Source organism: Cynocephalus volans, unplaced genomic scaffold (assembly GCF_027409185.1).
Source record: "Cynocephalus volans isolate mCynVol1 unplaced genomic scaffold, mCynVol1.pri scaffold_35, whole genome shotgun sequence".
Taxonomy (NCBI): Eukaryota; Metazoa; Chordata; class Mammalia; order Dermoptera; family Cynocephalidae; genus Cynocephalus; species Cynocephalus volans.
This window is the reverse complement of record NW_026902463.1, coordinates 2,725,289-2,797,377: the sequence shown is the minus strand read 5'-3', so window position 1 is coordinate 2,797,377 and position 72,089 is coordinate 2,725,289. Positions and strand designations below refer to the sequence as shown.

General features: G+C 45.9%; 1 pseudogene; it reads right to left on the bottom strand.

Moving 5' to 3' along the window:
• Positions 1-25,412: 25,412 nt before the first annotated feature.
• Positions 25,413-56,919, bottom strand: LOC134369101 (histone-lysine N-methyltransferase PRDM9-like; annotated as a pseudogene).
• Between the last annotated feature and the right edge of the window lie 15,170 nt (positions 56,920-72,089).

Here is a 72,089-nt window from a genome sequence, read left to right as displayed (position 1 = left end):
CACTTAAACAATTTATTTGTGGCGATAACATTCAAGATTCTGTTTTCTAGGTAGTGTAAAATGAACAATGCAGTATATTTATCTGAAGTCACCCTACCATGTAATAGAAAACCAGAACTTACCTTTTCTATCTTTTACTTTGTATCAGTTGACTAACCCATATGCAATTGGTTATTGCTATTTGCATTTACCCTACAATGAAAGAAAATACTGCAACTTATGTCTTCTATCTAATTTTAATTTTGTACCCATTGACCACTTTCTCTTTATTTTCCCTCACCCTGCTCTTCCCAGCCTCTCATAACCACTATTTTACTTTCTACTTATATAGAAATAATGTGCTAAGATTCCAATATGAGTGAGATTACGCATCATTTGTTTTTCTGTACTTGGTTTATCTCACTTAACATATTATTCTCCAGATTTATTTATGTTGTCACAACTGAGAGAATATACTATATGTAAATTTATTTATGTTCTCTCTATTCTCTTTCATTGTTCTCTGTACGTTTTTATGCCAGTATTATGCTACTTTGGTTACTATATTTTTGTAGAAATTTTGATGTCAGGTACTGCGATGCCTACAGATTTATACTTTTTGCTCAGGATTGCTTTGGCTATTTGGAGTCTTTCATGGTTTTCCACAAATTATTTATTTTTTTCTATTTGTGTAAGATTATCATTGGTATTTTTGTAGGGAGTGTGCTAGATATATAGAGTACTTTGGGTAGTGTAAATATTTTAATGTAAATTTTTTTTAGTTTATGAACACAAGTTATCATTCTAATTAATTGCCTATTTCAATTTCTTTTGTAAATGTTTTATAGTTTCTATCACAGAGACTTTTAACGTCGTTTAAATTTATCACTAGCTATTTATTTTATTGTAGTTGTTGTAAATGCAATTACTTTCTCAGTATTTTTAGATAGTTTGCTGTTGGTGTTTAGAAACATTAAAATTTGTGTGTGTGTGTGTTTTTTTAATCCTGAAAGTATACTACATTCATTAGTTATAACAGTTTTTGTAAAGTCTTTAAAGTTTATATATGTAATAAAGTTTATGTATGTAGTCACATTGCTTGCAAACAGATATCTGACTTCCTACTTTACAAATTGTATGTCTTTATTCTGTTGTCTGATATTTTTGGATAGTACGTCCAGGACTTTGTTTAAAAAAAGCAGCATAAGTTGGCAACTTTTCCTTCTTCAAGTTCTTAGAGAAAAAAATCTTTTAACTTCCCTCTGTCAGTATGATGTGGTTTTGTCATATATCACTCTTATTGTGTTTGACAATGTTTTTCTCTGCTTCCTTTTACAAAAAAATTTTATTATAAAACGATGTAGAATCTTGTAAAGTGCTTTTGTGCATATTTCTTGGTTCTGTTATTATGATTTATCACTTTTATTAATTTGCATATGTTGAATCATCCTTATATTACTGGAACAAATCTTACTTGATCATGGTGAATAATCTTTTAAATGTGATATTGGATTTTGTTTGCTAGTATTTGCTGAGAATTTTTGCATTTAGGTTTATCAGCAATTGGTCTTTATATTTATTTATTTATTTTTATGTCTTTTCTTTTTGATACCAGTATAATGCTAGACTCATAATAAGTTTAGAAGTGTTCTCTTCCTTTCAATTTTTTGATGGCATTAAAGAAAAAAAAATTGTTTGTTGCTTTTGTTTTGTTTTTAGTGTTTGGTAGAATTTAACAGTGAAGTCACCAGACCCTGAACTTCCATTTGACAGATGGCCTTATTACTGATTCAACCTTATTGCTCATTATTGGTCTCCTCGTGTTTTCCATTTCCTCATGACTTGGTCTTCATACATTGTAATTGTACAGAAATTTAGGTATTTTTTCTAGTTTTTCCTGTTTGTTGAAATGTAGTTGTACAAAATGCTATTTTATTATCCTTTTTATTTCTGTGATTTCAATTGCCATGTCTTCTTTTTATTCATGTGAGTTTTCTCTTTATTTTTAAAGGTAGTCTAAAGTTTTGTCAACTTTGTTTATCTTTTCAAAAAACACTGCTTGTTTTATCGACTTTTTAAATTTTTAAATCTATATCTTTTCTAATCTTTGTTGCTTTTTCTTCTACTAATTCTGGGTTTATCAATTCTCTTTCTTTTTTTTTTTTTTAGTTTCTTAAATTGTAAAATTAGGTTGTTAATTTTACACCTTTCTTCTTACTGTAGACACTCTTTGATATAAATTCTCTTCTTGAACTGTGAATGGTGTATTGTATAGACATGTTGTGTTGAGTTTTCATTTTAATTTGTCTCAGAAATTTTTCAGTTTTCTAATTTTGTTAAAATCCCATTGATTCAGAAGCAAATTGTTTAATTTCTATGTATGTGAAGAGTTTTTAATGTTCCTTTTACTACTGATTTCTAGTTTAATTTCATTGTGGTAAGCAAAGATACGTTCTATGATTTCAATATTTTTCTTAAATTTTAAGGCTTATTTTGTCACCCTACATAGGGCCTACTTTACAGAATGTTTTGTGTGCTGTTTATAAGAATGTGTATTGTTTAGATGTTAGATAAAAAGTTTTCTACATGTTTTGTGTATTTGGCCGTTTTAATCTAGAACTTTGATGTTTCTTTGCTGATCATTTGTGCATATAATCTCTTTATTGCTAAAAGTGGGGTGTTTAACTCTCCTTTATTGTATTGAGTCAATATCATTCTTTAGGTTTATAAATATTTGCCTTTTATGTTTGCATGCTCTGGTGTTTGGTGCATTTATATTTAAAATTATTATATGCTTCTGGTGTTTTGGCTTCTTTATCACTATGTAATGCCATTATTTCTGTTTTTTCTTTTGACACATTATTAGTGAATTGTATTTATCTGATATAAATATAGCTACTTTTATTGGTCTTTATTTCTATTCATATTGACTCCATTTTGTTCAACTTCTAAATTAAAAGGTATTTTTCTTACTCTTGCAACCTGAACGGCATAGCTTGCAGCTCGACATTAGAATACAATGATTTTGGTTCACATGATTCTCTTAATTATTGTCTCTGGAGTAGTGAGCAAACAGACATTTGGGGTTTTGATAACAAATGGATTATTTTTTCCCCATTTCTTCACTTTCAGCCTGTGTGTGTCTTTTTAGATGAAGTTTGTTTTGCGGAGGCAGCATGTGGTTAGGTTTATTTGTTAAAATTTATTAACCTACTCTAATCCTTTAATTAAAAACTGTACTGTATTTACATTTAGAATTATTGTTACATTAGTAGTCACTACAGCTATTTCATCACTTGTTTTTTTGTTCATATTTTTTGCTTTTGTAGTCTCTTTTAACTTTTTTTTTCTTCTCTTACTGTCCTTCTTGGTATTTAAGTGATTATCTCTGGTGGCATATTTTAATTCTATGCTATTTATTTTCAGTATATATATTATAAGGTTATTTTATGTTTACCATGTGTTGGGAAAATAGAATAGTTTGGTCAGGGCCCTCACCTCAGGCCCAGTTGGGTGTGGTTTTAGCACATCTTTGTAAGCAAATTGTGCGTGTGTGTGTGTGTGTGTGTGTGTGTGTGTGTGTGTGTGTAGTTAGTACAAATGCACACCGATGTATCTTTTAATGTTGTTGCTATTCTTGTGTTCTTCAGACAGAGAGAGAGAGAGAGAGAGAGAGAGAGAGAGAGAGAGAGAGAGAGAGAGAGAGAGAGAGAGAGAGAGAGAGAGCAGTTTTAGTGAATGAGACAGGTGGACATCTGCCTCAGGCATCTGCCTTGTGCAGCCATGTTTTCCCACCTTTTGCTCCATGACCTTTTGGCTGGTTACCCAGCTTATAGACTTATGTGAAGGAGTCTGGTGACCCAGCCTGGCGTGTGTGGGGTCTGGTGACCCAGACTGGCATCTGAAGAGTTCGTGAGCCAGTCTGTGAATGGGCTTGAGGGGCCTGGGAGCTCCAGACCCAGCCCTAGTGCAACAGTTGGCCCAGTCAGCAGGATTACCGGCAGGTAAAAGAGCCCGACAACTGGTATGGTTGCCTACCTTTACAATTGGTGATGTTGATAGGATTCCAGACCTTAGCTGTGGTTCCACAATTGGTGTAGTTGGCAGGATTAAGAGTGCCACACCATAATAATAACGATAAACGTCTTACAGATATAATAGGTTATTTAAAACTGATAACAACATAACTTTTATTAGAAACAAAAGGATGAAGCAAAAGCATACTCTAAACTTTAACTTTATTACTTTTTACCTTCTGAATTTTTAATGTCTCTGTTTACATATTTCATTCTGTCTCTTAACCAGTCCTCATAGTTATTACTTTCAACATTTTCTTTTTAGTCTCTATTAAAGATATGTTATTTACTCTCCACATTTACAATATTAGAATATTTTAAACTTGTCTGTATATTTATATTACCAAACAGTTGTATACTGTCTATATTTTGTTGTTACAAATTAATATCTTCTTTTTTCAGACTGAAGAATTTTCTGTAGCATTTCTTTTAGGATGGGTCTGGTGTTGATAAATTTCTTCAGGTTTTTCTTGTCAAAACTCTCTTCTTGCTAAAATGATAGCTTTGCTGAACAATAGTTTTGATTGGCAGTGTCTTTCTTTCCTTTCATTTATCAGCACTCTAAACATATTATCTCAATCTCTCCTAGCTTGTGAGATTTCTTCTGATAAATCCACTGAAAATTGTATTGAGGGTCCTTGAAATGTGACATATTTCTTTTTGCTGCTTTTAGCATGCTTCTTTATCACTGATTTTGATAATTTGATTATTTTGTGCCTAAGAAATATGGTAATCCTATTTGGGTTGAATATGACTAGTAAATTCTGAGATCCATGTACCTGAGTGCTGTTGTCTTTCTTCAAGTGTAGAGAACTTTCAGCCATTATTCTAAAATATGTTTCTAGGCCATATTTGGTTTGTTTCCTTTGTAATTTATTTGCTTGGTTATAGTTTTCCATAATGTTTACAGGCCTTTCTCATTCTTTGTCTGTCTATCTGTTATCCATCCTCTACATAATCTATTTATTTTTGTTTCTCAGATTCGGTGGCTCCAGGCATCCCTGGGCTTGTGGCCACATCACTCCAGTCTCTGCCTCTGTCTTCGCATGGCTTCTTCTCTGTGTCTGTGTCTCTTCTGCCCCTTATAAGGACAGCTGTCATTGGATTTAGGACCACCCTGATCCAGAATGACCTCATCTCAAGGTCCCTAACTAATCACATCTGCAAAGACCCTGTGTCCACATAAAATCCTCTTCAAGGTTCTGGGTGGACATTAATTTGGGGGTGTCCCGCTCCCCCCACTGCAGGTTTTATTATGAGGTCCATCTCTGGTCTCCACATTTTTTCTTCAACAAATAAGACTAGCCGAGACCCAGGAAGACTAATAAATCCAGTTTTATAAAGCATCTTTCACACGACCAGATGTTTAGCTCTGTTTGTGGCAACATAAGAAGAGAGCCACAGAAGCAGTAAAGTCACAGGTGTGAAACTGCCAACAGCAGCAGGGCAGATCAGCAGACACTGGTCTCGGACGCTGAGAAGATACTGTGCCAAGTGCATGGCAGCCCCAGCACTGTCCTCTGAGAACACTCAACACCCAGGATGGAGCAGGCTCTGGATGGGCAGGCAGCTGACCTCACGGTGTCTGCGTATGACCGGCAGGCCCCGGACCCAGCCCCTGAGTGGAAGCCCGGTCTCCCCCCACATCGAGTCTTCCCCATGGAGATAGCAAACTCCAAAAAGGTGGACAGAGATCATCATCGGTGACAGCAATAACCACCTGCACAGAGACAGAGCCAACGGGTCCCAGGGCTGGGAGAGGAGGGCATCCCTGCGACCTAATTCTAACCCTCCCCACCAGGAGAAGAGCCAGGACTGGAGAAAACACAAACTGATGTTCTCAACCTGTAGAGGGTCCAGCGAAGCCAGCAGATGCACATGTTCTGTCTCCTAAATGCTCTGTCCTCTGGACACTCTGTCCTCGATGGTCTATCCCCTGGATGCTCTGTTCCCTGGAAGCTCTGTCCACTGAACACTTGGTTCCCTGGACACTTTGACCCTATTTGTGCGGCCTCTGTGTACATTGTTCTCTGGACACGCTGTCCTAAATGCTCTCTCCTCTGTGTACTTGGTCTTCTGTCTCATCTCCTGATTATTCCGTCCACTGCCTGCTTGACCCCAGGTCCCCATTCCCCAGGAGGAACCCCTCTTTTGGCTCTGCCTGAAACCCTGCTCTGCTCTGTCACCCAGGGATGTGGGGAGCACAGAGGTCTGTCCTGGATGTGGACACTGCTGTCCTCTGAAGGGCAGAGATGGCCGTGTGGTCATCGTGGGCTTTGCAGCCAGCAAAGGACCAGGACCTGGTCAGCTGAAGGAAAGAGGAAGATCTCTACTAACTCAGGCAGCGACCTCACTGAGTGACTGCCCCATGGGCAGGCAAGAGGCCCCCTTGTGGGGAGGCTGGTGGGAGGGGATGCTGATATCCATGCAACTACCTCCGGATCCAAGCTGCAAGATGTATCAGAGCCCCAGGAGCAGCAGGCCTGACACAGTAGGTGATAGGAGACACCCCTGGGGGAGATGGTGAAAAGGTGGAACCCCAACATGGCCCCAAACCCTGAGCCTCTGCAGTGGGGAAAACCCTCCCATTCCTCCAACAGGGACCAAACTCGAAGGGAAAATCCAGGAGAGTGGCTTGGACCCATCCAAGCAGTTGGCTGCGTGGACACTTCTGCAGTGGGAGAGGAAGGCCATCCAGTGGGGATGGAGGGAGTGGCTCTGCAAGCAGCCATGGCTTGGAGACCTGGGACAATTTCTCAGTGCTGGCAGGACATGTGCTGAGGCAGAGAGCTTGGCTGAGTGATCCTGATGGAGTGTCGAAAAGGCTGGTCCAGGAGGTGGCAAATGCCATCCAACCCAGGCAGCATGATGGGCATGGCCTGTGAAGACCTCAGTGCGGAAAGCTTTGGGCCACCTGGCAGAGAAGTCCAAGCACAGGACCGTGACTACTCAGAGAGGACCTGGAAGGCGCAAGTGTGTGTCCTCTCAGAATAAAGATTCAAGTCTGTGATTCCTAGGAAACCCTCATGGGAGCCAACACCACCTGCTTTTCAGAGGATTAGGACAAAACCTCTCATTCAGGTTAGGATTGTGGTACCAAGTCTCAGGACAATGACGACTCAGCACCCAGTGAGACAGTGTGATGACCTCTAGGGCCACTGGCCTGTAGGATTACTGACCTCTGGTGTTGCTGACCTCTGACCAGCTGGCCAGCCTGCCCCTAGGGCAGTAACAAGCAAAAAGAAGCCCAGAGCCTTTAAGAACCAGCCTGACATCAGCCCCTAACATCAGCCTTGAAGTGTGCTTTGTTACAGTCCATGAATCAGTATTGACACATTATTGTTAACTAACACACACTGGGGGCTCACTCTCAGTGTTGTGCATTTTGTGGGGTTGGGCAAATGTGTAGAGAGCACTAACATTTATGGAGCAAATGTATTTCACAGGGCCTGTTTTCCAGGGCCGTGTGGCTTCAGGTTTAGCCTAACCTTTTAAAATTACATATAGAAATGTTAACCTTGAAAAAGACAGGAAACTTTCTTCAGGCTAGGGTCTCTGATGTGGATGGAGAGTTGTGGCAAAGCAAGGTTGCTGGCTCAAGGACAGACAAGTTACTGATTGATGCGTAAAGATACTGGGAAATCGCTGCAGGGAAAAACAGTGTTTTCTAAGATCAAACTTTTGTTGGTGGACTGACTTAACCTTTTGCACATTGCATTATGGAATGTCACGTTGCTGTTTCACGTTGCTGAATTTTACCAGCCTCTACTGTTAAACTACAATTGATCATAAGTACACCTATGTTCCCTTCCTGTAACTTCCTGGTCTGGAGAATAAATGTGGGCAGAGAACCCCAGTGTGTAGTTAATTTCCCATAGGAAGGAATGCTTCTGTCTTGAGGGTTCCAGGAAATTAACCCCTTCGGGTCTCTCACTGCTCAGGAGAAATGGGCTTTAAGTAATCCTTTCTGTGGCTCCATCAACCAGGGGAAGAACGGTGACAAATCCATGTGAGGGAAAGCAACAAAATGCATAAGGTCATGTATCCCCATTAAAGTTGTAGTTTCACTGCCCTGAACATCCTCTGTGCTCCACTGGTCCATCCCTCCCTCCCCTGACCCCTGCCAACCAGATCTATTTACTGTCTCCATGGTTTTTTGCATTTTACAGGTGTCATGTGGATGGAATCATACAGGATCCACCTTTTTAGATGGCTCCTCTCACTCAGCAACATGATTTTCATGTTCATCTGTGTCTTTACATAACTCAATAGCTTATTTGTTTTTTATTGCTGAGTAATGCTCCATGGTGTAGTTGTAGCAGAGTTTGTTTTCTGCTCACCTACTGGAGGATTTCCTGCTTGCTTCCAAGCTTTGGCAATTATGAACAAAGCTCCTATAAACACGTCTGGGCACATTTTTGTGTGGACATAGCTTTTCTGCTCGGTTGCTAAATGTCAGGAAGCATGATTGCTGCGTCGCAACAGAGTGTTTAGTGCTGTTAAGAAACTGCCAGTCATCTTCCAAAACCACCACACCATTACACATTCCAGTCTTTCTTTTCTTTCTTTCTTTCTTTCTTTCTTTCTTTTTTTTTTTTTGAAAAATTTCTGTAACCTACTACTGTCTGCCTAAACTAACAATCGTACCTTGTTTCCTGCCGATTCCTTAAAGAGCCATGGGGAGTTTAGTCTCCCCAGAAGGTCTGTCCACCCCTGAGGGCTGTACCAGCTTCCATCCAACAGACCAAGCTCTGAAAATGATGCCGTCTGGTATCAAAGACATCCCCCATTAGTCCTCACAGTCAGCTCAGCATAAGCACAGACACGGTCACCCTCCCTCACCCTGTCCCCTATCCCCTCTAATTCCTTCAAGGCCGGTGCATTCTGAAAACCTCTGGCACAAAACGGGATCTTAGGGGAAACAACGAAGCCGTTAGTGTCAGGATAGCTGCCCATCCGCTTCTCAGAACTTAGGCTCTTCCCCCAACACCCTCCTTCCTAAGTTCAAACCCTATGAAGCTTCACTAGACTGTACGGAGGCAGACACTGACCTTTCAGTCTCCCCTCGAGGTTCACTGGAGATAAACTGTCTTATTTGATAACATTTGGCTTGGAGTCCTTAAGTCTCTTGGTCTCGCTGACCTAACACACCCATCCCTGGTCACAGGGCTGCAACCTTTCAAAAGTTCAGCAGAAATACAGCAGGTGCAGAGATACACCACGCACACATGGCAAAACCTCAGCAAGTCGTGAGTCACTAGCAAGCATCTCTAAGTGTTCATTTTGCTCTTCTTTCCATCTTTCCGTGTATTAGAAGAATTTCAAAATGCAAGTATTGGGTCAAACAACCTAGTCGAAGGGGAAAAGTCTTCCCAGTATATGTGGCTGAGGAGACTCCCCTTTGAGAATCTGCCCCAGGGAGGAACCAAAAGGTCCTGAAGAAATGTGAGAATGGAGGTGCTCATCCCAGTGTTATTTACTGTAGAAAAACATGAAATAAATGAAACACCTGCCAGTTCGATTGTACATTCAGGTGGTGAAATACTGTGCAGCCCAGAAAGCCGTGTTTTTAGAGCACGTTTGAAATGTTTCCACAACGCGTGCACACGAGGAGGCTGCAGGAAGTCGGAGCTGGCTCTCAGAGGCTGGTGAGGAGGTTTTTGTTTCTTCACTGTACTGGACACCTGGGGCTGCTGGGCTGGGCAGGCATTGTGCAGGAATCAGACACAAGCCCACCCCTGCGACCCTTGCTGAGGTGTCAGCGGTGGGAACTAGAGGGCATTTTGTGGTGAAGTCGTGGTGGGCTCCAGGCACCTGCAGACCCACCTGTGGCTCTGCCCCAGCAGGTCAGGTGGGTGACTTGTGGCTCTCTGGCCATGAGGCAGGTGGTGAATCTGAGGTTCTCATAACAGTGGGTGTTTGTTGCCCCATATGGAATGCTCTCCTGGTTTACTGTCTGCCCCAGCAGGAATGGCAGGGATGGAAGACTGCTGTGGTCGAGGCAGGAGGAGGATGCAAAACCCCCTCAGGACCTTTGAATTCCACCCCCAGTGTCAGGGGCATTTCTAATACCACCATGTACATTTCCACCCTCTCCAAGGGATCTTCCATGCACATGCTGGACACACCATCAGCAAAAGCAAGTGATTAACGGCAGGAGAAAAGAGTGCACTTGTACCTCCCTTCCCAGTGTTCCCAGTGTTCCCGGTATCCCCACTATTCCCAATGTTCCAAGTGTTCCCAGATTTCCTGGTGTTCCTAGTATTCCCAGTGTTCCCCGTGTTCCCAGTATACTGGGTGTTCTCGTGTTCCATGTGTTCCCGGTGTTCCCCGTGTTCCCAGTGTTCCTGGTGTTCCCCGTGTTCCAAACATTCCCAGATTTGCTGGTGTTCCTAGTATTTCCAGCGTTCCCCATGTTCCTGGTGTTCCCAGTGTTCCCCATATCCTCAGTATTCCCAATGTTCCCAGTGTTCCTAGATTTCCCAGTGTCCTAGTGTTCCCTGTGTTCCCAGTGTTCCCAGTATTCCCAGTATTCCCATTGTTCCTGTTATTGCAAGTGTTCACCATCCTCACCAGTCGTGCTCAGCCGGGTCCACTCCCAGATGACTAGGTTCACATTGGCCATGCCCAGCTCCCGGATCCCTGATGTGAGAGTCTGTACCTGGGCTGAGGTCCCCTCCCCTGTCCCCTGGGACCCGCTGCCCATCCCCCAGGTTGACCCCTCAGTCAGGAGCACCTTCCAGTGGGCCTCATGTCCTCCCACGTTAATGAAGGTGGCCTAGTCCCTGTGGACTGTCTTCCTCGCTCCAGACCAGGACTTGGAGACCAGTTCCAGCACCCTGTTCCTTCACAGGAGGACAAGTATGCACTTTGAAAACACGAGCCATGTGCCTCCACATCTGAGACACTGGATGGTGCAGCAGTCAGAACCAACTGCACACCCTCGTTTGCCCACACGCATGGCGAGACCCTTGTGGCCACATCACTCCAGTCTCTCCCTCCATCTTCATGTGGCTTCTCCTCTGTGTCTGTGTCTTATCTCCTTCTGCCTCTTTTAAGTATTGGGTCTCGGGGCTGGCTTAGCTCAGCACAGCTATGTTAAGTGGCTTTTCCACTGTTCCCCTCCTGGCAAGGGGTAAACATTACCTTCATCATCAAGGGAAAGTCTTGTGCATTGTGTCCGCAGGCTTCAGGCTGGATTGCTTTGAACCAAGACAGTGGCTCATTGGGAGCCTGTGCCTTAACCAACCAGATGTTATCAGACCACAAGGGTGGTTTCACTTGCATACCACTGATTTCAAAACTGCCCCTTACTCTGCCAGAACCCGCAAAGCCTTATAATCCTCCTGCTTTCCTTTGTTGGTGGAAACTAACCTGGCTCAGTCTCCCTTCCATGTTACTGGAATAAAGGTTTTTGGCTGAAATAGTGCCTGGCTCGGTCTCTCTCTCTTTCCCTATTCTGTGTCTCACTGTATCTAATAATAAGGGCCTTGTGATGACACTGAACCCACTCACACAATCTGGAGCAATCTCTGCATCTGAGGATCCTTAACCAAATCACATCTGCCAGGTCACTTTGCCATGTTAGGGGCCGACTCACAGGTTCTGGGATGGGGACGTGGGCATCTTTGGGGACAGCATTCAGCTGACCACAAAGTCTCACATACAAGAGGTGGAATTCTAGCACAAGAGCCCCAGCTGCAGGCACATCTCCAGGTGACCCTTGCTAAGAGGGAATGACACGAGTACCCTGACTGGTTCCAGGAGAGCTTTGGGGCATAAGGAGCAGCTGCCTTGTGGTGGGAACTGCTCAGACCCCTGTGTCCTGGAGACCTGGCAGGGCTGGCAGGAAGTCAGGGGCAGGGTCACACAGAAGGAACAGTGCCATGCGGGGATGCGGCTGCCCCTCCCCTCCCCATCTCCGCTCACAGCACCTGCCTCAGAGCTGAGCTCTGACCTGCCAGGGAGCCAGCCCAGCTGAGGGGCCTGGGAAGAAGCAGCCCCCCCCAAATGAGCCCAAACGAGAGGGGAGTCTTCAGTGGTGGCCCTGCACTGCACATCCCAGGCCCTCAGAGACACTCTGTGGTGACAGTGAGTGGCCGTCCTCCCCAACTTTGCGTTGAAACAGAGCAAGGACAGCCCAGGCATCCCTTGTGCATGGATAGGTGGATACACATGGTCTGTCCACACCATGGAGATGGTTCACCCGAGGCCTGAAGCTGTGACATGCTGATGCGGGTGAGCCTCACACAAGGAGCGGAGGGGAGGACGCCAGACACACACGGCACAGAGCATTAGAGGTTTTTCACACGTGTGTACAGAACAGGCGAGTCCACAGGGACAGAAAGCAGATCAATGCTAGCCGGGGCGGGGACTGGGGTGACTGCTGATGGGGACGGGGTCTCCTTTTGGGGTGATGAGAATATCCCGGGTTAACAGCACCGTGATGTATTAAAAACCAGTGAGTCGTTCACATTTGAATGGTGAAAATGATTTTAAAAAGCCAAACCATCTCAGAGAAAAACGTCATTGGAATTTTGGGGGGCGTTCCATTGAATTTGTAGATCACTTTGGGTAATATGGACATTTTCACAATGTTCATTCTTCCAATCCAAGAGCATGGGATACTGTTCCATCTTCTCGTGTCCTCTTTATTTGCTCTCAACAGTGGTTTGTATTTCTCTTTGCAGAGAATTTTCACATCCTTGGTCAGCTTTATTCCTAAATTTTTTAATTTTATTTATTTTTTTTCTTTTTTTGTGGCTCTTGTACATGGGTTAGCTTTCTTGATTTCTTTTTCTGCATGTTCACGGGGGAAGTATAAAAATGGTACTGATTTTTGTGTGTTCATTTTGTATCCTGCAAATTTGCTGATATCATTTATCAACTCCAAGAATTTTTCTGTAGAGGCTTTACTGTGTTTGATATGTAGGATCATGTCATCTGCACACAGGGACAGTTTGACTTCATCCTTTCCAGTCTGGGTGCCCTTTATTTCCTTCTCTTCTCTGATTGCTCTGGCCAGTACTTCCGACACTATGTTGAATACCAGTGGTGAGAGGGGGCATCCTTGTCTAGTTCCTGTTCTTAAAGGAAAAGCTTTCAGCTTTTCCCCATTCAGGATGATGTTGGCAGTGGGTTTATCATATATGGCTTTAATTATGTTGAGATACTTTCCATCTATTCCTAACTTGTAGAGAGTCTTTATCATGAAAGGATGTTGAATTTTGTCAAATGCTTTTTCAGCATCAATAGAGATGATCATATGGTTTTTGTCTTTGCTTTTATTAATGTGGTGTATCACATTTATTGATTTGCATATGTTGAACCAACCTTGCATCCCTGGGATGAATCCCACTTGATCATGGTGTATAATTTTCTGTATGTGTTGCTGTATTCTGTTAGCTGGTATTTGATTGAGGATTCTTACATCTCTATTCATCAAGGATGTTGGCCTATAATTTTCTGTTTTTGATTCATATTTGGTTTTGGAATTGGTGATAGTTGCCTCACAGAATGAGTTTGGAAAAAATGGCCTCTGTTTCAATCTTTCGGAACAGTTTGTAGAGAATTGGTATCAGTTCCTCTCTGAAGATTTGGTAGAACTTGCAGCGAACCCATCCAGTTCTGGGCTTTTCTTTGTTGGGAGCCTTCTGATAACAGCTTCAATCTCTTTTATTGTTATTGGTCTGTTCAGATTTTGTATATCTTCTTTCTTCAGTTTTGGTAACTTGTATGCATCCAGAGATTTATCCATTTCCTCCAGATTTTCAAATCCAGACATTTATATGGAACAACAAAAGACCATGCATAGCCAAAGCAATCCTGAACAAAGAAAAATAAAGCTGGAGGCATAACACTCCCTGACTTTAAATTATATTACAAAGCTATAATAACCAAAACAGTATGGTACTGGTGTAAAAACAGAAACATGGACCAATGGAACAGAATAGAGAACCCAGAAATTAAGCCATATGCCTTCAACATCTGATCTTTGACAAAGGCAGCAAGTCTACATACTTGGGAAGAGACTGCCTTTTCAACAAATGTGCTGGGAAAACTGGATAATCATATGTAGGAGAATGAAACTAGACCCATATCTGTCACCATATACCAGAAACAACTCAAAATGGATTAAAGAATTAAATATACATCCTGGAAAATAAAACTCCTTAAAGAAAACATAGGGGAGGGCTGACCACATGGCGCACTTGGGAGAGAGCAGCGCTCCCGCTGTGCAGGTTCGGATCCTACATAGGGATGGCCGGTGTGCTCACTGGCTGAGCGCAGTGCAGGCGACAGCAAGTCAAGCGTTGCGATCCCCTTACCGGTCACGAAAAGGACAAAAAAAAAAAGAAAAAAAAGAAAAAGAAAACATAGGGGAAACGCTCCAGGAAATAGGAGTGGGTACAGAATTCATGAATAGGACCCCCAAAGCACAGGCAACTAAAGGTAAAATAAACAAATGGGATTATATCAAACTAAAAAGCTTCTGCACAGCAAAAGAAACAATCAACAGAGTAAAAAAACAACCAACAGAGTAGGAGAAAATATTTGCAACATATACATCTAACAAAGGTTTACTATCCATAATATACAAGGAACCCAAACAAATTTACAAGAAAATAACAAATAAACCTATTACAAAATGGGCAAAGCAGCTGAACAGACATTTCTCAAAGGAAGATATACGAATGGCCAACAGACATGTGAAAAAGTGTCCAATATCACTCCTACATCTGGCAAATGCAAATCAAAACCACACTGAGATACTATCTCACCCCAGTTAGGATGGTTAACATCCGAAACACTGACAATGATAAGTGCTGGAGAGGTAGTGGAGAAAAAGGAACTCTCATCCACTGTTTGTGGGGCTGCAAAATGGTACGGCCTTTATGGAAAACGATATGGAGCTTCCTGAAAAAATTACAGAGTGATCTACCATAAGACCCAGAGATCCCACTGCTGGGAATAGACCCAGATTAATGGAAATCATCATGCCAAAGGGATACATGCACTCCAATGTTTATTGCAGCTATGTATACAATAGCCAAGAGCTGGAACCAGCTGAAATGTTCATCATCTGATGAGTGGATAAGGAAACTGTGGTACATCTACACAATGGAATTCTACTCTGCGATAAAAAAGAAAGATATACTACCATTCACAACAACATGGATGGACTTAGAGAAAATTATATTAAGTGAAACAAGTCAGGGACAGAGAGAAATACCACATGTTCTCACTTATTTGTGGGAGCTAAATATGAACAAATGAATAAATACACAAACAAATAATGGTTGGGGGGAAGAAGACAGAATAAGCACAAAAATTCCTTGAAGTATTTAGGCCAACTGCACAGATATGATGTGGGGGTGGGGGAGGAGAAAGGGTAAAGAGGAACAGATAAAGGGGCATGAAAATCAAGTACAACGTATTTTGAGAAGTAAAATTAAATTCAATTAAATTCAAAACAAACAAACAAACAAATAATAATAATAAAAAGCCAAACCAGAGCAGCAGCCCCAGGCCCATACTGACACCTGCTGACCCAGGACCTGTTCCTGGGAATGGGCTGGGATACAGCAAGGTTGTTTTCTTCAACTACAGTTCCCAGTGCTGCTCTGATGGGCCACCATCAGCCCATCTGGGCAGCCAGCCCCACCCTGCCAAGGCCAACCCAAGGCAGGCAGGCCCAGGAGGGCCAGACCCCACAGACCCAGAGGTCTTAATAAATCGCCTTCCCTGCAGCCACAGTGCACCTGAGGCTGCACTTCCTGCCTCCCATCAGTGCTGCAGGGCTGCAGGCCAGGAGGGGTGTGAGGACTCCGGGGCCATGCAGCATCCAGCTCAAGTGGCCTGCTGGGCCCACCGCAGGCAGAGCTGGACAGCGAGCTGCTGCTAAGGTTGGTGCGGCTCCCACAATTGCCATCTGAAGTTCTCCTACAGCAGGCAGACATCGGAAGCAAGAAAAAAGTCCTAAGGAGGCATAGCCTAGGTTAATCCACCCAGATAAAAAGAGCACCTGGGGCCAGAAACCAGGAGGCGTGACTCAACTCCAGCACTGTGTGCCTCTCACCTGGCTCCCATCCAGTGTCTGCTCCTTGGTGTCTAAAATCTTTGCACACATCTGGCCTGGTGTTCCCTGTGAGGGATGGGTGAGCCACCACAGGAGCAGCCAGCACAGGGACAGCTCACATTCATAAGAGGCTGGCTCTGGGGGCCTGCAAGCTTTTTCATGAGGACTGACCACTGGTGACTGTGAGAAAGTCCCCGTCTCCCTGGGGACTTGGTCTCCACTTCAGAATCCTGTTCATTTGCAATGCAAATGTCAGGAGTGGGTTTTCACAGATGTGGCTGGTGGCTTCCTAATCACCAGTGTGAATGGTGATGCTGGAGTCTCCACAATCAGAGGTTGACTGAGATGCGCCTGCCCCTCCTACTGTGGCTTGAGTATAGTGGGGGGTCTGGTCATGGGCTGCAGCCTCTGGGATGGGTCCAAGGCGTGCACTCCAGCAGCCTGTGACCAGACACTGTGCTATGACTCCCGGTGACCCCGAGGATGACTCTAAGGGGTGTGTGATCCAGCCTCTACAACCCTTTAAGGAGACCCACACTCCCAGGAGCCTACACAATGGGGACTGCAGGAGTGTCCTGGGGCAGCCATAGCAAAGGACCACAAACTGGGGACTTAACACAACAGGAATTGATTCTCCCCCAGCTATGGAGGAAGAAGTCTGAGATCCACAGAAGGCAGGGCCACGCTCCCTCCGGAGGCTCCAGGGGAGGATCCTTCCCACCTCTTCCAGCTCCTGGTGGCTCCAGGAGTCCCTGGGCTCGTGGGCACATCATTCTGGTCTCTGCTTCCATCTTCACATGGCTTCTCCTCTGTGTCTGTTTCCTCTTCCATGTCTTATGAGGACACCTGTCATTGGATTTAGGGCCCACTCTAATCCTAGATCATGTCATCTCAAAATTATTAATTACATCTGCAAGCACTCTTTTTCCAAATAAAGTCCCCTGAACGGGTACTGGGGATAAATCTATCGGGGGCACTATCCAACCCACTACAGTGTGTAATAAAATAACCTTTTGTGTGGGAGGTGACCGAGGTCTGGAGCAGACTGTTACAAATAGCACTGGGCAGGGTCTGGGCTGAACAAGGGTGCCAAAGGCCCTTCTGGTGGAAGGTCCATGGCCCGGCCTGTCAGAGTATGAGCCTGTCTGCAGCGAGGTTGTGCCAGTACCAGACCCAGAATGAGTTACCTTGGAAAGCTGGTTCTTCTGGAATTCATCATTAAGACCATCTTGTAACCAATAATTACAGGGTTAGAAGAAATCGATCACAAGACACATGATGGCACTGCTGTCTTAGGCTCAACAGGAATGAAATGGATGTTTAAAACAAGGAAAGCTCGGGCAGTTGCAAAGTGTGGCTGTCGAGGAAACTAAGCAGGCTTCACGATTTCAGGGAAGCCTCTCCTGAATGCAGACAGCAGAGTTGGGGGAGGCTGGACCCCAGGGTTCTTCCCGAGGGCATACATTTAAGCACCGTCGCGTGAGTAATGGTCTTGAGACACATCTCTGCAGCGTGGGCTGTGGTTGAGGAAGTGTGAGCTACATTAAGTCTCATTTTCTGTCACAGCTGGGGAGGGGTTTGCAAAGCACTTTTGTGTTTAGGAAAAAGTTGAGGTTATGAAGAGTCCCGACACACCAGGGGCTGGAAGGAGGAGGCATCCGTTTCCTCACGTCAGCATTTAGGGATGCAGGTGGACAGCTCTGCTGCTGTGGTGACTCAAGCCCAGCCTGTGTCCTCCTGGCTTGTCACCTTCCTCCTGGGTGGAGGATCAGCAGCAGGACAGGTGGGTGGTTGTGCGGGGTGACCACGGGGCACAGCGTCCTTCCTTCCTCCTCACATCAGGCCAGCTGGGGTACACCTCACCTCCACCCACTTCCCACTGGAAACTTAGGGTCATTGCGCCTGAGCTGCAGGGTGGGGCAGGTGGGAGATGTTGTCTGGACACAATCTCAGGACAAAGGAAAGCAGACTGTGGTGGGTGCTGGGTAGCTCCAACACTGTGGGGTGAGCTGGACTCTGGGCACAGTGATGCCTGAGGTGCAGGTCAGTGCAGACCAGACCCCCGATGCAGTGTGGCTGTGGGAATCCTGTAAGAGGGGCGTGTGGTAGCTGCCAGCCTGACGCTAACAGTGGCGGTGATCATGCCAAACAACTGCAGTTCTGCATCAGGCATGGGAGTGGAGTTCCTGGAGAAAATCGCAGGAATAAACTCGCCTTCTGAGAGTGTGTGTAGCTGTGTTCAACACGGATGCAGTCATGTTATGCACAAAATTTCTCCTATTGCTTCCTCTATTTGTCTGCACATTATACACCCTTGTCTATCCTGTTGAATAATCCAGCTAAGTCCATGCAGATGGCTGTGGGCCACCGTGCTGCAGCAACTGGCTGGTCAGCACGCAGTCAGGGGCCAGGCCCACAGGGATGTTGCCATTCTCTTTCTTGGTGTGTTGGGGCACTCGTGGTATGTCGCTGCTTTGTAGTGAGCACTCGGGTGAACATGCTTGTAATGGAAACATTTTCAGGGTTTATGAGGGAAAGTGGCAATTAACCTGTCACTCAGCTGATTCCAGCCCAGCCTCCCAGAGAGCCTGCAAGTGGGACAGCCGTACTTACAGGAAGCCCGCTTTGTTTAACAACACAAACTAGCAAATTCGCTGTAATTGCAGACACTTGGTAGAGAATGGCCAATAGCTTGTCTGACATCAACCTGCATAGTTAAAATTCCCAGGTGCCATAAGTCTCTGTTGCCGAGAAAATATCCAGCACTCTCAATTGAGAGGCATTAAGTGCTCTCAGCACCCCACATAGCATTAGGGTCTCACCTTGTGTTCACGGGGCAGCTTAGGGCTGGGGCCACACGTGTGACACACCCTTTCACAAAAGGATACCATGTGTGTGCAGAAGGCCAACTAGAGGTGCCCGGTAGCTCTGATGAGATCTGCAGAACTGCTTCTGTTTCCACTGCCCAGGGAGGTCACTGAGGCCCAAAGATGCCAGCAGACCCCAGGCACCACTTCATCGCATGACAGGTAAACTCCTGGTCAGGGCCCGACACAGAACACCCATCTTAGCAGACAGTGGCCTCCTTGGCCACAGAACACACTAATCTTTGGAACCCAAGGGACACACCTAGAGGTCCCAAGTGGGGACCACTCCTGGATTCAGGAGGCCACAAATGAGTTTGGAATGATGGTCAAAATTAGTAGAACAGATGCAACTGTCCAGAAGAGCCTGGTGTGGCCTGAGCACACTCAGGTGAGGACACCTGGAGTCCCATGTTTGTGTGGTGAGTTGGGCGAGAGACCAGGTCAAGGCTGAGGCATGGGCACAATGGTTTCTACCCTGGTTCTCCTCACATCAGACACTTTGTGAGCCCAGCATCCCTCCCCAGTGAACCATCTGCCCCTGCAGAACAGCAGCGTCCCTGCTCCAAGGCTGAAATCCCTTCGTCACGTGGGAGATGTTGCTTGGAGGTGCAGGGAGCATGGAGCTGGAGGCAGAGTTGCATGGAGTTTCAACATTGACAGCGTGCACCCTGGGACAGCAGACTCTGCTATCCATGCGCCCAGGGCAGCCCCTAACTGCTCAGCATCGCAGCCTCGAGGCTGCCAGTTAGGGTTAGAAGAGTCCCAGTCTAAGCATGGCTGTGATGCTCAGCATAGTCAATTATGCACAGTGTCGAATACTCGAAAGCACTCACGCATCTAGCACACGTCGCAGCCAGACCAGCCAGACTGACAGAGGGAGCAAGAGGCTGCTTCCTGAAGGTTATGTACACCAAGGCACAGCCCTCTCCTCAGGACACCCCCAGGTCCCTGGGGACCCTGTAAAGTTACAGCGAACATACAAGGGGGGTGCGTGGGCTCCTTGAGTCTGGGATCTGATTTTACTCTGTGTGAGCCTGCCAGGGCCACCATAACAAAGTCCTACAGCCTGGGCGGCTTAAACAACAGACATTTATTTCTCCCAGTCCTGGAGGCTGGAAGTCTGAGATCAGGACGTGGCAGGGCTGGTTTTTCCTGAGGCCTCTTCTTCCTCTGACCTCACATGGACATCCCTCTGTGTGTGTCTGTGTCCTAATCTTCTTTTCTTATAAGTACACCAGTCCTCTTGGATCAGGGCTCACCCTAGTGACCTCATTTTATCTTAATCACCTCTTTAAAGACCCTGTCTCCAAACACAGTCACATTCTGAGGTCCTGGGGTCAGGGCTCCAACACATGAGCTTTAAGGGGACTTGGCGTAGCCCATGCACCCTACTTAGGGCTAAAATGTGTTCTAGTCCCTCTCGCCTCAAGTCCCATGGGGTGATGTGGTGGCTTGGGGGACACTCTATGAGCAGGGGTTGGAGTCCCAGCTGGGAAATCCACTGGCACTTTTAATCCCATGGTGAGGGGGCCAATCCCCTCCTGAGTTGAGCGGTTCTGGGGTGTCTTCCATCAGGCTGTGTCACTTCGACCTTCTGGGGCACCCATGTAACCCATCCAGGAGTGCTTGGTGTCAGGAAGCTAAGGGGCATCCTGGAGAGGACTTCGGGGCTGTGTGATGTCTCCCCTGACAGATGCTCAGCAAACATGGAGACCTTCAGGAGTTGGGAGTGGGGGTGCCCGGGTCTGACGTTTGGTTCCGGAAGCCTCATGGGTCTGGGTGTGTGATGCTGGGGGCGAGGAGTGCATTAGGTGGTGACGCAGGTGGGGTCTTGACGGGGCTGTGGCTGCAGGTGGCATGAGTGGTGGGATTAGGTTCTGGAGGAGGAACCTTTAGGAGCACTAAGGTGCAGAGCTAGGGCGTGAAGGGGAGTGGGGGATAGTGGACAGCCCCTGTGTCTGGCTCAGAGCAAACCCCCGGGGTGGGCACAGCAAACCCCATCTCTGCTGACTGGATGCCTCTTAGACCCCAGGGGAGGTGGTCACTTGGTGGCTGCATAGATGCAGCTGGAGCTGGGGAGAGGAGCCCAGTTGGAGGCGGCACTGCTGGTGTCATCAGCATAGCGATGACAAGGAAGGGGCAAGGGGAAGTCTGTCACCAGCAGACCCCAATGGTGGTCAGGGGCCATCTTGGCTGAGGCAGGTTCTGAGCCACACAAGGCAGCGGCCTCGATGGCTTGAGCCTCTCAGTTCAGATGCGTCACACCTCTAAATCCAGCTGCTGTGAAGTTGTCATGGCGCAGGCTGGTGGCTCACAGGGCTGCCTGCTGGGCATCACTGGGGTGTCGGGCAGCAGAGACCCTCTGCCCCGGGGAGGGTCTAGCGTTGTCAGCACTGCCTCCTGGCTATGGGACTTTCCATCTGTGCTGTGGTTTCCATGGTTCCCACTCTGCATGGCACTGTGCATCGAGTAAGTCACCCTGCCCACCCCCAAGGTGTCCATGGCATGTTTGGATGACAGACATGGGGTGGAGAAGCTGCTGCTTCGGCTATCAAGGGAAGCAATTGGATCCCTGCCTTCTTCTCAGCCCTGAGCCCAAACTGTTGCTGCTGCAAATGGCCTGTTCATCTGACTGTCCAGAAACTAAATAGCAAGTTTTTACCTGTTCCCAGCTGCAACAGGACTTCCACAGGCTTGAGGGGAATCATGGCCCCCAGGGACAGGAACACTGGGACAGATTCTCTCCCACTCCTTCTCCATCTCCCAGACACCTGCAGAATAAAAGAGACTTCGGGGTTTTATTTGGGTTTTTTTTGGAGGATCTCTTGGGGAAACTTAGGGGACAAAAGTCCAAAAAATCATACCTTCAAAAAAGACGGAAGAATTATTTCATGATTCCAGCACCTTAAATATCGTGAAGGAACTTTTGTGAACCAGCAGTAAGTGCTTGATGAGGACACATGATTTCAACACAGAGGGACGGTGAAACTTCATAGCAGACTCAGAACCTACTTACAGCACGCTTGCGGCATCGCCAGGGCTAGACTGGGCTCTGGGTGTTTAGGAGTGAAAAGGGCAGTCTGTGCATTAGGTTCCCGGGGCTGCCACAACAGAGGACCACAGGCAGGGCAGCTCGAACAGCTGAAGCTTGAACAGCAAGGTGTCCCCTCTCACTGTTCTGGGGCACAAGCCCAAGATCGAGTGTCGGCAGGACTGGCTCCTTCTGAGGCTGTGGGGAAGAACCTGCCCCATGCTTCTCTCCCAGCTTCCAACGGCCACAGCGGCCTTGGTTTGTAGACAGCCAGCTTCCCCCTATCGTAGAGAGCCAGCTTCCCCCATCCATGTCTTTCCTATACCCAGATTTCCTCTTTCAAAAAGGACCCCAGTCGTCCTGGCTTATAGGCCCACGACAATGACCTCATCTTACCCTGATCGTTTGTAAAGACCCTATTCACAGGTACTGGGGATTACAACTTTTTGGGGAAACACAATTCAAGCCATACCAGTCTGCTTTGAAAGATATACAAGCAATCAACGACATACATAATAATATGGAGAGCTAACTTTTATTGAGTACTTACCATGTGCCAGACATGGTGCTAAGTGTGTTATACACATTCATTAGCCCTGCAACAGCTCTGTGAGGTAGCACTATGGGCTGAATTGGGCTCCCCCACCCCAATTCATAAGTTGAAGCCCTAACCCCCAGTAGCTCAGAATGTGACTATATGTGGTCTCACGGTGATAAAATGAGGTTGTTAGGCCTGGCCCTAATTCAATGTCCTGTTCTTATAAGAAGAGGGAATTTGGCCACAAAGAAAGGATGCTTGTACACAGTGAAAAGACCACGCGAGGACACAGGGAGAAGAGGGCCTCACGAGAAACTGGCCCTGCCACACCTCGATCTTGGCCAGGACTCTGAGAGGATAGAGCTCTGCTGCTGAAGCCCTGTTCATGGTATTTTGTTATGGCAGCCCTGACAAACTCGTACAGGCAGGAACATATACTCTCTCTGTTCTTCTGACAAAGAAACTGAGGCACAGAGTGTTACCAACCGGCCAGGCTTGCCCTGCCCTCTCGCATTAAACAAATGACCTCGAAGTCCAAAAGCTGATGCAAGGATTGGAAGGTTTATTCAGATTACACGTACTCAACTAAATGTCTAACCAAGCAAACAAACAAAGAGAAAAGAGGAGCAGTGGAACCAGTTCAGCCTAGACCCAATCGGCAGGGCCAACCTACCCCATTAACAAGAATTGATAAAAGAAGTTCTCCCCCTTGTTTTCAGCATAAAGAAGAAAAGTACCAACTAGATTTAAATCAAAAAAACAAAGCATAGCCAGGAGCCCTCCACGGTGCACCTGCACAGACGTGGATACAATCCAAGCAAACAGAACAGGTCTCGGAAAGTCAGAGAAAGGTAAAGAGAATAAAGCATTGCCTTGTCAGAACTTAGGACAGGGACTCCAGGAGAGATCTGCCAGCAGCAGAGACATGGGAGCAAAATAGTCCCAGTGGCCACTTGCCTCTTGCAGCTGGAGTCCTCTCCGATGCCCTCCCAATTTTTGCCAGTGATTAAATTAGGAAATCGGATTCCAAAGTCATAGAAATGAATCATGTACCCAGCAGTAAAGCAAGCAGCGCTTTATGAAAAGAGGAGATGGACTTATTCATGAGGGGGGTAGCAACAGTAATTTAGCCCCCCCAGGGGAGCTGCTCAGGGTCTTTTTATAGGAAAGGAGTTAAGGGGTGGCAGGCAGCATCACTGGAGGTGGTCCGTTCTGTTCTTCCTGGTTGTGTCATGAGTGCATGCTCAGTAGGCAGTGCTGTTCATCATTGTCACCCCAGGAGGGTCATTGTAGCAGTCACCTTGATACTTTGTGCACAGGTGAGAATTCCTAAAGCGGTCTTAGGTTAATCTGTAACTTTTACAATTATAGTAAACAAGCCTTGGGAAGGGTTTTTTCCACTCAGGAAATATCTGTTTCCTGTCTTATGTCAGTCTGTTTTGTCAGGGCAGCCCATGGGGTAATCATTTGCCTGGAGGGGTCTCATGACTGAGGAGTGGAAAAGTAACGAAGTGTCTTCTGCAGGGAACATGGAGTCAGTTTGGTTGCAGGCTTAGCCTTACTCTGTTTCAAGAGAGGTTTAGTGACTTAGCTCACGTGGTCAGGACCCGACAGAAACGAGGCCTCTCTCTGCAGCACACACACTCTGGGGTGCTGTGCTGCGCTTCCTTAGACTCCCTGGAAAAATGTGATTCCTCAGTGCACCCTCAGTGTGCAGGAGCGTGAGTGTGGAGATAAAACCCGTTTCAACCATCTTAAGCAAATGGGCACAAGGCGGAGGAGTATTGGATATGTTGGGGGAGGAATGAAGGACCAAGCCCAGGAGCGAGAGACAGACCTGGCCGCAGAGATAGCTGGGTGCGGACTGGATGCACTGGGCTTTGTCTCCTCTCCCCGCTGCACCCTCGGAGGAAGAACTGGCTCTTCTCCCATCACAGAGCATGTGCCACACCTCACAGTCTGTGACGAGGTAGATTGATTTAGCTAATGCCATTTTTACTGTTCAAAAAGTGTCCTTGTTTGAACCCACCCCCCAACACCTATGGTGAAAATTGAAGTTTAAAAATTGTCCTGTTCTTACACAAATTTTAAATTCTTCCTGCCTTTGCTGTTTCCCGCCTATGCTGTCCCTGACTAATAAAACCAAGGGCTGTTTCTGGATGTATCTAGACAACCTGAGGAGGAAACCGCTCTGTGGAAGTTTTTGCTGTCCCTAAGTGATTAACTGGCTTGTCTTGGCTTCTGTAGCCAGCTTGCAGGAGGCCTCAAAAAACCCCCTCCCTCCTCAAACTAGGAGGAAACGTGTGTGACTGTATGATAACTTTAAGTGTGTTACTATATGATTTTCTTGCCTGTGTGACAATGTGCCTTTAAAAGACCCTTTCAATTTAAACTCAGGGCTCTTCTCATACCAGAATATCTGGAGAGACAGTTGCCGGTAAAGACCCCCTTTTACAATTCTCAGTTGGACGTTCTGGTTCCTTTTCTGTGCGACAGCCTCACCACAAGTCCAGCTGCGGAGAGACTGGGATCCAGGGTGGTCAGATTCCCAAGTGGCAGATGTCCACTGGCTGCCGCCAGCCCAGCACTGCGGGAGTTGGTGTTTAGTGGGTGCAGAGTCTCAGTCTGGGAGATGAGAGAGTTCTGGAGAGGGACAGTGGTGATGTTTGCACAGCAGTGTGAACGTGCTCAATACCCCTGACCTGGACACTTAGATGGTCAAGATGGTCAGTTCTATGTTACGAATGTTTCACCACAATGAAGATTATTCCTTAGAGAGAGATACTGACGGGTGCACTGAGAGATGGGCTTAGATGGGGCCCACTTGGGTTGGGCCCCAACCTTAAGCCATGCAGCTTGCGTGGCGCCGTGGCTGGGCGCTCGCAGGCGTCAGTGGCATGGCCAGGGAGGTCAGTCCCCAGCCCAGGATGGCGCAGGCAGCAGAAAGGCGTCCTGGCGAGGGATCATCCCGGGGCTGTCCAGGGCCAGGGGACCCTCGGGCTGCAGCAGCGAGTAGGACTAATGGTCCCAGAAGGAGCGCGGCTGTGAGGGCGTCGTGTCCATCCATACTCGGGTGGCCAAACGGCAGAGAGCAGGTGTCCGCGAGAGCCCTCTTGACCCGCGGGCGGAGCGGCGGACCCCGGGTCGCGGTGCGTGCGGCCCGTCTCTGGACCCTGCGGGCCGGGTCCACACAGCTGTGGGGTGGCGAAGCCTGGAGCCCGGGAGCCCGTGACCCCGGGCCGCAGCCGCACCGCATAGTGAGCCCCGGGGACGTGTGCCAGGCGCGGTCGGGGGCGGGAGTCAGGACGGGGAGGGAGCCAAGGAGCGACAGGGGCAACCGGGGTGCCGCCCAGGGCCATGCTCTGCCAGAGACTGCGCGACGGCCGCCGTGAGCCTCCCAGCGCCCGGGCACCGCCGCGCGCCCCGGGCCACCTGCTCCCCGGGGCCCAGCAGCCGCGCGGCTACCCCCGTCCAACGCCAGGCTCTCTGCCGGCGCCACCCCCGCCCACTCGCCACACCCGTCACCGCTCGGCTCCACTCGGTCCCATCCGCCACCGCTTGGCTCCACCCGCCACCGCTCGACTTCACTCGCCACCGTCCGGCTCCGCTTGGTTCCATCCGCCAGCATTCGGCTCAGATGGCAGCCTGAGGGTGGGGTGCAGGTGTAGGTCCTGCAGAGCGACAGCTGAGGGGCAGGTGTTGGTGCAGCAGAGTGACAGCTGGGGTGCAGGTGTAGGAAGTGGGCAGCTGGCAGACGGGAGGTTTGCCCCTACTTTAGCTGGTTCCCGAGTGTCCACCTTCTGACTGCATCCTTCACCCTCTCCGCGAGCCAGACGGAGCCTCTCAGCAGGTGGGAAGCCGAGCGTGCAGGGCGTCAGCAGTCCAGGGGATCTGCCATCACCGGACAGGGGCTACCTCAGCAGAGCTTGAGCCACGACGCCAGGTGTAGTGGATCGAATCATGCCCCCCGCCAACTCATTGCAGCTTGAATTGTGTCCCCCAAGTTTTATGAATTAGAGACTTAGGGAGGTCAAGATGGCGGAAGAGGAGAGGTGCCTGCCGCTTTTCCGCCACCAGTAGAAGCAGCCTGAGGCCCGCGCCGGATGCAGCTGTAGCAGAGTCAGCGCAAAGGAACGGCTTCGAAAGGGTGTCTTTACCCTGCCGAGGACCGGGAATCTTCCCCCAACGCAAGCAAGGGACCCCCCGGTTCGCCGCAGCCCGCGTCTCAGCCGCAGCCGCAGAAGTGGAAACATGGAGGCCTGAACAGCGTGTGTCACCCCAGGCTGCAGCGGTGACCACAGCTTCTGACCCCCACCCCCCGCCTCCACCTGCCCGTCCCTGGAGCTGGAAGCAATTCAACTGGCGGCCGAGAAAGGGAGACGTCCAGTGGGAGAGGCAGAATTTCCATGGAGACCACATGCCCTGCAGGGCCGCCACTGCGTGATCCAACTGGTAGGCTTCACAGCTGCCACCCAGCTTCATTCCCAGCTCAGCCCAGTGCATACAAAGCGGGGAGACGTCTGGCAGGGGAGGCGGGAACTCCACAGGGTCCACGCTGCTGCTGCACAATCCAGCAGCAGGTAGGCTTCACCACCGCCACCCGGCTCCATCCCAAGCCCCGCCTAGCGCACACAGGGCAGGGAGACATCCTGCAGGGGAAGGGGAAGCTCTGCAGAGACCACACGCTCTGCGGTGCCTCGGTGCATCCCAGCAGCCCGGAACAGAGCACACAGGAACAGGGAGTCACTGAGGTAGCGATACCAAATTGGCAACCACAGCAACATCTTAGTCAGTCAATAGTGCCAAACCTGTGGACTGTGAAACCCCCTGCCACAATGAATAAACAACAAAGAAAAGATAGAAATACAAAAAATCAAGAAAGTACACCACCAAAAGATAATAAATCTCAAGCTCTAGATCCTATAGAACAAGAAGCCCTTGAAGTGACTGACAAGGAATTTCAAGTGATAATTCTGAGGAAACTGAATGAGATACAAGAAAACTCAGGTAGACATCATGATGAAATGAGGAAAAGTATACAGGACCTGAAAGAGGAAATGTACAAGGAAATCAATGCCCTGAAAAAAAATGTAGCAGAACTTGCCGAACTGAAGAAGTTATTCAGGGAAATAAAAAACACAACGGAGAGCTTAACCAACAGGCTTGTGGAACTTGAAGAGAGAACCTCTGAACTTGAAGATGGGCTGTTTGAAATAACACAAGCAGACAAAAAAAAAAAAAAAAGAAAAAAAAGAAAGAAAGAAAGAAAAAAGAATCAAAGGCATTGAAGAAAATCTGAGAGAGATATCAGATAACCTTAAGCGCTCAAATATCCGACTCATGGGTATTCCAGAAGGGGAGGAAAAAGGAAATTGCATTGAAAACATATTCAACAAAATAGTGGCAGAAAACTTCCCAGGTATAGGAAAAATCACAGATCTTCAGATCCAGGAAGCTCAACGATCTCCAAATGTATTCAACTCAAAAAGGCCTTCTCCAAGACACGTTATAGTCAAATTGGCAAAACTCAAAGACATAGAGAGAATCTTAAAAGCTGCAAGAGAGAAGCATCAAATCATCTATAAGGGAGCCCCAATTAGACTAACATCAGACTTTTCATCACAAACCCTAAAAGCCAGAAAGGAAAGGGATGATATATTCAAAACACTAAAAGAGAGATTGCCAGCCAAGAATACTCTACCCTGCAAGGCTATCCTTCCGAAATAAAGGGCAAATAATATATTTCTCAGATAAACATAAACTGTGGGAGTTCACCACCACACGACCACCCTTACAAGAAATCCTCAAGGGAGTACTGGGTTTGGTTCCTGAAAAATAACTACCACTGCCATAAAAACCCAAGAAAAATCTAAAGCCACTAGTATAATACAAATGGCATTCATGAAGAGAAAACAAACAAACAAAAAGGCTATCTACAACCTAAGGAACCAAGAAACACAGAAAACAAACAGTAAATCAGAAAGCAAGGAACAAAAGACACTGAAGCCAACCAAACAACAATCAACAAAATGCTAGGAATAAACCAACACTATTCAATAACAACTCATAATGTAAAAGGATTAAATTCCCCAATCAAAAGACACAGACTTGCTGACTGGATTAAAAAGGAGGACCCAACTATACGCTGCCTTCAAGACACCCACCTCACCTATAAAGACTCACATAGACTAAGAGTGAAAGGATGGGAAAAGATTTACCATGCAAACAGAAAAGAAAAAACGAGCTGGAGTAGCTATTCTTATATCTGACAAAGTAGACTTTAAACTAAAAACCATAAAAAGAGACGACGAGGGAACTATATAATGATAAAAGGACTGATCCATCAAGAAGACATAACAATCATAAATATGTATGGACCCAATGTTGGAGCAGCCAGATTTATAAAACAAACTCTATTAGACTTAAAGAAGGAAATAGACACTACTACCATAATAGCAGGGGACCTGAACACCCCACTGTCAATATAGGACAGATCATCTAGGCAAAGAATCAGCAGAGAAGCACAAGATCTAAAAAATACTCTAGACCAGTTGGGCTTGGCAGATATCTACAGAACATTCCACCCAACAACCTCAGAATATTCATTCTTCTCATCAGCACATGGATCATTCTCCAGGATAGATCACATATTGGGTCATAAATCAAGTCTCAACAAATTCAAAAAAATTGGAATTATCCCATGTATTTTCTCAGACCATAATGGATTAAAACTAGAAATCAATAACAAACGAAATTCTGGAAACTACACAAACACATGGAAATTAAACCGTATTCTACTTAATGACATATGGGTCCAAGAAGAAATCAAGCAGGAAATCAAAACATTTATTGAAACTAATGAAAATAATGATACATCATTATTATTATCCCAAAACCTGTGGGATACGGCAAAAGCGGTATTAAGGGGGAAACTTATTGCATTAAATGCTCACCTCAGAAGAATGGAAAGATGGCAAGTGAACAACCTTACACTTCACCTTAAAGATCTAGAAAAACAAGAACAATCCAAACCTAAAGTTCGCAGACGGAAAGAAATCATTAAGATCAGAGCAGAACTTAATGAAATTGAAACCCAAAAAACAATACAACAGATCAATGAATCAAAAAGTTGGTTTTTTGAAAAGATAAATAAAATTGACAAACCATTAGCATGGCTAAAAAAAAAAAAAAAAAAAAAAAAGGAAGAGAGAAGATTCAGATAACAAAAATTAGAAATGAAAAAGGTGATATTACAACTGATTCATCTGAAATACAAGGAATCATTCAAGACTACTATAAACAACTATACACCAACAAGTTTGAAAATCTGGAGGAAATGGATAAATTTCTGAACACACACCAGCTCCCAAAACTGAGCCATGAAGATACAGAAAATCTGAACAGACCAATAACAATAAAGGAGATTGAAGCTGTTAGCAGAAAGCTCCCAACAAAGAAAAGCCCAGGACCAGATGGATTCACAGCAGAATTTTACCAAACATTCAAAGAGGAATTGACACCAATTCTTTACAGACTATTCCAAAAGATTGAAACAGACGCAAGTCTCCCTAACTCTTTCTATGAAGCAAACATCATCCTGATACCAAAACCAGGTAAAGACATAACCAGAAAAGAAAACAACAGGCCGATATCCTTGATGAATATTGATGCAAAAATCCTCACTAAAATACTAGCAAACAGAATACAGCAACACATATGTAAAATTATTAACTACAATCAAGTGGGATTCATCCAGGGATGTAAGGTTTGTTCAACTTATGCAAATCAATAAATGTGATACACCATATTAATAAAATCAAACACAAGGACCATATGATCATCTCTGTAGATGCTGAAAAAACATTTGATAAAATTCAACACTCATTCATGACAAAGACCCTCTATAAGTTAGGTATAGAGGGAAAGCATCTCAAAATAATTAAAGCCATATATAATAAACCCACTGCCAATATCATCCTGAATAGGGAAAAGCTGAAAGCTGTTCCTTTAAGAACAGGAACTAGACAAGGATGCCCACTCTCACCACTCCTATTCAACATAGTGTTGGAAGTACTAGCCAGAGCAATCAGAGAAGAGAAGGAAATAAAGGGCATCCAGATTGGAAAAGGTGAAGTCAAACTGTCCCTGTTTGCAGATGACATGACCCTATATATCGAACAGCCTAAAGCCACTACAATAAAAAAAAAAAAAAAAAAAAAAAAAAAAAAAAAAAAAAAACTCTTGGAGGTGATAAATTACTTCAGCACAGTAGCAGGATACAAAATCAACACACAAAAATTAGGAGCATTTCTATTCTCCAATAGTGAACATGCAGAAAGAGAAATCAAGAAAGCCTGCCCATTTACAACAGCCACCAAAAAAAATAAAATACTTAGGAATTGAGTTAACCAAGGATGTGAAAAATCTCTATAATGAGAACTACAAACCACTGCTGAGAGAAATTAGAGAGGATACAAGAAGATGGAAAGATATCCCATGCTCTTGGATTGGAAGAATCAACATAGTGAAAATGTCCATACTACCCAAAATGATATACAAATTTAATGCAGTCCCCATCAAAAGTCCAATGACATTTTTCTCAGAAATGGAAAGAACTATCCAGAAATTTACGTGGAATAACAAAAGACCACGCATAGCCAAAGCAAAGCTGAGCAAAAAAAAATAAAGCTGGAGGCATAACACCACCTGACTTTAAACTATACTACAAAGCTATAATAACCAAAACAGTATGGCACTGGCATAAAAACAGACACACTGATCAATGGATTAGAATTGAGAATCCAGAAATCAACCCACACACCTACAGCTATCTGATCTTTGACACAGGCACCGAGCCTATACTCTGGGGAAGAGACTGCCTCTTTAGCAAATGGTGCTGGGAGAACTCGATATCAATATGCAGGAGAATGAAACTAGACCCACAGCTTTCACCATACACTAAAGTCAACTCAAAATTCATTAAAGAATTAAATACACACCCTGAAACAATAAAACTTCTTAAAGAAAACATAGGAGAGACACTTCAGGAAATAGGACTGGACACAGACTTCATGAATACGACCCCCAAAGCACGGGCAACCAAAGGAAAAATAAACAAATGGGATTATATCAAACTAAAGAGCTTCTGCACAGCAAACGAAACAATTAACAGAGTTAAAAGACAACCAACAGAGTGGGAGAAAATATTTGCAAAATATACATCTGACAAAGGATTAATATCCAGAATATACAAGGAACTCAAACAACTTTACAAGAAAAAAACAAGCAACCCAATTAAAAAATGGGCAAAAGAGCTAAGTAGGAATTTCTCTAAGGAAGATATACAAATGGCCAACAGACATATAAAAAAATGCTCAACATCACTCAGCATCCGGGAAATGCAAATCAAAACTACACTGAGATACCATCTCACCCCAGTTAGGATGGCTAAAATCCAAAAGACTCTGAACAATAAATGCTGGCGAGGTTGCGGAGAAAAAGGAACTCTCATACATTTTTGGTGGGACTGCAAAATGGTGCAGCCTCTATGGAAAATGGTATGGAGGTTCCTCAAACGATTCCAGATAGATCTTCCATATGACCCAGCTATCCCACTGCTGGGAATATACCCAGAGGGATGGAAATCATCAAGTCGAAGGTATACCTGTTCCCCAATGTTCATCGCAGCACTCTTTACAATAGCCAAGAGTTGGAACCAGCCCAAATGTCCATCATCGGATGAGTGGATACGGAAAATGCAGTATATCTACACAATGGAATACTACTCTGCTATAAAAAGGAATGAAATAGTGCCATTTGCAACAACATGGATGGACCTTGAGAGAATTATATTAAGTGAAACAAGTCAGGCACAGAAAGAGAAATACCACATGTTCTCACTTATTGGTGGGAGCTAAAAATAGATAAATAAATTCACACACACACACGCAAAAAAAAAAAAAAAACGGTGTGTGGGGGGGAGATATAATAGCTATAATTCCTTGAAGTTGATACGATGAGCAAACAGAAAGGACATTGTTGGGAGGGAGAGGGGAGAGAGAGGAGGGAGGGAGTTTTCAGTAATGGGCCACAATAATCAACAACATTGTATATTGACAAAATAAAATTAACAAAATAAATAAATAAATAAATAAACTTAGCCCCCACTCTGACTGTTAAGAGGATGGGAAATCCTATTATGGTAATTGAAAGGTGGAGCCTTAAAGAGGTGACTGGATTGTAGGACCATGCAGTAGTAAATGGATTAAAAATGGTGCTCAGGGGCGTGTTTCTGAGGGCTTTAAAAGAAGAGGAGAGCCTGACTCTCTCTCTCTCTCTCTGTCTTGCTTCCTCCCACCATGTGATCTGCTGGTACCCGCCAGCTGCTGCTGCTTTTCCTCCATGAGTAGAAGCAGCCGGAGACCTGCGCCAGATGCAGCTGTCCCAGAATCCTAAGCCAAATAAAACTCTTTCCATTATAAATTACCCAGTCTCAGGTATTCTGTTACAGCAACACAAAAATGGGCTAATACACCAGTGTCTGTGACTAAATTTTGCCACAGACTGGCTGAGTTCTTGGATAATTTGCCAAGAAATGGAGACTTTTATGTAAGTGTGCTTATGTACAAATACATATACACCTCTATATATCTCTCTCACCGTATAAATATCTCACTATATATCTCTCACTGTGTATCTCTCATTATATAAAAACCTTACTATTTATTTATTTCATTATGTATCTCTCACTGTATAATCCTCTCATTATACGCATATCTCACTATATAAACATCTCACTATAAAAATATCTCACTATATATCTCACTATATAAATATCTCAGCATATCTCACTTTACATCTCTCACTGTATATCTCTCATTATACACTCAATCGAACTCTCTTCTCTCATGTTCTTTTCCATCTATCACAATATTATCGATGTCACTGGCTACAAGAAGCAGCAGTCACTGGCTGCTTCTGACCTTAATTGGGTAGACACACATGGTGTTTAGGACAATGTCAGGCCGATGTCCTCAGTGTCAGCTCTCTGCAGGTCATCAGCTGGGGGACACTTGGGTGACTTCTGAGATGTGCTGACCATTCCTGCCCATCTCCAGGCACCACGGGTACATTGCTGAGGGTCAGACTGGACAATGGGTAGATTGTGGTGACAAGACCCACCCAGGGCAATCTGGGTGCCCAGACACCTCAATCCCAACACCTGGCATGGTCCAGTGACTGCCATCCCTGGCTGCACTGCAGACACTCTCGGGATGCTTCTTTTTCATTCTGGCTAGTTGATTTGAAATTCTTATGTGGTCGTCATAGGGTTCAGGGCTACCTGTGATCCAGGTGGAGGCCCCTTCTCAGTCTGGCTTCCACTCTCATCTACTGAAAGGAAACAAGCAATGTAGACAGGGTTTAATTCCCTGTTGGAAAGCAAGATGCAGACAGAAGTTTTGAGAAATGGTTCCAGGTCCAGAGCTGTGTGGCCCCCCATCCCCACCCCAACACCCCAGGGCTCTGTGAACCCATGGGGGTGGGTTCGTTCTGTTGATGGGAACTGTAGGGACAGAGACGCCAGTATTGCACGGGTTAATGTTAGGATTATGCCTCGAGGTTTAGGGCTGGATATCATGGTTGTGGTCAGGGTTGGTTCTCAGGTAACCTCAAACCCTTCCTTAACTTGAAAGGGCTGAGGACAGTGTTTCCTGTACTCAGTTGCATTTTTCTAGGATCCCAATTTGCTCCAGCACTTGTTTAAAATTCCCCATATTACCTTGTAATATGTCCAGTGCAGTCAGTCTCCAGCACGTTGTTTCAATCCTGTAACCCTCAACAGGCAGGTGGATGTTTCGTCAACCTTTGATTTCCTTCCTCAGCATTCTGAGCACATCAGGACAGCCACGACACATCTGCAGGGATTACTTTTAGCACTTTTCTTAGAGGACTTAAATGCTGTTTTCGAGACTCTGGGTTTCATCACAACTTCATTGCTTGTGATGCACTTGCCAACTCCAGGTCAGCCTGTTGTTTTTCTGTGAACTCACCACCTCTCTCTCTCTCAACAGCAGAATCTGATCAGAAATTGGCTCCCACGTCGAATGCTGTATGCCAGTCACAGCCCTGAGGGAAAGAGGTCTTCAAGTCTGAACCTGTGGGCTGTCCACCTAGCTCCCTGGAGCTGTGCCTGGACAGGGCCTTGAGACCTATGGGGCCTCCATGTTGGGCAGTGCCCCCAATGCTCAGAGCCCACCCGGCACAGGATCAGTAGCTTTCTCCCCAGTGCCCACCGGCCTCTCACTGAAGACACACTCAGTCTGTGCAGAGACATGGTTTTCTTCTCTGTGTGAGGATTCACTCCCAGAAGGGACCAGGGGCAGAAGGAGGAGCAGTGGAGGGGGCACCATCCCCTTCTCCCCCCTGCTCCTCTGTGGAACCCTGGCCCTGGACACCAGCCTTTTATACCCCATCCCAAGCTCCCCAGCTTCAGACAGGTCACAGTGGAGTCCCCAAAAGGTTACTCCCATGACTCCATCCATCTACCACCTCCTAGAGCATTCTCCTCCTGGGTACCTGCCCAGGCAGATTTGTCCCATGACTCCTTCCCTTCTCCAGGCCCCACCTCCCTCTCCCCAATTCCAGAGACTTCATTTTACAGGTGGAACGTTTGGGTCTGGGGGAGATGACCTACCTAGGAGCATATGCAAATTATATGTCGGGCAGCCTCAGACCAAGACCGCAGTGGTCTCCTCCCACGACCCTCATGCTGTTTCCAGGAGCTGGAGGATCAGGGACCAAGAGCCCACAGCTGGGGAGGGCTCTGTGATTACAGGGTTTGGGCCCACCCCACCACCAAAGCCCTGCTCTGTAAACATGCCCCAGATCCTGGGGCTGCAATTGCCCCCTCTGCTATGATGCCTGATACCCAGCCTAAGACTGGACCCATAGAGAAGGGGTTGGGGGCTCGGCGAACTGGTTTCCTGACTCCTTTTCCTTGTCTCTTGAGTTCCCACTCACGTCCCTGCCTGGCTTCTGCCTCTAAGGCTACAGAGATCAGAGGAAACAGGAAAGGCCAAGGGGGTGCTGGTGGAGGTGGGCCCCTCCTGGCCCATCTCAGTCTCCATGTCCTCCCCTGGTTCTCTCCCTGGGCCCAGGAGGTGATTTAAGCAGGGCTTGGTTCCCATGAGACCCAGCTGAGAGTCCAAGTTCTCCGTGGCCTCCTGGACTCTCCCACCTTTGGGACTGAGAACAAGGTACACAGCCTGCACTGTAGCTTTGTCTGGGGATGATGTTTATTGGAACAGGAGGCCAGAAGGACATGGAGGGGAGCCAAGTGGGACATGGAGGGGATCCGCACCCGTCCACAGACCATGAACCCTTAAGGAACCCCTGCCTCCCACATTTTCTGCCTCATCTCTGGTCATGAAAATGGAGGGTGTGTTTGATCGGTCACATCTGTCTCTACACTCCTGGGGAATATGAGAGGTCAAGAGAAGTTCTCTGAAGTTCCCTCAGTGCTGGGTTGTGGAGGTGTGTGGTGGCCACAAACTCTCTGTTGAGATGTGGTTTTACTGCTGACTCACTTGCCCTTCCTGCAAACATAGGGCTTCTCCCCTGTGTGTGTCCTCTGGTGTCGCATGAGGTGTGACTTACAGCCAAAGCCTCTCCCACACTCCCGGCAAACATAGGGCTTCTCCCCTGTGTGTGTCCTCTGGTGTCAGATGAGGCCTGACTTGTTACTGAAGCCTCTCCCACACTCTCCACACTTGACTTTTGCAATTCTTGAGATTCTTACCCCCACAGATAACTTGCCTGTGTTCTCTGGATTCACCTTCTGGCCTGTTCTGGACTCTTCTTCCATCTCACTCTCCCTAGAACTCCCCATTTGGCCTTTGGGCGGGCTGGAAAATGTGCTTGAAATCCTCCTGTGCCTTGTCCTCTTATATAAGGGTTGGACCTTTCTTTGGCCTCTTGACCTTCGGCCTCATCATTCCAGCTGTGTGGATCAGGATGTTGCTGCTCCTGATTCTGACCCACTGCACAGAGATCTCCTGGCTGGAGATGTTCTCTTGCAGATGTCTCTGGGAAGGTTGGAGAGGAGTGATTGTGTTCCACATGTTGCCTGAGGAATTTCTGACTGGAGAAGGCCAGAGGGCATGAAGAACAAGGGTGGATCTCTGGCTTTGGTTCCACTGAAAGAAGAAGGTTTTGGTCAGGGGAGGTGTAGACAACTGGGCCATCTGCTTTGTTGTATGGTAAGGCCTGCTCCACTAATCATTCCTCATGTGTTAATACAAGCTGTCTCCCACCGAGCATTCCTTTACAGTCTATTTTTCATTCTGTTTTTGTTTATTACATCTTCCTCAGAAATCTAGAAAGCCCACATCAAGGGCCTTGTCTATGGATCAGCCAAACCAGGGACCTTCAATAGCATCAGAGGCAGCTTCAGTATTTATACAGAAGGAACTGCAGTGACTTCCCCCCCCCCACACACTACAATTATCTTCTAGGTCATATCATATCCTCTTCTCTCCCTAATCTCTGGGTACTTTTCCTGATAGAGCATCTGCAGCTATTTTATTCTACTGAGAAATAATAACTCTGGATTACATAGATGGTGATAGAGTTTGGATGTGTTGTCCCCCCAAAACTCATGTGAAAATCTGATCCCCAATATGGCAGTGTTGGGAGCTGTTTGAATCATGGGGGCAGATCCCTCATGAATGAATTACTGTTCTCCCCGGAAGGTGGCAGTAGTGAGTGAGTTCTCACTCTATTAGTTCCCATGAGGGCTGGTTGTTTAAAAGACCCTAGCACCTCCCCCATCTCTTTCTCTTGCTTCCTCTTGCTGCTTGTACCCGCCAGCTGCCTACCACTTTCCACCATGAGTAGAAGCAGCCTGAGGCTCATGCCAGGTGCAGCTATCCCAGAATCATAAGCTAAATAAACCTCTGTTCTTTATAAATTATCCAGTCTCAGGTATTGTGTTATAGCAACACGAAAAGGGGCTATTATGGATGGACTCATCCTTAGTGACTTTTGTTATGAGGGGAAAAGGATCTAGTAAGTCAGGAACCACTTCGTTTGGAGATGCACAAATGTAGAAGGCAGTGTAGAGTTAAAGAGCATGTGTAAGTACACCTGAGTTTGAGTCTCCCCAGTCAAAGACATTTAATTGAGGACTCTTGTGTACCGGGTTCTCCATCAGGAAGTGGGATTCAGAGTGGTCCAGGCCCCCTTGAGTAAAGGACTCTGGTTCCTGCTGCCTAAACTAGATTATGGATTGCTTCCATCTCAGTGTCCACAAATCATAAAATAAAAATATGTTCTTCCTTGGGTGACACATCAAGTATTCCTACTTGAGGTATTTCATTCAGTCTTAACACATTTCAAATTTAATAGGAAGTTCTGTTTTAATTGTATCCCTAATCAGACTTCTTTCCTCCTGACTCCCATCTTTATCCAACCCACCATCCTCTCTTACCTGGAGACTGATGTGGCGTCTGAGGGGATTACACACTGCAGATTATTTTCTGAAAATTAACTCAAATTCCACAATTGTTTCCATCTCAGGAAAATCCCCAGTGTCTTGGCAGGAATCATGGGCACTATATGTCCAGGCTTCTGTGTATCTCTCTGACCTCTGCTCTCTTCTCTGCTTCCTTCACTTGGGTGGTCTCAGCCATTCCTCAAACACCCTCACTCTCTCCTGCCTCAGAGCTGTTGCACGAGCTGCTCCTTCTGCCTGGAGACATTTGAGCACAACTCTGAACCTCTCAAATGTTATGTCCTGAGAGGAACCTTCCCTCATGTTCCCTGCCATACCCTCCCTCCCCTCATGATGATCTCTAGGCACTTTTCTGGCTTAGTTTTCTTGAAAGCATGAATGACTATCTCATTTTATGCACATGCCTGTGTGTGTCTGCGTGTTTCCCTAACTCACATGTCAGCTGCTCAATAGCACTTATTCTGATCATCTTGTTCTATCCATATTTCCTATTCCTCGAACATTGTCTGGCACAGAGTAAGAATTCACATGACAACTAATTGAAATAATGAATGAATGAAAAACAACATATGTATGTTATTTAGAAATACGGAAGAAATTAAGAAATAATTAAAAGAGCCAGATGAAACTGCCTTGTTGAAACAGCCGGTAGGTGCTTGAGAACTTGTTCTTTGTCTCTAAGCCTGTCAGGACTATATGTTGTTATATATTTTGCATATAAAGTAGTTAAAAAAATAAAATGAGAACAAAAATTTTAAAATATAAATTGTCCCTAAAAGTCAAATGCATATAAAACAAAGCCTTAATTTCAGAAACACCTGATTTGAAATTTTTCTGACTACAGACTGCATTTTACTCTACTTAACAGTTGTACCATGAAAATTCCCAAGGAGAATTCTTTCTTTTCTGTCCTTTTTAAAGAATAATGTGGTGCCTACCTCTCCCTGCCGTGAGCTCTTTCTTCCACTTGCTGTCCCACTTGATACCCAGCTCCTGGCCATATTCATCCCCGTACCAGACCAGCAGTTCACAGCCCGGCCTGATGACCTGGCAAGTTCGATAGAAGATCTGCCCATGGTATTGAAAGGCCACCAGGTTCTGCTCCTCATCATCCCGGGCACAGTTCACATACCTGGGGTTGAGGCAGACAAAGGGACAGAAAATAACAGGCAGTGAGTCTCCACTACCTGCCAGGGCCATGTTGGGCTTGTCACCAGATGGTCAAGGCCCCCATGCTGTGACTGGCCATGCCGTTACCCTCCTCCAGGAACCTGCTGTTCATACCTAAGCCTCTTTCTCCAAGTCCTGCTTATGGTGCTCATCCTGCCTGGAATGCTTTTCCCCCCTTGCCTACTTAACCATTCTTCAAAGCCCAATTACAGACTTACCTCCACCATGATTGGCCATAAAACACTGACTTCTCACTTCTCTAAACTCTCAATCGATTTCTACTTATACCACAGAATTTGGTGTTTAATCAATCATGTACTCTGCTTCTAGATTAGCTCACATCATTCTATAATCACCCCAAGTCTATCTTCTTTTGAAAGACCTTTTTCTAATCTCCCATAGTTTACCCAGGTGCCATTCACCTGCCTCCCTGGGTTCCCATAGAAACTTAGATGTTCCTTTGGCCTTGCATGATAATACACAATAATAACAGCATATCCCTATTCTTATCCTCTAATAAAACAAGAACCTTCATGGAAAGGGGCTGGTCCATGCAGCACAGAGGTCCATGACCACCCTGCAGCTCACTTCTCAGGCTTCAGGTTTTAATTTCACTGAAGCTGGGAAGAATTCCTGTCCTCACAGATTAAAGGTCCCTTGTTTTACATTGTCTTGGCCTTGTGTACTTCTCCTATAATCAAATGTTTCATTTATGCTTGCAATAGTCCTTCACAAGGGCATGGGTTGTGTGATCTATTCATGAGATGTACTCCATTTTCTAAACTAGAGTACAGTAAATGCTTAATAAATGCTGATTAGATAAATTAAAGTGTGAATCCAGCATCCCCAATGAATCTAGGCTCCTCAGGGTTTATCCTGGTGCCCCAATTTTGTCTATCATAGAGATTTAGTTTTTTGATTAAAAAATGGTAGTGTTTTTATTTTACCTCTTTTTTCCTGGATGTTCATAATAAGAAAGAACATTGTAAGGGGAGCAGAGAGTGTAAAAACCATCGAGGGAGGCATGCTGAGGAGGAAAGAAGCCGAGCTTGAGAGAGATGAGTGTCCCTGCTGGAACCCGAAACCTATTGGCCTTACCTCATCCAGTTGGCCCGAGATTTGTCCTTTCCATCCACATACTCATAGCAGTTTCTCCCCTTGGTGATCTGAGTTTCAGAAAAATAAGTTAGGCATTTTTGGGTTTGATGGGCAGGTAATAATCAGAATTATTTTATTCTACTGTCATCCATGCATTTGAGCCTGCATGGATTCAGCCGCCAATGGTGACACATGCTGTGTACTCCTCAGCATCATCTACACATCTGAGTTGATTTGTCCCGTCAGAGCTGAGGCACCATAGGGAGAATGCACTTTTTCTGTCTCTGTGCCACTTTTCTCCCACTCACCCACTGACCTTTAAATAGGAGTTCCAGGTTCATGCAAAGACCACTAAGTACACAGATCTAACCATGTTGTCACTATCCATGTTCTAGCATGTAGAAGGTGATGTCCCACCAAAGGCACAGAAGGGATATAGGAAGCCAGAAGACGGGGATAAGGTAGGCCCTTCTCACCATCCAGGAGTAGCCACTGTTGGCTGCCTCTTCATCTTCTGTGATCTGGCCCTCATAGGGGCCAAAGTGCTGACCCAACAGCAGATCGGATGCCTCATTCCATACTCCAAGCCCGGCCTCAGGGATGCCCGACGGCCCAATTCTCAGCCCAGGGGGCAAAGTGAGGGCTGAGTGGTTGGGATGCCCCTTGTCCACTGCACTGTCCTTTTCAAATGTAGGGTGTCTATAAGCCAGTCAGCTGTCGATGAAGTAGTCCTGGCATTGCTCACAATCTGAAGGCAAGAGCAGCAGGGATTAGGAAAAGTATAGTGCGTGTTCCTGGATATAAAGAGCTTCAGAAAGAGCCCAGCATTTACATAATTCAGCCTCAATCCTGTACTCCAAGCCACCAGAGTAAAGGAATGATTTGGGTTCAAACAACAAGATAAAATTATTGTACCGGGACATAGCCTTCTCCATGAGTGGGCCAAAAGGGTCACTTACACAGGTAGTCATCATCCTGAGGTTCACAGACCTCTTTGTATGCATGACCCTTTCTCGCAGGCTACACATCTTCATTTCAATCTCCTTTCTCTTGAGTTCTACATTGGAGAAGATTAAGTGAGTGAAGTTAGGAGTCTGGAGTGTTTGTCCCTGTATCGTCAGAATATGTGAAATCTCCTACCATCAAATTATTGTCTATCCTTCTACATACTCTGGCTCGCCACCCCTTCACTACCTCTTAACTATTATTTCAGAGAGACTAAGACTCTACACCCACACTGACTACAGATGCATAATTCAATTTTAGTTTCTGGATTCCCAGGATCAGGATTAACTTCCGAAACTTTCTAGTCACAAACCGTTAATTCATGCATGTATTTATCCATAAAATATTTGTTGAAGTTGCATTACATATTAGGCATTGAACAAGGGCAGGGATATACAGTAAGAAAATGTGGTCTCTATTATCACAGATGGATTTATTGGACACCTTGAATGTATATTTATTTTAGTGCTTTTAAACAATATATGAGCCATTGGTCTTTATCTTCATTTTACAGATTAGCATTAATGAGCTCAGAGAATTTATAATGTCTTCCCAAGGTCCAAATGATTCTACGTGGATTATAACAAGTGTGTGACTTCAGAGTTAGTGTTTGTTCTTACATGTTATTCAATACAGCATCTAACTTCTGGTCTCAGCTTAGTCCAGCTTAAGCACAGGTCTATCAAAAGTCTACGCCACATATCTAGACCATACTCATCAACCTTTCTAAAGGACCTAGAGGGACTAAAGTCCCCAAATTATTTTCTCTTACCCAATTTTTCTCTAGAATGCTGTACGGAGGTACTTGCTTCTGCAGGAGGGGACACTCGTTTCCGGGCCTTCTCTGAGTCCCTTGTGTTCAGTAAATCTGTTGTTCCTGACAAATTCTTCAAAATAGATTCATTATTTAACAGTGATCTGGATATTCCCTTTAATGTGAGAATCACATATTAAAAGACAACATACATTTCTTTCGTTCCTTAGGGCTTGCAACCTGTTTTCACATGCATGACTTTAGTTAATGTTTCAACAATCCCTGGAAAAACTTGGAGTGACTGAATACCAGAGAGAAAGGGAAAGGCCTGTGTGGGCAGGACAGTCTTAAGGCTCTTTTGATTCAACTTTCTATATATACATGAGAGCGAGAGAGGGAGAATAATCTGGAAGACTACCTGGAGACTCAACAAGGTCTGTGAAAGAAGGAGGTAGGGGCTTATAGGGAAAAAGAGGGGATCTTCTATGAACTAGGAGACATTTGACATAAGGAGAAAGGTAGGAAAGCACAGAGGGTACAAAACACATCTGGAGAATGAACAGTGAGGTTGGGAAGAGAAGAAACAGTTGGCATAAAGTTTATCTAGACAACTAAGAGAGTGATGCTAAGAGCTGCAAACTGCCATATCCTGGAAGGGATATTTAACTTTGAAATTGAATTAACTAGTTCCTGTACCAATTCTGCCTAAGTAATGGTGTACTACCAGCTAATTCTATTCACTTTCCCGATCCGTAAATTGGCATACATGCTAATTCTTAATGGTACAGTGAACATGAAATGTAATAACGCTCACCAAAGTGTTTTGAGATTAATAATTTCTCTTATAGTCCTGACATCAATTTTCCTCCTCAACCATCTCTACAGCCAAAATCTAATTCAAAGATATTATCTTCAGCACTCTCTGACCCTGTTACCTCTATTTTAATTTGAAAAATTTGGAATTATTCAGAAAACACTGAGGGGGTCATCAAGGGCTCTGAGTTGGGCCTGGGACTCCTGAGAATAATCAGGTATGGACCAGGCTCTCAAAGAGCTCGTAATACAGAGGTGGCAGGCTATACAAATGATTACAAACAGCATGAGATTTGCCTAGTTCGGGCCCAGAGGAAGGAGCAGTTAACTTCTTCCTACAGGGATGAGCATTTAAAATCAGTACCAGGATACATTTCTACTGAATAGTGTAATATACATGAAGTGCTAAGTCATTCTCCTATCTGTTGTTTCTCAATCAAACTTCAAACTTCTCAGGGCTAGGAGCAGTCTTCTCACATCCGAATGGGTCCCTTATGAGAGAGTAGGAACTATCTCCGTCTTCATCTGGGACCAGGCACAATGTAAATTGACTGTATATTGCCAAGCTCCCCTCAGACTGTCTTAGCGTATCTCTCACTTAGCACATCAGAGAAGAATCAGGTTGAAATAATCAGTCAGATGAATAATGTAAAGGTGTATGAGTAAGGCAGCATGAACTTTACAAAAGAAGAAAGTTTTAATCAGCTCTTAAGTACTTTAGGGAAAGAAGGAGTATTGGATTAGACTGAACCACTACTGACTGTGATGTCAGGCATAATCTAACATTTCTGTACTTCAGTTTTCTCATCCACAAAATGGTTATGCTTATAGTACCAACTTCATAGGGTTGTTGTAAGGTTTGAGTGAGTTTATTCACGTACAATGCTTAAAATAAAGTCTGAAATATTGCAAAAATAAAACAAGCAGTAGTGATTATCATTGCTCTTCTTATTAACTCTTAAAAGGATGATGTCCGCCATTGTGCTAAAGAGATCAGAAAAGGGAGGCAGCAGTCCTACGATACTGTGCACATTCTCCTTCTCTTACCTGTGTTTGGATCTTACATGAGGAAGATTGTTGTGTCAATAGGATTTTTCAGGTATTCACCTTCTGGTGTTTACTCTGTTCCACTCTGAAGACCACCCAAGGAGGATTGACCAAAAGGTGATGAGAAATCAGTGTTTTGATGGGTAAATATTTCCAAGCTCAGAAGATTCTCATTAGGGACAGAGAATTCTGAACTAGAGAGTGACAATTCCAAGTATTATCCAAGGGTGATTTGAAAATGGTTTCTGAAGTACCATGAAGACCTTTGCTTCTATTGGAGGCACTGCTAATTTTCTTAAAATGTTTTTTTAAAAATAGAGCTCTGGATCTTGGTGTTAACACCACACTCTAACCAACTGAAGTAACTGGTCACCCACCAAAAAACAAACAAAACAAAACAAAACCTCATCTCTGCTTCATCTTGTGTTGACAAGGTTTCTATTACATTTATTTTAAAAATATATATATATATTGGCCTGACTTTCATGAAAAAATGCTGAACAAAACCACACAATGGAGGAAAGGACAGTCTCTTCAAGAGATGGTATTGGGAAAACTCGATCACCATATGCAAAAGAATGAAGATTGACCCTATGTTACACTACATACAAAAATTACATCAAAATAGATTAAAGGCCTTCATGTGACACCCAAAAGTATAAAACTTCAAGAAGGAGACATGGGGGAAAGCTTCAAGAAATTGAGTTTGGCCACGATTTCTTGGAAATGACACCAAAGCATAAGTGACAAAAGCAAAAATAGACAAAGAGAACTATGTAAAACTTAAAAACTTCTGAGCACCAAAGGAAACAATCAAGGAGTGAAAAGGCAACCTACAGACTGGAAGAAAATATTTACAAACCATATATCTGATGAGGGGTTAATATCTAGAATATATAAAGAATTCCTACAACTCAGCAAGAAAAAAACTCAGTTAAAAGAGTGGGTGCTATGACTGGGTTTTTTTCCTCCAAAATTCATATTTTGAAACCCTACTTCCTGGTGTGATAATATTTGGAGATGGAGCTTTCGGGAAGTAACTAGGGCTAGATGAGTTCATGAGGGTGGGGTCCTCATGATGGGATTAGTGCTTTTTATAAGAAGAGGAAGAGAGAGATTCCCCCCAAGAGGTGGAAGTAACCTAAATATCCATTAAAAAATGAATGGATAAGGAAAATGTGGTATAGAAATACAATGGAATATTATTTAGCCTTAAAAAATAAAGAAACCCTGCCATATGCTGCCACATGGATAAATCCTGAAGACATTTTACTAAGTTAAATAAGCCAGTCACAATAAGCCAAATATGGCATGGTTCATTATTTGAGGTATCTAAAGTAATCAAATTCATAGAAACAAAGTAGAATTGTTGCCAAGAGCTGGGGCAGGAGGAAATGGGGTGTTGTTGTTCAATGGGTATAGTTTTATAGTCATGCAAGATGAAAAAGTTCTAGCAGTTTCTTGCACATCAGTGTGTATATAGCTAATAATATGAAACACTCAAAAACTGTTAGGAGGGTGAGTTTATGTTATGTGATTTCTTACCACAATAAGAAACAATAAATTGACTAAGATGGGGATTTAACTGAATCCAGATAATGATGTGTGACAAACCGTGGGGTTAGTCATTTCTTCCTCTAAGACACTTGATCCAATGACTGCACTATTATGAGATTAGGGTTAGAAAGCTCTTTGGTGGATTTACAGTTCAATTAAGGTTTAGTTAAATTGCCCACTAATTAATTAACAATGTTTAGCAAAACCAGTCTTTCTTTATGACTTTAAAGAATGGTAAACTTTAAACGTATAGAAAAGTACAGAGAATAATGCTGGAAAACATAAATCCACCACCATGCAGTCCCATTTCAACATTCTGCCACAGCTGCTTGAGATGTTTTTATTTCTACTTTTTATTTCAAAATTCAAAAGTAAAAATAAAACAAACAAAAAAGGTAACTATGACATAGTGAAGCCACCTGCCAGCCCTTCCTCCTTCTCTTGTGATGATAACTTCTGAGTTTGGTATTTCTTACTCACATTCAGGTTTTTATACTTTTAGCACTTATTACTGTATCTGTAAATAAAATATGTAATCATTTTACACGTTTAAAACCTTTATATGAACAGCCTCTTACTGTATATACTCTTTCGCATCTTGCTTGTTTGTTGAACATTTGTTTTTGAGAGAACATGTTCTCCTTTGTTAACTCCTAAGATAAAGCCGAGACATCAACCCAGGCTGGTTTCAGGAGGTCACTTCTAATTCCTCCTGGCCCCGCACCTTTCTGACTAGGTATCCATTCTTCATCGGAATCCTCAGTGTCATCCACATGGAGTTTGGCCTGCCTCCAGTGACACATGAAAGCTGTTCGAGGGGCTCTAGAAAGAAGCCAAATCTTTGTCCTAAAAGGGAAGAGGTGGGAGGAGGAACAAAGGGTGGTGGCAATGGAAAGCACCACAAAGCCAGTGTGGCTCAGCATGGGCTGGGAGAGTCTTGAACAAGGTCAAGATGTGAGCTCTGCATGACTAGTGCCGACACTCAGCCATACCCTGACAAATAAAAAGAACAAAATTTCCCCTCCAGATTTGTCTCCATACAGAAGGGAACTGTGGGCAGATGCAGCCACCTAAGAGAGAGCCATAATAATACAGGGACAGAAGACCTGTTTTCTATTTCCCAGGCTGGTCTGCAGCCAGCACTTGGAGTAACCTATGTTAATCAGTTCATTATAGTTCCTTTTCACATTCCTATAGCAAATTTTCTTCGATTCTCCCATCTCTGCCCCTTCTTCCTTGGAGAAGTATATCGAAATGCCTTTGAACGCAACTTTAGCCTAGAGAAAATAACATAGTTCATCAGTGATTTACTGTATACATCACAACACCGAGTGGGGCCTTTTCTTCTACCTCGTAATCATAACAAGCAGAACACAGCCTGGGGCCTTGGGGTGGTCTCTGTGAAACAAGGATAAAGACATTTGTTCCCGCCCTTCCCAGATTGTGTCCTGTTTGAGAGGACACAGCATTTTTCTAGCTCTCCCCAACACAGAGAGTTTGATTCCAGTGTCCTCTTCTCTCCCATGTCCCAGACGGGACAAATTGTCCCCACTCCACGCACATTCACAGCCAGGGTCACACAGAGTTGCAGGCCATGGGTCTGTGGACCCCAGACACCAGCTCCTGTCACTCGGTTCCCCTCTCCATCCTTCTTACAGATCCTGCTTGGAGCCCAGCTTGACTTCCCCCACCTCTCACCTTGGGCTTCTGCCCTGTACTCCCTGCATCTCCCTCAGGGGTCTCCTCCCGGGACCTGTTGGGGCTCTCGGTGCTGGGACAGGCTGGCAACTACCTGCTCCAACTCCAAGGTTGGGAAGAACCCTTGAGTCTCCCAGCTACAAGGCCAACGTTACTGTGGAAAGAGATGGTGCTGAGAGGAGGCCACAGCCCAGACCATTATGCACAGCCAGGCTCTGTCTTCTCCACTTGGCCATGTTGTCCAGACCAGGAAGATGTGGAGACTTTGCAAGAACTGGAGGATGTTGGGGAGGTCTGAGGGCTATCGATGGGATAGGGGGAGGGTCTCTGCTGGCCATGACAGACCACCTAACATAAGCTGTACTGTTTCAGTTCCCCTGCATCTTGACGCTTCTGAGGAAGGGTGGCAAAGGTGCCTGAGGGTCAAGGCTCAGGTATCTTCGAGGGGAGTCCTGAGATGTGAGGGCTGGGGGAGGCCCATGGAGACTTTGAGGCCCCCTGACTGATGGGACTCGGGTCAGACTCACCAGCTCCACTGAGAGGAAATGAACATTTCTCATAGGAAGCTTCTGGGATCTTCAACTGGAGATTCTGGAAAACTGTGGGAGTAAAGCAGTCTGGATCTCTAAGGAGCAGCAATCCCACAGGCTGAGGAGATTGCGGGTCTCCAAGGCCAATGAGATTTGGGGTCTCTCAGGCTGAGGTTCTGGGGGTTTTGGGGTTGAGGGGATTTGGGGTATCTCAGGCTGATAGTATTTGGGGTTTTTCAGGACAAGATTTTGGGTCTTTCGTGCTGAAGAGATTTGGGATACTCAGGTCGAGAGGCTTTGGGATTCATCAGGTAAAGGGAGTTTGGGGTCCCTGAGGATGAGAGGATTTTGCATTTTTGAGGCTGAGGAAACTCGGGGTCTCTCAGGCTAAGGAGATTTGGGGTCTCTCATTAGGGGGCATTAGGCTCTCTGACACTGACGTTATTTGGGGGTCTTTGAAGCAGAAGGACTTTTCCAGGCTGAGTAGGATCTCTGAGCTCGGGGAAATTCAGTCTCTCTGTGGCTGCGGTATTTAGCGTTTCCCAGGCTGAGGGGAATTGTGATTCCTCAGGCTTAGGGTGTTTGGGCTCTAAGCATTAGAGGATTTGGCGTTCCTGTGGGTGAACGGTAGATTTGAGGTGGCTGAAGCTGAGGTGCGTCGGGGTCTCAGGCCGAGGGGGTTTGAGGTCGGTCCAGGTTAGCGGATTCGAGGTCTCTTGGGGATCAGGGGATCTGGGGTTTCCCAGGCTGAAATTTGAAGGTCTCGGGCTAAAGGTTTACAAGGGTTTCTTACTGCACGGCAAAGACTTCCCGAGTTCCTGTCAGTCTCCCTGGCTTTCTCCTGCCCCGCTGCCCACCCTGACTGGCGCCCGCTGGGATCCTCTCTGGTTGAAACGGCCACGCAGCCACCGGTACCACCAAACCACCTATCAGAGTTGTGACCCAAACGCTCCCTCCAATGAGCGATCAGAAGGACATAAAGGGGCGGAGAGTAGGGAGGAGCCAAGCCTGTCAGTCACAGGCTCCCCTCAGTCCTAGGCTCGGGTGGTAAGGCGGGACCTGGTCTTTCCCGCCTTGTGGACAATCCGCCCCAAACCTCAGGGACTGGCCGCTCTGGGTGGATCCCTGAAGGGGTGATTGGATTATAGCACCATGCAGTAGTGAATGGTTTAAAAATGGTGGTGAGTGACGTGGTTCTGAGGACTTTAAAAGAAGAGGAGAGTCTGTCTCTCTGCTCTCTCTCTCTCTCAGCTTCCACCATCTTGCAGCGTGAGACCCCTGGGTCACTGTTGCCACCACCAGATGGACTTTGGACTTCCCAGCCTCAGAAACTTTCACAATAAATTTCATTTTCTTTATAAATCACCCAGTTCAGGTATTTTTTAATAAGCAACAACAATAGACTAATACAGCAAGCTTTTCTCTCAGGCTCATCTTTAGGCTTCAGGTAATCCACAAGAGAAGACTTGAGCAGATGTAAACTGCTCGTATAGTTTTGACGGTGTACCAAAATTCTGAGCCAATCTGAAAAGAACAAGACAGCTTTTTTTATTTGTCCTGTCTTACATTTTGTTCTGGGCACATAAAAAAATGTCTCCCAAATTACTGCTTAATGGAACAGAGACATCAGTGATTGCACACGACAAGTATGGTCTACTCAAAACAGTTTTGAAAAGTAAGTTTAAAAAATCGACTATAATGATCAGAAATAAACCATGGTGAGGGAGAATAACGTGTTCTCCAAAATTACTACATTGCAATAATCATAAATTCCAGGTTTCAAAAACAAAACAAAACAAAAACCTAACAAACGGGAAAACTTTTCAAAGCATGCAAAGAAACATGAAAGCACTTCCCATTCACGGGAAAATAGTAATGATGATGATGATGATGATGATGATGATGATGATGATGATGATGATGATGATGATAATTTTAAAAATGGTGGGTGGGGACTCCCAGCCAATGAACTTATTAGACAGTCTTTAAATCACCCAAAACAACTGTCATACATATGTCCAAGAGGTAAAGGGAATGATGCACAAAGAAATAAAAGAAACCAAGGGAACAATGTCTAACCAAATAGAGATTCTCAATAAGGAGATAGAAATCAACAGCTCGAAAACCATAACATGTGAATTGACACCTTCACTAGAGGTTTCAAATGAAGGTTTGAGCATGCAGAAGAAAAAATCAGAAAACTTAGTTAGTTCACTTGAAATGATCCTGTATGACGAGCAGAAAGAGAGAAGAAAGAAAAAGTTAAACACAGCCTAGGAGACTGTGTGATCCCCATAAAGCAAGCCAATTGTATTAATCCACTTCTGTTGCCGATAACAGAAAACCTGAAACTGAGTGATTTATAAAGAAACAAAACATGTTTCTTACAGTTCTGGAGGCTGGGAAGTCCAAGGTCCAGGAAACATATCCGGTGAAGGCCTCTTCTTGGTGGTGACTCCACAGCAATGCAGGCTGTCACAGGGAGAGAATGGGTGAGCAAGAGAGCTAACCTGCTCACTTGCTTTCCTTCTAAAGTTGTCAGAACCACACCCATGATAACTCATTACTTCACGGACAAGGGCATAGTACTCACAATCCAATCCCTCCTCAAAGACCCTATCTTGCAAATATTATAATAGTACTTCCCACTCTCTTAGCACTGTTACAATGGAGGTCAAGCCCCAGTGAGTTTTGAGGAACAGTCGAAGCCCAGAATGACAGTCCCAGAAGAGAGGCTAAAGAGAAAAGGGCAGGAAAACAAACAAACACACAAAAACAACAACAACAAAAAACCACATTTCGAAGAATAATTGCCCAAACTCCCAAAATTCTTGAGAAGACATGAAAGTTCAGATAGAATGTTCTTTGGCTTAGAAGCCTTTAGACCAAATTATCTCTTCCTGAAGCCCTCACATTTCTTCAACACCCAGACCCTGTAGGCAGAATAGGCTCACACTGTTACCTGTCCTTTCTGAATGCCCTGTTTAGTTTATGTCCCCCTCTCACTTCTCTGCAGGAGGTCAACGAGAATAGAGATTTTTTGACACCTTCTCATGCAATGACAAACCCATACATAAATAGCTTAGAACAAACAAATCATGAAGAAATTGTGCATAGAGTAAGTTTATTAAAGGAATAATCCAGTTAAAAACTGGAGGGGCTGTGACCATCAACCCCATTCACCACTGCACTGTGTTTACAGAACACTTACAAGTAAACCTGACAAGTAAACCCAAGATTCCCCCCCGCCCTTGAAAACGACCTGACACATTCCCTTCAAAGCGTTCATTCTCTTCTGGGGGCGAGGGGTAAAGGGGGCACAACTAGGAGGCGTAGTTGTTACTGACTTTTCCGAAAGCCTCTCTTATGTGATCCAAGTGGGATTTATGCTCCTCGTTAACTTCAGTGAGTGCACAAGCTATCCCTGTTTCTAAATATGTAACAAGGTTAGTTATGCCTATAAGTAAAGCATTTCTGTGACTCACAAAAATAACTCAAAGATAATCTCAGTTAAAGGAGATAGACAGATTTGATGCAGAAATGGAGAAAACAGCCAAATTCACATGGAGACAGACTCAGACACAACCTATATATGAATGAATGACCAAACGGTAACAGTGGCAGATAGCAAAGCAAAGAGATGAAAATATTGAAACCACTGTAGAGATGTGAGTGTTCAGTTTACATCAGCAAGGATAAATGATATCAGATGATAAAAGTATAGGCAGAATCAGAGAAATGGAGAAAACAGCCAAATTCACTTGGAGACAGACTCAGACACAAACTATATATGAATGAATGAACAAACGGTAACAGTGGCAGACAGCAAAGCAAAGAGATGAAAATATTGAAACCACTGTAGAGATGTGAGTGTTCAGTTTACATCAGCAAGGATAAATGATATCAGATGATAAAAGTATAGGCAGAGTCAGAGGAAGAGACACACACTCACACACAGAATGAGAAAGAAACCTGGGGAAATGTAGACACTCAATTTGAATTTTAAACAGAGAATACCAAGACACTGACATCAGGAAAAACAAATGTGGTTCAGAGATATCAAGTCAGAATGCTCACAAATTAATCATGTGATTATGAGGCCCACATGCACTGATACTCCATGGAAGGAAGCATTAGGGAAAATGTACAATTTCACACTTCTTTTGGTAACCCCAAAACAGCGGGACCATGTGAAAGCAGTAATATGACTGAATTACACCTATGAGTCAAGGACGAAACTCAGGAAGCTGCATTCTCTTGGGTGGACATGACCAAGCCACTAGGCAATAGCAGTTTAGTCAACAGTAGACAGCTACGGTTTTGCTAGACCCTCCATGGAAGTTCTCCTCACATTTCACTCCAAGAGCAGCTACAGTTAAAACTGGCAACCAAGGCCTAGCGGGAGATAAGTATTTGGAGAACCCTTTCCTAACCTTTTCTCCATTCATTAAACACTAAGTAAGACCCCTAAACTTGCAGCTAAATACTCAGAAAAGGGCACACAGAAATCTGCTGACCTGCTCTCATGCAGGGCTTCTGGAACTGCTCTCTTTTACAAGCACAATGGAAGATAGGTAGCAGCACATGGCACCGGAAAAGGTTCCTGCTGTTTCGATCAAGATGGACCAAGTTGCTTAGAAAGCCTGTCCCGTTCTTTCCTTTTATGTTAACCTTATGCACAACATGCTGAAAACACCACAGAAAATGAAAGGTTTCTGGGTTCCTAATACGGTGTGGGGTATCATTTACTAAGACAACATTCTCACTGGAGTATACCAAGAAAGGAATGTACTCATAATGGCTTTACCTATTTACATTTTGGGAACTTCACCTAATACACAGGGTCTTGGGTAAAAGCTTAGACCATCTGAAAATAGGAATATTAAGAATAATGTCTACATCTAGGATCATCTAGGGACAGACAGCACATGGGTGAAAGTCTAGCAGTTGTATATTTAACCACTCCACCTCCCTGCTCTGTTTATATTTTTTGCCCGAACTCAGTCACCTGGAAAAACAACGGGACTCACATACAACTACAAGGAGACCCGCTTTTTCCCAAAAGTTTATCTTTTCACTTAGTCACCTTTGCCAGAAACAAAGCCACACCTTCAGTGCCTTCCCTCATCCCTTTGTGTCCTTTCCCACAGTCCCTTCATATACCATATATTCCCATTTCTTAAAATGTTGCTGGGAAGCCTGGCCCTGACACGTTGATTGTCCCAGCAAAGCACTGTGCATTCATCTACCTAAGGATGACATTTGGTTCAGAAGAGAAACGAACTTTAATATTTCCACCTTGAATTCTCTTAACGCACAAGAGAGGATATTTGGAGGAGCCCTGTGCAAGAAAATTTCACCCTGATTATCTTACTTCTGTAATCACTAGGTCCTTTCCTTGAACTACCCTCACATTCCTGGGAAAAACAAGAAGTGTCAAACTAAACTGTTTCTCTTTCCTTTCTTCTTTCTCCACAACCCCCTGCTCTGTGGGGAAGGAATAAAAAAAGTCCTCAGACGGAATCCCAAACCTTGGTGTATCTGCTCTCTACAACTTTATAAGCCGAGATCCTCCACAGACTGACAGTTCCAGGACCAAGAATTAAAAATCCCACATGGATTTGACCTATGTAGAATCTCACCCCAATCCGGTACACAAGCACACACACAGAGACACATATGTTTGATGGTGTTTATTTCTCCTTCACACCAATCCGATTTTATCCAAGTGTCTTGCTGTCTGCATTTTTCATCACCTGACCGGCTTTTCTTTCAATCCTGAGCATGAGAACACTGTATCTGAAGTCACTTTTTAGAAGTTCTGCTTTTTTAGGTAAAGTCTGATGCTCCGAGATATTCAACTCAAAAACTTGGAATACTCTAAAACACACAAACACACATAAAAACTCATTTTCTCTGAAAAATGTTAAAAATTGCTTTAATTATGCAAGGTCCTGCCCAGGAAAAACTAGCCCTTCTCCGTTTGTGACCTCTTCAATTTCCCCTTACCATGTGTTAGAAATTGCTCTCCGTAACATCTGCCCCACTGCCTGTATTCTCTGTATTCTCTGTATGAGTAGAATAAGCTAAGGAGATAAACAAGAAAATTAAAAGACACTGATTACCAAAATGGAAAATTGATGAGAGAAAGGAATGAGAGACTGTACAAATATCCATAGCCTTTTGTGGAAAGGGTGAAAGGAGGAACATTTGATGAGCCAAAATTTAAGGGGGTGGAGAAATGACTGAGGGTGGGGTTGGCTGTCATGGAATTAAGTTCAGAGAAGTAAAGGATTGAGCTTTGCTTCTGTCCAAACGACTCCGGACACTGACTATAGTGCAGTGGGCTTAAGCTTCCCCAGCTATAACTTGTTTTGCAGTGCAGTTTCTCCAACGTTCCTGTTTCATCTTGATGCCCTGGGTGACCTGGTTTGTGTCATTCCCTGTCTTTCAATTTCTACACTTGTGAAATGAGTGTCCAGGTACCTAAAAACATGCATTTCAGCCCCTACTTCCTGAGCTGCTCACCTGCCCTCTCGGTTCCCTGTCCAGGCACCTGCATCCTCATGTGGTACCGCAGGGGATTGAGCCATAGGTCTTTACAGATGATCTGTTAGGGGAACCAGGACAGGACCGCTCAGGGTTCAGACACCATTCCCAAGAAGGCTGGGAACCCTCCCTGGTCATTTCTGAATTTTCGCAGTGAGGCCCTACCTCAGCGATCCTGTTAGATCCTGCAAAGTTGTGGTCAGAAAACCAGTTGAAGAAGTTAACACTGCTGTTGTGGTGCCTGCGGCTATAAGCCTCATGTTCATAATCCTGATACCACTGAACTGGAGTGGAATGAGATGCCCTGTATCCTGCAGGGAAGAAAAGTATACAGGAAGGGGTTGGAGCATGCTGACGATGATAAACCCAACACCTTCACTACCCATCCTGGGATCCACCTCCTACCGGTGACATTAATGAGATATTCCTTAATAATCACTTTATTCCGGAAGTACGGGTTGTTCCGAAAGAACAACATGATCTTGCAGCAGTGAATGGGATGCCTGATTTCCTCCACCTGTCATGACAAAGTGGAGAAGGTTAAAATTTCTCTTCAGGTCACCTACCCTTTTCTGTTTGCCTGAAAGTATTGCTTCTCTTATCCTTCCCCGCTCAACCTTCCAGCCTCAGTCTCACTAGTTCTGACCTCCAAGTCGATCATGTAGCTAAGCAAGTCTTCATCTTCATCGCTGATCATGGCCAACATCTCGGGGTGGTTCACAATCTGCCTCAGGTCAAGGAGCCTTTCCATGCTACGGAAGTAGGCGCTAGAAGCAACTGAGCATGTATAACCAGCTAGGAGAGTGTGTTGCGCAGGGGTCTCCCACACCTCACACATTGTGTCTCCCACACCTTATGCACCGTGCCCTCCCTGCCTTTCATGAGACACACTCAAGGCAATGGGTGCCTTGCATGGCCTTAAATGGGAGACTGTCCACGTTGACACAGGGAGGGGCTCCTTTCTGAGGGATGCTGAGCTCTATGTGTCCCTGATGTACTAGGGGCAAAAGTGAATCTGCTTGTATCTAAGTATGCACTTTATCAGCTCTTACTGACTAGGGTGGGAATTCATACACTTTCCTACAGCATTATTGTCAGCAAAGCCTGTCCTTCAAACACTTTTTCTACATGAGAACTCCTTTGTGCTATTCACGACACTGATCCAGAATGACTTCTAATTCTCCGCCCCAGTTAGTGTCTCTGTGCCATAAGTATTTGTATTTGCACGAGTGTGGCTGCAGCTCTGTCTTCCCTCAGTCTGTACCTTCCCCCACAACCCCCAAGTAGATGTTTTCCAGTACAGGAATGGAACACTGGTCCTTGGTGCTATCAGTTCCATTCTCTAAACAACTGAGCAACCGGCCAGAAAAGCCTGTATATTCTCATGTTGAGCTGTCCCGTGGATCGATTGCTATTACCCTTGCCCATGCTCCTACTGGTCAGTACAAAGCGAGATTCAAAAGGATACGGCTTTGGCCCAGAAGCCAGGGATGCCCTGGATGATGGCCCTTCGGTGACCGAGATGAGTCCTGCGTCTCTGCACCAGGTTCTGCCTCAAACGAGCAAAGGCCCTCCTGGCTTGGTTGTTCACGGGCTCCAACTCTAACTGAAGGACCTCCAGTGACTACAGAGGGGATAAGGACAACATGGGGCTCCACAGAGTCTGTGTCGGGGTCTTCTATTCAAGCTTCTCCTCAGGCTCTACAAGTTGCATCAGAGTTTCCTCCCCCAGGTCTTCTTCCTGAACTTTTTCCTCAAATTCCTCCTCCTCCTCTTCCCTGTCAGGCTCCTACACCACTCTCTCACCGTCCATCACGTGCTGCGCCCACTCCCCCTTCCACTGCTCCTGCTCCTCCTTCTCCTCGTCCTGCTCAACTGCCTCCACCTCCTGAATAACATCCACCAACACAAGCACCACATCCTCCTGCTCCTCGACTTCTCTCTCCCCTTGTCCCTCTTCGGATTTCCCCTTCTCTTCCTGCTCCTCCTGCCACTCAACGACCTCCGCCACCGCCATTACATCCACAAGCACAGCACCACGTCTTCCTGCTCTTTATCCTCCTGGTCCTCGACTTTTCCTTCCTCACACGCCTCTTCCGGTTTCTCCTCTTTCCTCCTCCACAGCGACCTCCACCACCTCCACTGCCTCAAACAAAACTGGTGCCACCTCCTGCCCGGTCGCCGCCGCCTCCCTCTCTGCCAAGGCCTCGCTTTCCTGCACAGCTTCAACCCCGGTCCCGGAGGCCTCCTCGGGCGTCCCACCCAACTCTGCCAGGGTCGCACACCCCACGCCATTACTGGCCTCTGGCGGCTGCTCCCCAAGAGGCCTACCGGCCCCTCCCTCCCCAGGGCCCTTTCCCACACCTACCTTTATCCAGGGTTCGGCGGAAGCCCCTTCCTCCCGGGAGCCCGCCTCACTCGCCATGCTGCCCTGGTCCTCAGCAGGCTCAGCTGCGCCGGGTACGCAAGGTCGAAAGCCTTGAGCTGCACACCCCCAGCAGCAGCTAGAGAAGCCGAGCCGCAGGCAGCTTCCGGCTCTGAGAACTTCCCGGAACCTCGCGGTTGGTCACGGCATTCTGCGCATGCGCAGGACTTTGGCCCGCTCTGCCGGCTTCATGGCGCCAAGGCACCCAGCCACGCCCAGACCTCTACTGTGGGTCCACGGCCAATGGATGAAGAGGTAGTGGCTGTCACGCAGGATGGCCCCGCCTCCCGTACTCAGGCATCTGGGGCACAACTGCCCCGCCTGCGAGCCCTGGCCGTTGTCTCTAGGAAGCCCTCCAAGCTTGCCCGGTGCAGTGCACACACACAGCCGGTTTGCACTTTGTAAAGTCCAATGAGTGTTCCACTCCAAAGTCCATGCCTGCGTCTTGTGTGGCACCGAACCCAGACAACATAAAGTACTTAAGGACACGAAGTGGGCGCATTGGACAGTACTGGGTATTTCAGTTCCAGCCCACAGACAGAATGAGGTTCTCTGAGGGTCGGGCCCATGTGTTGCTCTATATGATGCTGCGCTGGATTTCATCGGTCTAGAGGCAGAGAGCAGTACTGCAAGCCCTCCCTCAGGATTAGGAAAATTAGGGGTCTCAGAAATAGTGCACGATTGTCTCTGCAAGTATCAGACCCACTCCTCCTCAGTGCCTGGCACAATGGAGGTGATTCATCAGAATGTCCGTCCGCCTGCATGCACACATTTATGCAGTGCCTTCCCAGAGACTGAGAGAGCAAGCCGTGGCCTCCTTTCTACCAATGGCAGATGGCCACCGGCCGTTTGTGCTTTGGAAGAAAGGAAGTCGTGCGCAGGTATGTAGGTTCCTCTCTTCGGTATGTATAGTGGGTCGGTAGGTCAAGGGTGTCGTCCAGATCTCCTACACCCTTCTTCCTCGTGATCTTTCTCTTTACTCCCCTCCCTGTTGGGTAGAGGGTACCGATCGTGTTTCCCCATGGGCTGTGTTGAGTGACTGATGTCACTGTCTTGTTTTCTAGTGTCTCGATGGAATTGTACACGGGCACCCCCTTGCTTCACAACTGTGTTTTCTGCCCTTCCTTCTTTATTCTGGTAACCTGGTTTTGCACTTTCACTTGCACAAGTAGACTCCCGGGCTACCTCTTGCAAAAGAGGCAAGGTGAAAGGGACCAGGGCAAAGAGCACATGAAGTACACAGTAAAAACTGCCTGGGACCAAGTTGTGTGAAGTCCTACCTGTCCTTCGACCCTTTTGATGATGACAGATTAGCACCAATTAGTACACCTGTACCACCACATCCTTCTTTCTCGATGCTGCCTGTCCCCAGACACCATGCTTGAGCCTCAAGCACTCTCTGGTCAATCAGCCTCTGAGTCCAACTTTTTCTTCATGACGCTCACATGTTCCCATGGTTTTCCCTGAACTTCCCTGGGAGTGTCCTCACACCAGCTGCTGTGTGAGCCCATGTCTTCAGTGGCTTTTATTTTCTCTAACAAACGTAGAGGAGGCCCCTGGGAGCCAACGAGCTCTGAGATGTTCTCCTTTGCTCCTGACATGCAGAAATGTAAACTGTCTAGGTAAATATCAGGAAGGGGATTTTGAGGGAAGTAGAGTCATGCAAGCTCGTCGAAGCATTAGGTCATCTGAAAGTGAGGAAAAGAGAAGGCATCCTCCCCTCCTGACCGATAGAGACTTTGCACTGCACACTCATGGACACCGCATGAGAGTGGCTGTCCCGGGAAGTGTCCGTGCTCTTGGGATTGTCATTACTGGTCTCTTTTAAAGGAGCAAACATTTCTTAGTATGCCTCCTGGTCTGGGTGGAATGTGAACGCCCTCTTTGATTTCTTTGTAAGAGTCACTACTTTTTTTTCCTAAAGTGTATGTCTTATCTGGACATTACACCACCAAAAGCAATCGGTGAAGCCTAAACACGTGAAATCAATCAACCACCTACCAGAAACCTCTTGGTTCATTGAGGTATGAAAGAGTTTCCCTTTATCTCAGTGAAACAAGGTGAGATCTCCAAGTCACCCTCAGACGGGCTGCAGAACAATGGTGACCAAGATGAGAGAAAGAGCAGTAAGGGCATGTGACACAGAGTGCTATGGACATCTTGAACTGAAAATTTTGACATGCAGGCATAGAAGACGTGAGACTCATCGAACAATACACCTAGGGAGATCAGGTGACACCGTCTCACTGACACAGACACTGAGAGAGAGAGAGAGAGACAGAGAGAGAGAGAGAGAGAGAGAGAGAGAGAGAGAGAGAAGCAGAGACTGAGGATATGAATGGACGAGTACGGGGACATCCTCACGTGCACGGTGCACTGTAAAAGAGTAACAAGAAACACCTCATCGAAGAGGACACGAGGAAAGGAATTGTTACAGAGGGAGTGAGCCAGAAAACTCACAAATTGATCAGGTCATTACCCCTGGATTGTGACGGGCTAGGGCCCATTGGAACTGGCATTGAAGAGAGGACAGCAGGGGCAAATCAAACCCATGGAACCTCACTTGGGATAACCCCCTATCATTTGGCCCTGGAAAGATCCCTAGTGAGAATGGGTTCCCCCTATGTGTAGATCTGTGCTCCGAGAAGACACTCAGCGTAGTCGTGTTCTCTGGGATGGCACCCGGGACGAAACGTTGGCACATGAGTCTAGAGACGGCTCCCTCAGACTTCCCTGTGCAGTGCACGTCATAGCCCTCCACTTGCACGCTTCATTTTAGGGCCGGGCAGAGTTTAACGGTGCCGTCACTTGTCCCTGCCGGGAGATGACCTTGGTTTAGACAGACGGCTAAGGCTTTACCCTGCTCTTCAGAGCCTGAGTGCTTTCTTTTCTTTTCTTTTCTTTTGTAAATATAGAATATGGATAATTCTTGTGGCTCATTACTGAAACCTCCCTCCCTCCTACCTCTACCGCCTCCCTCCCAACAGCCTCATGTCTGTTCACTTGTCATGTCAAATTCAAGGTATTGCAATTTTTGTGTCGTTTTCCCTCCTCCACCAGTTTATTTATTTATTTATTTTTAGCTCCCATCAATAAGTGAGAACATGTGGTATTTCTCTTTCTGTGCCTGACTCGTTTCACTTAATATAATCCTCTCAAGGTCCATCCATGTTGTTGCAAATGGCACTATTTCATTCGTTTTTATAGCTGAGTAGTATTCCATTGTGTAGTTGTACCACATTTTCTGTATCCACTCATCCGATGATGGACATTTGGGCTGGTTCCAACTCTTGGCTATTGTAAAGAGTGCTGCGATGAACATTGGGGAACAGGTGTACCTTCGACTTGATAATTTCCATCCCTCTGGGTATATTCCCAGCAGTGGGATAGCTGGGCCACATGGCAGATCTATCTGGAATTGTTTGAGGAACCTCCATACCATTTTCCATAGAGGCTGCACCATTTTGCAGTCCCAGCACAATGTATCCCACCATTCTATATACTATTTTTATGAAGTGCAACTTCTTATTTAGATTCCATAGATGACTGAAATAGCGTGGCATTTGTATTTCTGTTTCTGAAATTTTACTCATAATTTCCTGCAATGTTATCCATGTTGTTGCATATGACAGGTTATTGTTTTTAATGGCTGAATAGTATTCCATTGTGAATATGTGCCATATTTTATTATTCATCTATCCATTTCTGAAAACTTACCTTGATTTAACGTCTTGGCTATCGTAAATGGTGATGCAACAAACATGAGATTGCAGATATCTTTTCAAAATACTAATTACATTTTCTTTAAATATATTCAAATTAGTCTGTTCCTTGACCATTTTGTTCTACTACTTTTAATAGTTCAAGTAAATTTCATACTATTTTATATAATAGTTGTACTTAAATTTTATTTCCACTGAAACTGTGTGTGAGCGTTTTCTTTTCTCCACATTCTCATCAACACTTATTGGCCATTTTGATAATAGCCACCCCAGCAGGAGCAAGATGATATATCATTTTCGGTTTCATGTGCATTTTCCTGATGAGTAGTGAAGCTCAACTTTATTTTCATATACCTGTTTTTCTTTTGTATGTCTCCTTTTGAGAAACGTCCATTTAACTCTTATAACTATTTTTAATTCAGTGTTTGTTTAATTACTATTGAGTTGTTTTAAGGTTGTTATATACACATATTTTGGGTGTTAACCTTTATAAGATTTATAGTTTGAAATTTTATTTTTATATTCTGTAGATTGGCTCTTTACTCTTCTGATTTCCTTTGCTAGTTTAGTTTGATGTAATCCCAATTGTTTATTATAATTTTTGTTGCCTCTGCTTTTAGACGCATCCCTGAAATCATTACTCAGCCTGATGTCATGAATTTTCTTCAAGACTTTATGGCACAGCCCTGCATTGTCTTGTAATATTTTTATAGTTTATAGTCTTACACTTAAGTTTTTATCTACTTTGAGTCAGTTTTCATAGAAGGTCACAAACAGGGGTCTAATTTTTTCTGCAGGTAGATATCCAACACATTTGACAGTACTTCTTTCCCATTGTGTGTCCTTGGCACCTTTGTCAAAAATCATATGGCTATGAATAAGTTTATTTTGAGTCTCTCCATACTGTCTCATGTTTTGTTTCCTTGTTTTGTTTTAATACTAGTCCATTTCTGTTTTGGTTACTATAGCTTTGTAGTATATTTTAAAGTAAGGTGAGGTAACCCCTCCACTTTGTTCTTTTTGTGAAAGATTGCTTTTCTTTTTCGGTTTTATTGGGGGGATTATACAAATTTTAGGACTTTTTTTTCTGTTTTTCTGAGAAATTTCTTTGATATTTTGATAGACATTGCATTTATGTCTACATTGCTTTGGGTAGTGTGGATTTTTGAACAATATTAATTTTACAATCCACAGACACAAACTATCTTTTGATTTTTGAGTCTTTCTAAATTTTCTTCATGAATGTTTTATGTTTTTTATTGTATCGATCTATTAGCTCTTTGGTTATATCTTCCTAGCCTTTTTGTACCACTATAAATATAGTTGTGTTCTTGTCCTTGTTTTTCCAGATAGTTAACTAGAGTATAAAGATGTTACTATGTCGTGTATGTTAGTTTTGTGTGCTCCAATTTTACTAACTTTATTTATTATATCTCACAGTTCAGGGGTGCAGTATTTAAGATTTTTATATGTAAGACAGTATTATCTGGAATGAGAAAAAGTTTAACTTTTTTTTTTTTTTTTTAAGTTTGGATGTCTTTAATTTCTTCCTCTTTGCTAATTGTTCTGGCTATCCAGGAAAATGTTGAATAGCATTTTTGTCTTGCTTTAAATCTAAGTAAAGTAACTGTAACTTTTCTTTACTCAGAGTGATATTATTTGTGACTTTGTCATATATGGCTTTAATTATTCGAAGGCACATTTCTCCTACATCTAATTTGTTTGTAGTTTTTAATCATAAAAATTGTTTAATTTTATCACAAGATTTTTTTGGCACCTATCAAAATAATTATTTTTTTGTGTTTTAATTCTGATAATGTGATGAATCATGTTTATTGATTTGCATGTGTTTAATCATCTTTGCATCCCTGGGATAAATTCCAGTTGATCACATTAAATAATCTTTTTAATGTTCTGTTGAATCTAATTTGCTAACATGCTAACATCTTGTTGATAGTTTTTGCCTCTACACTCATTAGGTTAGGTAATTAGTGTGTAATTTTAGTTGTTTTTGTTGTTGTTTTGTCCTTGTATGGCTTTGTTATCAGAATAATTCTAGCATTATAGAATGATTTTAAAGTACTTCTTCCTTCTCAATTTGAAAAAAAAAAGTGAGAAGAACTGGCATTTTACGTTTTTAAATTTTTGGTAAATTTCAGCAGTTGAGCTGTCAGAGACCCTGGGCTTTTTAACTTTATTTTATTTTTTGTTGTTTATGTTCATATTTTTTTCGCTATTGAAATATAACTGATTACACATATTTGTGGGAAACAGATTGATATCAGTACCTATGTACCTATGTGATGATCAAATCAGGATAACTAGTACATTCATCATTCTTTGTGACCCTTTTCCACTTTCTCACTAATCTTTCTCCCCCTCCCACATTTCCACCCCTAGTAACCACAGTTATGTTCTCTCCTTTTGAAAGTTCTTTATTGTGATTGTTGTATTTTTACTACTTATTTATTTATTTGTTTTTTAGCTCCCATTCATGAGTGAGGACATGTGGTATTTCTCTTTCTGGTGCCTGGATTATTTCACTTAGCATAAATTTCACTAAGAGTGAAGAGATCCTTGTAAAATGTGGAAGGAAGAAATGGAACCACAGAAAGAAGAACAGGGCATCCAGCCTCAGCCACACTGCAGTATTCTGGCTTTGAACCAGGTAGAGAGAAGGTAAGCTGGAAAAGACATCAACAATTCCCATGACAACCACAAATGCCAGTGATCGCCTACTTGGGGTAGTCTCCAAATAGTTTTGGATCTGAACTCATTCAGCACTTGCTCTCTACTTCCCAGGTGGGCAGACAGACATGCTGAGTGGGAAACGCACTAAAGTGGAGTGGTTCTGCACATTTGTGGCCAGCCTTGCAAAGCCTGCAGCAGCTGAATCAAGAAGTGACCCATGGCCCATAGCTGAACTAGTAGCAGCCATGGCTCTCACTATGACCCTCCACATGGTCACATGAGTGACACCAGCAGGTCCATGATCCTAGGTACATGGTAGCTGGACCCCTGTGCTGGGTTGAGTGTGCCTGAGTCTCTTTGTCTGGAGACACTGTTTACATTCTATAGTTCTCAGGTGTTAGCAGGACCAAGGCATAAGCTGCATGGAGCCTAGGGCAGACAGAAAAACTGAGACCCTAGAGACTGAAATCACTCAGTACTCCTCCACCCAAGGTGAGCAGGCAGACTGACTGAGCAGAAAGTCTGCTGGAATTCAGCAGGTCCCCACATTCACAGTCTGCCTTGTGTGACCCATGGGGACTCAGGCCATGGGTGCCCACATGGCCAATGGATAACTTAGCAAAAGCCCCACTGTAGAGGATTCTTAAAGCAAATGTACTTCACAGGGCCTGGTTTTTCAAAGCCTTGCAGTTTCCAATATTGACCTTGAAGAGGACTGGAAATTTTCCTCAGGCTACGAAGTCTCCATTGTAAGATAAAGATTTGTGGCACAGCAAGGTTGCTGGCTCAAGGACAGACCAGTTACTGATTGTTATGTAAAGATACTGAGAAATTGCTGTAAGAAGGTATGTTTGCTAAGATCAAGCTTTTGTTGATAGGGCCACTTATTTGCCTTACTGGGATGTCATCGGATTTGTTTCACTGAAAGTTACCAGCCTACCTATATTGTTAAACTATAACCCCACCTATGTTCTCTTCCTGTAACTTCCTGGCCTGGAAAATAAATGCAGGAAGAGAACCCCAATTCGGGGTTAATTTCCCAAGGAAGGGATGCCTCTCGCTTGAGCATCCTGGGAAGATTAACCACTTTGTGGTCTCTCACGGGTCAGAAGAGATGGGCTTTGAGTAATCCTTTGCATCCAGGGGAAGTAGGGTGACAAATCCATGGGGGACACCTCACTTCCCTCCAGGGCCATCCACATACTTACATGGCTACTGGAATCCCAGCCATTTGGAGCCTAGACCCCTGAACTATAAGGGGCAAGTTTGGATCCCTTCGTCTGGAGGAGTTTCCTGCATTCCACAGTGCTCACATAGGCACCAGCAAGGCCTGGACACAGGCAGCTTGGAGCCTAGGACAGACAGAGTAACCTAAACCCCAGCATCTGAACTCACTCAACACCCTTCTCCCCAGGCAAGAAGGCAGACTGGCTGAGCAGAAAATCCTCTGGAGTGTAGCAGATCCCCACAATCACTGTCTGCCTGGCGTGGCCCATGCAGGCTGAGCCCATGGGTGCATGCACAGCCCACAGTTAACATGACAGAATTCCTGCCTCCCCTGCAACACGACACATGGTAGCATAGGTGCTGGTAGGGCCCAAATCCCAGCTAACTGGAGCCTAGACTCCTATGCTGGACCCAGAGAATCTGAGTCCCTTTGCCTAAAGGCACTGACTGCATTCTGCAATGTTCATTCAGATGCAGGTGGGACCAAGGTGCAGGCTGTCTGGAGACTAGGACAGATGGAAGGACTGAGACACAACATCTGAACATAGGCAGCACTCACTCCCCAAGTCAGGCCTCGATAGTTCTGCTAGGCTCAGGTGAAAGCTTGTTGGCTCACATTGGTCTCAACAGTTATTGAATAGCAGCTTTCTGTTTTTACAGCATTCCTCCAGACAGGTGCTGGAGGAATCATTCACATAGGCATAGTTCCGGCTCAGCTGAGCCTGTGGCCCTCTACAGACCTACCAGGAACTGCTACAAAAGTATACATCTATGCACTGACTGACAGCAGATCATGAATCCCAACAAGAAACCCACCTCAGCCAGACACTGCTGAATGACCCTCCACCTAGGTGACAAAGACATCCACTGACAACTCTGATTGAATACAGTTGAAGAAGTTACCTGAAGGCTGCACTACCACTCACCCAGATCCAAAATTAAAACGTTCAACCCAACTGACAATATAGAGTATTTCTGAAGGAAAGTCTCTGCATAATATGAGGCCTCTGCTGAGCATTGTGCCGTCAGAACTCTAACTTCTGAAATGGTTAATGGGGAAGACAGGCGGGTGACGGTGGCAGTGTGAGACGGGACATATGCAGCAGCGTGCGTGTGTCGCATAATTGCTCTGCCACTTCCTTATTTCAGGCGGGTTGTTTGTGGCTGGCATCAACCTTACGGAGAACCTGGAATACATCCTGGTGCATCCGTGTGAGTCCCTGCAGAAGATGACGGTGCCCGAAGTGCCGTACCTGAGCACCTGGGTCCGAGCGCAGTGCCCGGGGCCGGGCTCACGGTGCACCAACGTCATCGCGGGTGACTTCATCGGGGAGGACAGTTTCGTCAGTGACGTCATCAGACTCAACGAGACGCTGCTTTGGTGCTGACGAAGCTCAGTACGGGGCGGCTCGAAGATTCAACCATAATCCTTCAAGTATCGCGCTCTTGTTTCGGCCAAGTACCAGTGAGGGCAGGGGTCTGGGAGTTTGGGGCGAGGCCAGCACGGCCTCCTGCCACCTGCCCTCGTTACCCTCCAGTTTCGACGCGGGATGGAGTCAACGTACATGCTGATGGCTAAAGATGACTACGCGACAGCACCTTCAAAGGAAGACGCGACTCACCTGTAAACGTGGGCTTCTCCCACCACCGCGGCCGTGGCGTGGGTGCTAATGACAACCCTCAAGTGTGTCCTTCACCTGACCACTTTCGAGAGCACCACAGTGCAGTGACGTTTGAATAGTGACAAGGCGCTCCTTAAAGTGCTCACGATTGTGATGCTGGCGGAGTAGGACTAAGGGGGTTGAAATCCTACCGAGAAACAAATTTTTTTAAAAGAGAACGAGGGTTACCTATTTTTAATTCTGATGAAATCACAGACTGTTCCCCTAGGCCAAGAGGATTCTTGGGTGCTCGCTGGTTTTGCTTTGGCTGTTCCAGCTGTTTATAGGAACAAATTTAATGAGATGTTTGAGGACTTACACAGATGGGGATGACGGGCCGTGTACGAGATCGGTGTCGAACACACGCTCCTCACGTGTCCTCCGAGCCTCCCTGTGCTGTTCTTATGTGCAGGAGTAAGAACACAGGTGTGAGCGGCACAGCACAGGTATTTTGGGCCCCCGTGCCACAGCCATTCTGTGACCTCGCTGTCACAGCTGTTTCTCACGTCTTCTCTCTCACCTGCCACTTCCAGTAACCTTCCTGGGCCTCCTCTGTCCACCCATCTCTCCCTCCAGGTGAGAGGCTGCGCTGCCTACGCCAGGTGTCCCCAGTTGCCAGCTGAGATGCAAGCCCACCTGTCCTTCCTGCAGTCCCACCCTCTCTGCCTGCCAGTAACTCTTCCCTTTCCTCCAAGGCCACGGTGGGTTTGTCAGTTTTCCAACGTTTCTGCCTGTTCTGTGTTTTCTTAGATTACATTTTTGTCTGTTTGGCACCTTTCATCACAGGACCGGCTCTATTAACTACATTTTCCTATTTCAAATTCTGGATGCTCTGGCATTTGGGGGCCTTACAGATGAGAAAAGAGACTGCCCTTCCCAGGGCCAGCAAACTCCTGAAGGTAGCCAGCGACCCGCTCAGGAGCACCCTGCTCCTGTGCAGCCCCTTTTCCTAATTGTCACACACCCAGCCAGTATCTCCCTGCCCTCAGTCACCTCAGGGCTGGGTATCAGGCCAGCAGAGGACCCCGAGCAAGAAGCCCACTGTGGTTTTACAAACTCACCAGCCCCGAGCTGTCCACGCAGCCTGCCTTCCCCTCCTGTGGAAGCTCCAGCAAAGGCTGTGACCCAGGCTCTCCGTCGCCCCTTCCTGCCTCCTGACACACACCAGGGCTTTCCCCACAGCCCCGTGTGCGGTGACGGGCCCATCCTCTTGATTAATGTAGTAATTTCTTCTTTCAGTGGCATTGGCCTATGTTGGCAGTTGGTCACCTCCAAACTTAAAGGCCAACGGGTACAAATGAGACTCCCCCACTGTGGCCTGCCGTCCTTGGGTGATGTGACATTTTCCAAGTGGGTTTTTGCTTCACTTCCCAATACTGAGGGGTCCAGGTTTCACAAACCCCAAAATCACAGAAATACCTCCTTCTGTACATCTAGTTTTTCAGAGCTGGTGGTTTAAATTCTCAGCCACATAATGGATACCAGACATAAGTTTTCTTCCAGTTCCCTCGTAAGAGGGTACCCAGATAGGGATTCTTGTTTGTCCATGTTCTGGAACAAGACAGGTTTTCTTAGGATAGTCTTAAAAATAATTCTTTAATCTACGTTGACGTGTGTTGTTTGGAATCCAATCAGTCGTTCTCCAGAGGAAATTCTGCTTATACTTTTGGTATCCAGTTGCAATGATTCTATGAAGGTACCTGAAATCCAGGAGGACAAACTCATGGGCCACCACCCACTGGCTACCTCAGACCCATGATTTTCCTGGATCCAGCAGCCCAAAGCTTGATGCTCAGGAAGAGCACGATGGAGACGAAGGAACACGTTTAAGGATAAGTCTGTGACACTGGCCAGTGTTTCCACTAAACCCGTATCATGATTCCGTCGTCTGTGCTATTCAGCATGACTCGTTTAATTCCAGAGATTAAAAGAAATTAAAGTCAAATGTCTTTATGGGTTTTTGTGACCATGGAAACAGCCAAGACAATTTTGGTAGATTTCAGAATAATCCATGGGAAGAATCTAGAAAATGTTACCTTGATTGAACACTTTTTTCAGATCACAGAGTTAAAAGAAAACAATAAAATCTTGCCTCTCTCCTCCTCAGGTTACTTTTGTCATAGAAACTCAAGGATTGGGTCAAAGTTTTGAGTTTTGCATGATTTAAGCTCCGCCATGGGGACATTAAGTAAAGGTTGTGTATTGAATTTTAAAGACGAACTTCTGAAGCTTTTGAGTTCAAAGAGACATGCTCTGTCAGAAAGAGCTTTCCGGCGGGGAGGGACTCCATTGCTCTGTGCACAGAACGCCAGCCCCGTGCAGGGCTGAGTCTGGCCCACCTTCCCGCCTTCATAGCAGACAGTGCAGCTTCTGTGTCACTACCCGATAACGTTTTCAAGGGGATCTATGTGGCACGGGTGCACCTCGGGCTCTCTCGCAACCCGTCACGTGACAGATCCGGGAGAGGGGCCCCCATGGGGATCAGCCCAACGCAGACCCCCTCCTCTGAGTCCTGCTTTCCTCCCACCCAACGGGGTTTGTTCTCAGGACCCCAGTGCTCTGGTACAGCCAGATTGAGGAACTGGGAAGGGACAGGCCCAGCAGCAAAGCAAGGAGACTGGAGACACTGGGAGCTGGGAAGGATGGGGTGCTACACCTGTGCCTATCCCACACGTAGCACACCACCCACTGTTCTGGGCTCCCTGAGACGCCCACCATCTCCTCTGGGCTGCATGAGACCCCCACCCTCTCCTCTGGGCTCCCTGAGACCCCCCTCTCCCCTCTGGGCTCCCTGAGACACCCAACCCTGTCCCCTGGGTTCCCTGAGGCCCCCACCCTCCCCTCTGGGCTCCCTGAGACCCTCTCGCTTCCCACATGAAGGCCCCTGTGTTGCCGAGCTCCTTGCAGGGGGTCTCTCACTGGGCTGTGCCTGAGAAAGCAGTGGGGGCCACGTTCTCCCTCAGTGTCTGAGTCAGGGTGGAGACCACGAGAGTGGCCAGGTGGGTGCTGGAGGACAACCAGGAGACCAGACCCCGTGCGGCCATTCCTGTGTCACCCAGACAGGGAAGACTTGGACAGGACCAGACACAGTCTGGAGCCAGACCTGGGAGGACAAGCTGGCCTTGCAGATGGGGAGAGGTCTCGGGATCCATCTGGCCCTGCAAGTCCCAGGAGGGGGTGTCTGGGAGAGCTCCTAGGAGCACAGTGGGCACAGCCCCTGGATGGCCACAGGCTGGCAAGCGGTGGGCTGTACCCCACGAGCCCCCAGGAGGCACTGCCCAAGCACGATGCTTCACAGCCCACAGGAGAGTCTCCAAAGTTGCGGTGAAGTGACTCCTCCACAGCAGAGCCCAGTGAACCAGATGGGCTGGGGGAAGCACCCGTCTCCAGCCACCGAGTCCTGAGGCCTTCAGTGGTCTCCTCACCTACTGGTCCCTGTCCCAGACGAGGGGGCTGTTCTGCTCCACTTAGTAAAGCCTGGGCGACCTGCACGTGTCATCCACCCTGTGAGGCTGGGGGCAAAGGGCTAGACAGAGGGTGCAGCTGGGACCACGTGCAAGCTCTGTCCTCACCTGTGGGTCCCAGGACACGGCCCCAGCCCTGGAGCTTACTCTCCTCACCTGTGAGAGGTGTGGGAAGGACAGGTACTGAGCTGGGGGGAGTGGGAAGGAACAGGAGGGGCCGTGTGTCTGGCAGGGCTGTGTGTACAGCAGGGCCACCTGGCCCGCCATTGGAGAAATTCACACGCACCCCATTCACACACTCAGGAGAGGGGTACAGATTTCTTTTTGTTTTTTTTTTTTTGTTTGTTTTTTTTAACTTATCCCTGAATGCTGAATTCTGGAACTCAAAAACACTGACCACTATAAGTTGAATGTAAACCTAAGAAAAAAATACGATTTTTCCTTAGTGCCAAAAGGGAAAAAGGACACTACCCGACTTCTCTCAGGCATTTCCTTAGGAAAACGTGCCATCGCAGGGCTCCCTCAGTGTCTCCGACTCTGCAGATCACTTTAAAATCTGAATGAGCCTGGGGCCAGCTGTGCATCCCATGAATGTCTTTCCAGGAGCCGAGAAGCCTCCTGTGCAACGTGAGCATTAAGTGGGGCCCTGTCTCCCTGCCTTTGTTGGAGTTTTGCTCTAAGAGGTAATTTCCCACTCCTTGAAAAGATGCAAGTAGTTTCACTTTTCTTTTGGGTAAAGACAATGGATGTGTATGTGATGGGCTGTATCCACCTGCATTTAGGAAGGTGAGATTCTCTCTTTCTCTGCGATCTCTTAGCGGTGTTCCTGGTTTGTTGCTTTTCCAATAATAAAACTGTTTTCTTTCTCTTTTACCTTTGTGGGGAGCTTTCTGGGCTGTGTCTCGACACCAGCAAGGGGACAGCAGGGCAGTCTCTGAGTCCGTGAACACCCGGTGCCCAGCACGCGCTGAAAGAACTAGAAATGCCAGTTGAGGCGTCTCAGAACAAAGCTTTTAATACCTCGTCACTGAAACATCCCAGAGGGAAACCAGTTCTTGCCACGCACTGATGGCTGGCCTGGATGTTTCAGAGCTGACACTCCAGCCGCCCACTCCGAGGTGACACCAGCCCCACCGTGGTGTCGTCATTGGCAGCAGACGCCCAGGCACACACAGGCGGAGGTGGCCTGCTCTGCTCTGATGCTGGAAAAATGCGATTCGCTGGCCGAGGGTGTCTTTTCATTCCAGAAAGAGCTTCCAGAATTTGCCATAGGTGGCGTTGCTGATGGTGACTGTAACATCGGCTGCCCCGTCCTCAGGTATCACGTCCACCTGCTGCACAGTTGCCTCCTTCTACAGCCAGCTGGGGACGGAGAAGCACGTTCCATGAAGACCGTGAGGACCCTCCACCCATTTGGTCAGTCTCAGCATAAATACCCTGGAGGACATCCTAGTCACCCCCAAGCCTCTGCTCAGACCTCCTTGTGTTGCTCAGGGAGGTACAGCATGTAGCCCAAGAATTTCCATGAGCACAGATTAGGCACCTGGTGTACGCAGGCTGAGTCATTAACACAGCTCAGGTCCTTTCAGAAACATCCCAGCTACTTGCAGAGTCAGAAAACAGACCTAGGGTTGCCAGGGTGGAGGGGGGCAGGGGGAGGGACGCTGGGGAGAGGTTGGGTGGGGACACAGGGAATAACTGCAATTTGTGGTGAGGGGCACACTGAGAGTATTGATCTGATCATCACATCTTGGGCACAGGAGGGGATAGCTCTGTGCTCCATGAATATGCATAATCAATTAAAAAAAATAATCCCAGCTGATGCCTGCACATCTAAAGCTGGGGGTGCTCTGCCTGTTTTGTGGCTCTCCCCAAATACCCAAAGGCCCAGTTCTGGGCCTGGCGCTGGGATCCAGGTCATCACCCTTTCCCGCCCGCCAAGGCCGCTCACCTGAGCTGGGCCCCTGCCAGGCGGACACGGAGGGTGAGGACCCATCTCCTGGTGGCTCTCAAAACCGCCTCTTCCAGCTCAGTTCTCAGTTCCTCCAGCCCATGCCCCAGGAGGGTGGACACAGCCAGGACGTTTGGTTCTGTGGGGCTGTACCTGCCAGGGTAGGACACAGACCCAGAGAGGACACAGACCCGGCTCAGCCTCAGGGATGACCTGTCGAGAAGAGGGTCCCCTTGTCACCCACCCACAGCCGGCTTGTGACACTTCAATTGGTGCAAGGTGAAGACACCAGCCCCACCGGATGGTTAGGACATGGAAGAGTGAAAAGAGGTGGCAGAGGCGGAGGCAAACCCCAGGCTGGGAACGAGGAACTGTCCTGAGATCACCCCTGCCCGCCTGCTGGCCACACCTGGGGAACGGGATGCTCAGCCGGCACTGGGTCCTTGGCTCACCCAGGCACCAGGTCCCTCTTTTTGTGCACTTCCACCATGGAGTCGAGGAGCGGGGCTGGCAGGCCTAGGCCCTGCAGGGCAGACAGCACGCTGGCTTTCTGCAGCTCCGTCTCGGGGTGGCTCACATCCCTCACATGGACAATCAGATCCTGCAGGACGGGCCACACGTCAGAGCTGAGGTGAGTCCGACCCCA